The sequence below is a fragment of the Nicotiana tabacum genome, chromosome 15, assembly GCF_000715075.1.
Source record: "Nicotiana tabacum cultivar K326 chromosome 15, ASM71507v2, whole genome shotgun sequence".
NCBI classification, from domain to species: Eukaryota; Viridiplantae; Streptophyta; class Magnoliopsida; order Solanales; family Solanaceae; genus Nicotiana; species Nicotiana tabacum.
This window is the reverse complement of record NC_134094.1, coordinates 11945611-12017699: the sequence shown is the minus strand read 5'-3', so window position 1 is coordinate 12017699 and position 72089 is coordinate 11945611. Positions and strand designations below refer to the sequence as shown.

Here is a 72089-nt window from a genome sequence, read left to right as displayed (position 1 = left end):
ATCTTTGACAAATTGGAGCTTGGGGAGAGGCGATTTTCGTTATATTTTCAAGGAAAACTTGAGGTAAGTCCCTTGTGATCATTTCTACTCCATAATATTGAATTATCATCGAGTAATCCGACTAGATTTCATGATTTTGAGGTGTAAATCAGAGATTGAAACTTAGAAATTTGGAAATAAGATTTGTAGATTTGAGGGTCGAGTTGAGGTCGGATTTTGGTAAAATTGGTATGGGTAGACTCGTGGTTGGATGGGATTTTGGATTTTATAACTTTTATCGGGTTCTGAGACATGGGCTCCACAGGCGATTTTTGAGCCAATTTCGGGTTTTGGTCTAATTTTGAAGCTTTTCTTGTGGAATTCATTCCATTAGCGTATATTGATGGTAATATATTGATTGTGAATAGATTTGGAGCATTTGGAGGCCGAGTCCAGAGGCAAGAGCATTGCGGGGTAGAGATTTGACCGGTTTGAGGTAAGTAACGATTGTAAATCTAGTCCTGAGGGTATGAAACCCCGGATTTTGTATCATTCTACTATTTTTAGTGACGCACATGCTAAGTGACGGGCGTGTGGGCGTGCACTGTTGGGGATTTGTGACTTGGTCCGCCCCGTAGCAACTGTAAAGTTGCATACTTTGTTGAAACCATTGATACTTATATGATTTAGAAAGATTTTATGTAAATTGGGCTGAATGCCATGTTTGGGCCTTGCGCCAATGCTGTTTGGACCCTTAGGGGCTGTTTCTTACCATCCTCTCATTGTTTTCGATTGAAAATCTATACTCAGTCATGTTTATACTTGTTTACCGCATAACTCAGTTTTATGACTCTATTTTGATGTATATAAATGTTTTGGGCCGAATGCCCTGTTTTACTTAAATGCCCGAGTGGCTTGATTTGTGAGGATGAGTGTGGATTGGGGCTGCCGCCTGCAGCATACTTGTGACTTAGTGAGGCAGAGGGCCTGATTGGTGAGGATGAGTGTGGATCGGGGCTGCCCGTCTGCAGCATACTTTATTATTATCGCGCGTGAGTTGTCCGTGCAGATTATAGCGCTTGGGCTGAAGGAGCCCCTCCGGAGTCTGTACACACCCCCAGTGAGCGTAGGTACCTACTGAGTGCGAGTGCCGAGTGCTGAGTGACTGGGAGGCATGAGTGACTGTGAGGTATGCCCGAGTGGCAAGAGTGATTGTGAGGTATGCCCGAGTGGCAAGAGTGACTGTGAGGTTTGCCCGAGGGGCTGTATATGAGTGATGTTTTGCCCGAGGGGCTATTTATGATTTCATCATTTTGCTCACCTTTGCATTGAGCCTTTGTTTGAAAAACTGTTGGAAAAATGTCTTTAAATGATTTTTACTGGAACTGGGTTTAAACGAGATGTATGATTCAAATCCTGATTTTTAAAAGCATGTGGTATTTTACTGAGATTTCCTGATATGAATGTTATATGCTTTACTTCTCGTCACTACTGCTCAGTCTTTATTTATTGTTCTTACTTACTGAGTTGGCGTACTCACGTTACTCCCTGCACCTTGTGTGCAGATCCAGGTGTGGCTGGACACGGTAGCGATTATTGAGTGTTCTGGTTGCAGATTTTCTTGGAGATAACAAGGTAGCTGTTTGGCGATCGCAGCCCCTGCTCTTCTCCCTCTTATCTTCCTGTAGTAGTATTTAGCTATTTTCCAGGCTGAGTTAGCCTTGATATTGTTAGACAGATTATAGTAGATGTTCATGACTAGTGACACCCCGATGTCGGGCTTTTCTTTTCCGCACTCCTATTTTTTTTGTTATTTGAACTCTTTAAATGGAGGTTTTATGTTAAATAACCTTGAAAATTTCTTTGAAATGAAAATATCGTTTTTGTTTTGGAAATGAGTCGGCTTGCCTAGTTCCACGATAGGCGCCATCACGACAGGGGTTAGTTTTGGGTCGTGACATTAACCTTCGCGAATGCGACCATCTCCTCGCGAACGCGTAGTGTTAGGCACACCTGGGGAAGGGTCGATCAATCCTTCAGCGCGAACGCGAGCTATGCCTCGCGAACGCGAAGGCCAGGGGGGAAACCTTCGAGAACGCGAAGGAGGACTCGCGAACGCGAAAGCCACGGGCTACTACTCATCGCGAACGCGACAAGCCCTTCGCGAACGCGAAGAAGGCCTGACCCCTGTGACTTAAAACAGAACCAAAAACGGAATTTTCCTCATTTTTCACAAACCCTCAATTATAACTCGGCTTAGGGGCGATTTCAAAGGAGTTTTTCATGATTTCGAATTGGGTAAGTATTCTTTATCATATAGTGATTGTATTTCACAAATCCATGTCTATATTAATCATTTATTTCGGATTTAGATGGAAGAAATTGGAATTTTTGTAAAACTTTCCAAAAACGAAAATATAAGATTTGAAGGTCCATTTGATATCGGAAATGGACAAATTTGGTATGGTTGAACTCGTATTGGAATGAATATTTGGATTTTGTGAGTTTTTTCGGGATTTGAGACATGGGTCCCACTGCCAAATTTTTTAATGAATTTCAGATTTTTATCCGGAAAATTTGTAAATTCATATGGAATTAATTCCTATGATTAGTATTGAATATATTGAATTGTTTGTGAATAGATTTGAAGCTTTCAGAGGCAAATTTAAAAGGAAAAGCTGTGGTTAAATAATTGATTGGAATTTGCAAAGCGAGGTAAGTGTCGGGGTTAACCTTGACTTGAGGGAATAGAACCCTTAAATTGTTTGTTATGTGAATTGAATTTAAACGATGTATAGGCGAGGTGAAGAGTGTCTATACATCATCAAATTAATTGTTTGCCTGCTTACTTGAAAAATCATAAATTATTTTTAATCATAAATTAATTATTATAATAATTGTTTCTCTCTTATTCTTTGCAAATATAAATTCTTGAATTCCTGCATTAATTATTACATGCTATTTGAATTATGTGCCTTAATTGTTATTTGACATTTAGGATAATAAATATTAAACTACCTATTTGCTCCCTGATTTCTATAATAATTTGCTATTTGTCATTGTTTGCTTCATAATTAAACCATAATTATTGTATGCTTGTTGTCTTGTAATTTTATATTAATTGTTACATTTATTGGGAAAATTTCTTCTATAAGAATTTGTAAATGAAAATGTTGGAGGAGCGGGTTGCATGCCGCAACATGGTTGATTATAATGAATATATTGGAGGATCGGGTTGCATGCCGCAACAGACTTATTAAAAGTCTATATTGGAGGATCGGGTTGCACGCCGCAACAGACTTATTAAAAGTCAATATTGGAGGATCGGGTTGCACGCCGCAATAGACGTGTTAAAAAGTTAATATTGGAGGATCGGGTTGCACGCCGCAACAGACTTGATTAAAATGAATGTGTTGGAGGAGCGGGTTGCACGCCGTAACAGCACTGAATGTGGATATATTGTGAGAGCTGGTTGTACGCTGTAAAAAAAATAATAGAAATGATAATTGGTTATGACTGTTGAGTTGCCTTCAATTATTATAAATGAATTACCTGATTTATTTCTATTATTGTGGTTGTTACTAATATTGTGTACAGGTTAATGTAAGTGAACCGCCTTAGCCTCGTCACTACTTCGTCGATGTTAGGCTCAGGACTTACCAGTACATGGGGTCAGTTGTACTGATACTATACTCTGCACTTCTTGTGCAGATTTTGGAGTTGGTCCCAGCGGTGTACCATAGACTTGCTCGGATTTCAGCTATCAGAGGAGACTTGAGGTATAACTGCATGGCGTCCGCAATTCTGAAGTCCCCGCAATTCTCGTGCACTTGTGACACCAATTCTGGAATGGTATTTAGACACCATTATTATTATGGATTATTTCAAAATTGCTTCCGCATTTGCTTCCTTGTTATTCATAAATTTAAAAATTGTTTTAAAAATGGATAATGTTATTCTAACGTTGGCTTTCCTAGAAAGTGAACTGTTAGGCGCCATCACGGTCTGGAGGTGGGAATTTCGGGTCGTGACAGTTGGTATCATAGCACTAGGTTACATAGGTCCCACGAGTCACGAGCAAGCTTAGTAGAGTCTGAAGGATTGGTACGGAGATGTCTGTACTTATCTCTCAAAGGCTATGAAGTTTAGGAACAATATCACTTCTTTCTTATTTGTGTCGTGCGGTTTTATTATATCATTGATGATTGAACCATTCTACTCTTATTCTCTCGCAGATGGTGAGAACACGTAATACCTCTACCGATGGACAGGGACCAGAACCCCTGGTGGCAACTATGGCCAGGGGTAGAGGTTGAGGCCGAGGCAGAGGCCGAGGTAGAGCTCAGTCCAGAGCTCAAGCAGCCGCACCTGTTGAAGAACCTCAGATAGACCTTCAGGAGGAGGTCCCAATTCAGAATGTACCAGTTGGACCAGTTCAGGTCCTGGAAGGATTCATAGCCACTCTAGTGCTTCAGGACGCTCTAGTCCAATTGGTGAGTCTTATGGAGGGTGTGGCCCAGAATGGTATATTTGCAGTGGCACCAACCATCTCACAGGCTGGGGGAGGAGCACAAACTCCCACTACTTCCGCTCCGGAGCAGATGGCTCCCCAAAATCAGGCTCCAGCAGCCCCGCCAGTTGGGGTAGTTCAGCCAGTTGTTGCGGCACAGATCGGTGATAGGCCCGCCATGTCTTTTGAGGCCTTATTGAGACTGGATAAGTTTACAAAGCTCTTTCCAGTTCATTTCAGTGGTACACCTTCTGAGGACCCACAAGATTATCTTGAACGCTGCCATGAGGTGCTGCGGAACATGGGTATAGTTGAGACCAATGGAGTTGATTTTGCTGTATTCCAGATGACGGGTTCCGCCAAGAGGTGGTGGAGATATTACACCTTGACCCCACCAGTTGGATCGCCTGTACTTACATGGGAGCAGTTCTCTCACCTATTTCTGGAGAAGTTCCTCCCTATCACACTGAGAGAGGAATTTTGCAAGCAATTCGAGCGTCTACAGTAAGGCAGTATGACTGTTACTCAGTATGAGTCCCGTTTTGTGAATTTGGCCCATCATGCTCTCCTTTTACTACCTACGAAGGGAGAGAGAGTGAGGAGGTTCATTGAGGGACTCACTCACCCTGTCAGACTTCAGATGGCCAAGGAGACTGGAAGTGAGATTTCTCTTCAGGCGGCTGCTAATGTAGCAAGGAGGATCGAGATGCTTCTTGCACAGGAAAGAGGGCAGAGGTCCAATAAGAGGCCTCGTCAGTTTGGTGGTTACAGTGGTGCCTCGTCTGGAGGCCAGGGTAATTTTGGTTGGGGTCATCCTCCTAGACCATTTCATTCAGCACTTCATGTATCTCCTGGTGCTTCAGGGAGTCACGATCCTATTATGCCTTACTCTGGGCAGCCAGTATTCAGTGCACATTCATCTCCTATCAGTGCACCACCACTCCAGAGTTACTACAGTAGTTATCCGGCCCATCTGGGTCAGCTTCAGCTTCAGCAACCACAATATCAGGATGGGTGTTATGAGTGTGGGAACATTGGTCACATCAGGAGGTATTGCCCTAGATTGGTGAGTAACAAATCTCGGCAAGATTCTCGTGCCATTATACCGGCACCGGTTTCTTCACCGCCTGCTCAGCCAGTTAGAGGTAGGGGTCAAGCAGTTAGAAGTGGAGGTCAGGCCATTAGAGGTGGAGGTCAGGCCATTAGAGGTGGAGGTCAGACCGTTAGAGGTGGAGGCCAGCCAGTTAGAGGCCATCCTAGAGATGTAGTTCAGAGTGGTGGGGCCCAGCCCCGGTTTTATGCTTTTCCAGCTAGGCCTGAGGCCGAGTCATCTGATGCTGTGATCACAAGTATTATTCCAGTTTGCCATAGAGATGCTTCAGTTCTATTTGATCCAGGATCTACTTATTCCTATGTGTCCTCCTATTTTGCTTCATATTTGGTTGTGCCTTGTGATTCTCTGAGTGCTTCTGTGTGTATATCTACATCAGTGGGAGACTCTATGGTAGTAGATCATGTCCACCATTCGTGTGTGGTTACTATTTGTAATCTTGAAACTAGTGTGGATCTTCTACTTCTCAATATGGTAGATTTTGATGTCATCTCAGGTATGGATTGGCTGTCTCCTTATCATGTTATATTGGACTGTCATGCCAAGACAGTGACCCTAGCTATGTCGGGGTTACCTCGATTAGAGTGGAAAGGAACTCCTGGCCATCCTGCCAGCACGGTTATTTCTTATATGAAAGCTCGGCGTATGGTAGAGAAAGGATGTCTAGCCTATTTGGCTTATATTCGTGAACCCAGTGCGGATGTCCCTTCTATGGACTTAGTACCAGTTGTTCGTGAATTTTCAAAAGTATTTTCTTCAGATCTATCAGGGATGCCACCCGACAGAGATATTGACTTCTGTATTGATTTGGCTCCGGGCACTCAGCCCATTTCTATTCCACCATATCGTATGGCCCTGCCAGAGTTGAAAGAATTGAAAGAGTAGTTACAAGACTTGCTTGATCAGGGATTCATTAGACCCAGTGTCTTGCCCTGGGGTGCACCAGTATTATTTGTAAAGGAGAAAGATGGCTCGATGCGGATGTGTATAGACTATCGGTAGTTGAACAAGGCCACTATCAAAAACAAATATTCGCTGCCAAGAATTGATGACTTATTTGATCAGCTTCAGGGTGCCAAGGTATTTTTGAAAATTGATTTGAGATCTGGTTATCATCAGTTGAAGATTAGGGCATCTAATGTCCCTAAGACAGCTTTTCGGACTCGGTATGGGCATTACGAGTTCCTAGTGATGTTATTTGGATTGACAAATGCTCCAGTAGCATTTATGAATTTGATGAATCGGGTGTTCAAGCCTTATTTGGATTCTTTTGTGGTTGTATTCATTGATGATATCTTGATTTACTCCAGCAGTCGAGAGGAGCATGAGCAGCATCTTCGAAGTGTGCTTCACACCTTGAAGAATAATTAGTTATATACCAAATTTTTAAAATGTGAGTTTTGGTTAGACTCAATTGCCTTTTTGGGACATGTTGTATCAGCAGAAGGCATAAAGGTGGATCCTAAGAAGATTGAGGCTGTTCAGAATTGGCCTAGACCTACTTCGGTTACAGAGATCCGGAGTTTCCTGGGTTTGGCAGGTTATTATCATCGGTTCGTGGAAGGGTTTTCATCTATAGCAAGCACATTGACTAGACTAACCCAGAAGGGTGTTCCATTCAGATGGTCAGACGAGTGTGAGTTGAGCTTTTAGAAGCTCAAGATCATTTTGACTACGGCGCCAGTATTGGTATTACCAACAGGTTCAGGATCGTATACGGTATATTGTGACGCATCTCACATTGGGCTTGGTGCAGTATTAATGCAAGATGGAAAGGTAATTGCATATGCGTCGCGGCAGTTGAAAGTTCACGAGAATAATTATCCTGTTCATGACTTAGAATTGGAAGCCATTGTTCATGCACTGAAGATTTGGAGGCATTACCTCTATGGTGTCTCGTGTGAGGTATCTACTGATCATCGTAGCCTCCAGTATCTGTTCAAACAAAAGGATCTTAATTTGAGGAAGATAAGATGGTTGGAGTTGTTGAAAGACTATGATATCACCATTTTGTATCACCTCGGAAAGGCCAATGTGGTGGCCGATGCTTTGAGTAGAAAGGCTGTGAGTATGGGCAGTCTTGCGTATATTCCGGTTGGTGAGAGGCCATTAGCTGCAGATGTTCAAACTTTGGCTAATCAGTTCGTGAGGTTAGATGTTTCAGAACCCAGTCGGGTTCTAGCTTGTACAGTCGCTCGGTCTTCTTTATATGAGCGCATCAGAGAGAGGCAGTATGATGATCCTCATTTACTTGTCCTTAAGGACACGGTGCGGCACGATGATGCCAAACATGTTGCTATGGGGGAAGATGGGGTTCTGCGAATGCAGGGCCGTATTTGTGTGCCTAATGTGGATGGGCTTCGTGAATTAATTCTTGAAGAGGCACATAGTTCCAGGTATTCTATTCATCCAGGTACCGCTAAAATGTATCAAGATTTGCGGCAACATTATTGGTGGAGGAGAATGAAAAAGGATATAGTTGCACATGTAGCTCGGTGTCTGAATTGTCAGCAGGTTAAGTACAAGCATCAAAGACATGGTGGTTTGCTTCAGAAGTTAGAAATTCCTGAGTGAAAGTGGGAGCGTATCACTATGGATTTTGTTGTTGGGCTCCCACAGACACAGAGAAAATTTGACGCAGTTTGGGTCATTGTGGACAGGTTGACAAAGTCAGCCCATTTCATTCCAGTGGCAGTTACCTATTCTTCAGAGAGGTTAGCTGAAATTTACATTCGTGAGATTGTCCGCCTTCATGGTGTACCCGTGTCTATTATTTCAGATCGAGGTACGTAGTTTACCTCACATTTTTGGAGGGCTGTACAGCGTGAGTTAGGCATGCGGGTGGAGTTGAGTACAACATTTCATCCACAGACAGACGGACAGTCAAAGCGCACTATTTAGATATTGGAAGATATGCTTCGCGCTTGTGTTATAGACTTTGGAGGTTCTTGGGATCATTTCTTACCACTTGCAGAGTTTGCTTATAATAATAGCTACCAATCGAGCATTCAGATGGCTCAATATGAGGCATTATATGGAAGGCAATGCCGATCGCCAGTTGGTTGGTTTGAACCGGGAGAAGCTCGGTTGTTGGGTACCGATTTGGTACAGGATGCCTTGGATAAGGTCAAGATTATTCAGGATCGACTTCGAACAACTCAGTCTAGGCAAAAGAGTTATGCCGACCGTAAAGTTTGTGATATTGCATTCATGGTTGGAAAACGAATATTGCTCCGGGTTTCACCTATGAAAGGTGTAATGAGGGTCGGAAAGAAGGGCAAATAGAGCCCTAGGTATATCGGACCCTTTGAAATTCTTGAAAGGGTGGGTGAAGTAGCCTACAGGCTTGCATTACCACCTAGTTTATCAGCGGTTCATCCGTTGTTCCATGTGTCTATGCTCCGGAAATACCATGGTGATCCGTCCCATGTGTTAGATTTCAGCTCAGTCCAATTGGACAAAGATTTGACTTACGAGGAAGAGCCGGTGGTTATTCTAGCCCGGCAGGTCCGACAGTTGAGGTCTAAGAGTTGTCCTTCAGTTCGGGTGCAATGGAGAGGTCAGCCGGTAGAGGCATCTACCTGGGAGTCCGAGCCGTACTTGCGGAGTAAATATCCACACCTTTTCTGTTAGCTCTGGTACTTTTTCTAACTCCGTTCGAGGACGAACGTTTGTTTTAGAGGTGGAGAATGTGATGACCCAAAATGTCATCTTTAAATTTAATAAGTAATTATGTGTTCTAAGACCTCGAAAAGCACCATTTATCATTCCTCGACTTGCGTGCGCAGTCCGTACATTTTTCCGGAAAGTGTTTATGTGAAAAATGGATTAAAATGGGAAATAGAGCTTTAAAACTCAATTAAGTTGACTTTGGTCAACATTTTGAGCAAACAGATCCGGATCAGTATTTTGAAAATTCCGGTAGGTCCGTATCGTGATTTGGGACTTGGGCGTATGCCCGGAATCGAATTCCGAAGTCCCTAGCCCGAGTTATGGAATTTTGATGAAAAATTAAAAGCTTGAAAGCTTAATGATTTCTAAGAAATTACTGATGTTGGATTTATTGACCTCGGGTCCGTATTTTGGTTCCGGAGCCCAGTATAGGTCCACTATAATATTTATGACTTGTCTGCCGAATTTGGTGAGAATCAGAGTTGATTTGACATGATTCGGACGTCCGGTTGTAAAAATATAAGTTTTAAAGTTTTCTTGAAAACTTCCTTTGATTTGGTGTCCGATTCGTAGTTCTAGGTGTTATTTTGGCAATTTGATCGCACGAGCAAGTTTGTATGATGTTTTAGAACTCGTGTGCATGTTTGGTTTGGAGCCTAAGGGCTCGGGTGAGTTTCGGATAGGTTACAGGATGTTTTGGACTTTGAAAATCTGGTATTTTGCTGCAGCAGGTGTTCTAGCATGTTCTTCTTCGCGTTCGCGAAGGTACTCTCGCGAACGTGAAGAGTAAACTGGGCAGCTGGATTTTTCTTCTTCGCGAACACGAAGGCTTAGTCACGAACGTGAAGCGATGGGGGCATTAACCTTCGCGAACGCGACCATCTCCTCGCGAACGCATAGTGTTAGGCACACCTGGGGGAGGGTCGATCATTCCTTCAGCGCGAACGCGAGCTATGCCTCGCGAACGCGAAGGCTACGGGGGAAACCTTCGCGAACGCGAAAGCCACGGGCTGCTACGCATCGCGAACGTGACAGGCCCTTCGCGAACGTGAAGAAGGCCTGACCCCTGTGACTTAAAACAGAACCAAAAACGGGATTTTCCCCATTTTTCACAAACCCTCAATTATAACTCGGCTTAGGGGCGATTTCAAAGGGGTTTTTCACGATTTTGAACTGGGTAAGTATTCTTTATCATATAGTGATTGTATTTCACAAATCTATGTCTATATTCATCATTTATTTCGGATTTAGATGGAAGAAAGTGAAATTTTTGTAAAACTTTCCAAAAACGAAAATATAAGATTTGAAGGTCCATTTGGTATCGGAATTGGACAAATTTGGTATGGTTGAACTCGTATCGGAACAGGTGTTCGGATTTTGTGAGTGTTTTCGGGATTTGAGACGTGAGTCCCACTGCCGAATATTTTAATGAATTTTGGATTTTTATCCGAAAAATTTGTAAATTCATATGGAATTAATTCCTATGATTAGTATTGAATATATTGAATTGTTTGTGAATAGATTTGAAGCTTTTGGAGGCAAATTTAAAAGGAAAAGTTGTGGTTGAATAATTGATTGGAATTTACAAAGCGAGGTAAGTGTCGGGGTTAACCTTGACTTGAGGGAATAGAACCCTTAAATTATTTGTTATGTAAATTGCATGTAAACGATGTATAGGCGAGGTGACGAGTGTCTATACGTTGTCAAATTAATTGTTTGCCTGCTTACTTGAAAATTCATAAATTAATTATTATAATTATTGTTTCTCTCTTATTCTTTGCAAATATAAATTCTTGAATTCCTGCATTAATTGTTACATACTATTTGAATTATGTGCCTTAATTGTTATTTGACATTTAGCATAATAAATATTAAACTGCCTATTTGCTCCCTGATTTCCATAATAATTTGCTATTTGTCATTGTTTGCTTTATAATTAAACCATAATTATTGTATGCTGGTTGTCTTGTAATTTTATATTAATTGTTACATTTATTAAAAAAAATTCTTCTATAAGAATTGATAAATGAAAATGTTGGAGGAGTGGGTTGCACGCCGCAACATGATTGATTATAATGAATATATTGAAGGATCGGGTTGCACGCCGCAACAGACTTATTAAAAGTCTATATTGGAGGATCGGATTGCACGCCGCAACAGACTTATTAAAAGTCAATATTGGAGGATCAGGTTGCATGCCGCAACAAACTTATTAAAAGTCAATATTGGAGGATCGGGTTGCACGGCGCAACAGACTTATTAAAAGTCAATATTTGAGAATCGGGTTGCACGCCGCAATAGACTTGTTAAAAAGTTAATATTGGAGGATCGGGTTGCACGCCGCAACAGACTTGATTAAAATGAATATGTTGGAGGAGCGGGTTGCACGCCGCAACAGAACTGAATGTGGATATATTGTGAGAGCGGGTTGCACGCTGTAACAGAAATAATGGAAATGATAATTGGTTATGACTGCTGAGTTGCCTTCAATTATTATAAATGAATTACCTGATTTATTTCTATTATTGTGATTGTTACTAATATTGCGTACAGGTTAATGTAAGTGAACCGCCTTAGCCTCATCACTACTTCGTCGAGGTTAGGCTTAGCACTTACCAGTACATGGGGTCGGTTGTACTGATACTACACTCTGCACTTCTTGTACAGATTTTGGAGTTGGTCCCAGCGGCGTACCATAGCCTTGCTCAGATTTCAGCTATCAGAGGAGACTTGAGGTATAATTACATGGTGTCCGCAGTTCTGAAGTCCCCATCTATTGTACTTTAGCTGTGTGTTTATTTCCAGACAGCTTTATTCTATTCAGACCTTTATTTGTATTTATTCTAGAAGCTCGTGCACTTGTGACACCAATTCTGGGATGGTATTTAGACACCGTTATTATTATGGATTATTTCAAAATTGCTTCCGCATTTGCTTCCTTGTTATTCATAAATTTAAAAATTATTTTAAAAATGGATAATGTTATTCTAACGTTGGCTTGCCTAGCAAGTGAAATGTTAGGCGTTGTCACGGTTCGGAGGTGGGAATTTCGGGTCGTGACACAATCACTTTCAGGTATCTTATAAATTTGGCAGTCCATGAAAAACTTTATATGCGTCTAATGGATGTTGTCACAGCCTATTTGTATGGCACATTAGACAGCGAAATTTATATGAAAATCCCTGAAGGGATCAAAGTTCCTGAAACTAATACAAGTTTTTCAGAAACTTGTTAAATAAAGCTTCAAAAATCCTTATATGGATTGAAACAATCAGGGCGAATATGGTATAATCGCCTGAGTGAGTATTTGCTGAAAGTAGGGTATAAGAATGATCCAATTTGTCCTTGTGTATTTATAAGAAGGTGTGGATCTGAATTTGTTATAATCGTTGTGTATGTTGATGATCTAAATATCATTGGAACTCCTGGGGAACCTCCAAAAGCAGTAGACTGTTTGAAGAAAGAGTTTGAAATGAAAGATCTTGGAAAGACAAAATTTTGTCTTGGTCTACAAATTGAGCATATGAAAGATGTAATTTTTGTCCATCAATCAACTTATACCAAAAAGATCCTAAAGCGTTTTTATATGGATAAAGCACATCCATTGAGTACCCCGATGGTTGTGAGATCACTTGATATAAATAAAGATCCATTTCGACCTCATGAAAATGATGGAGAGCTTCTTGGTGATGAAACTCAATTTCTTAGTGCAATTGGGGCAGTAATGTATCTTGTAAATAATACTCGCCCAGATATAACTTTTGCAGTAAGTTTATTAGCAAGATTTAGTTCCTTTCCAACAATAAAACACTCGAATGGGGTTAAGCATGTTTTTAGATACCTCCGAGGGACTATTGATATGGGATTATTTTATTCTTATGAATCTGATTCACAGTTGATTGGTTATGCAGATGCAGGCTATTTGTCTGACCCACATAAAGTCCGATCTCAAACAGGCTATCTATTTACTTATGGGGGTACAGCTATTCCATGGTGTTCAACAAAACAAACTTTAGCTGCTACATCTTCCAATCATGCAGTGATAATAACTATTCATGAAGCTAGTCGAGAATGTGTATGGTTGAGATCAATGACTCAACATATTCAACAATTGTGTGGTCTTTATTTAAAAACGAAGATTCCAACGATATTGTATGAAGACAGTGTTGCTTGCATAGCTCAACTTAAAGGAGGATATATCAAAAGAGACAGAACAAAGCACATTTCACCAAAGTTCTTTTTCACACACGATCTTCAGCAAAATGGTGAGATAGATGTTCAACAAATCCGTTCAAGTGACAATCTAGCAGATTTATTCACTAAGGCATTGCCAACATCAACATTTGAGAAGCTGAGACATAAGATTGGAATGCGTCGTCTCCGAGATAGCAAATAAAGCTTTCATCAGGGGGAGTATAATACGCGTTGTACTCTTTTTTTCTTAACCAAGATTTTGTCCCAATTGGGTTTTCCTGGTAAGGTTTTTAATGAGGCAACACTCAATGCGTATTACAAGATATGTGTACTCTTTTTCCTTCACTAGGCTTTTTCCCACTGGGTTTTCCTAATAAGGTTTTAACGAGGCACATTATCTGTTATGAATACATTGAATTTGTGAATGTCCAACAACTCATCCATGAACCATTTTAGATATACACGAATATGTTTATTACATTCATTTAATATCCTGTAACTCTCAAGTAAATTGTACACTATATATACGGTATTTCTAATTCTACAAAAGACATCAATAAGATAGACTTGAATACAACTTGATAGAAGAAAAATTTTATCTATATTTCTTGGCTTATATTACTATAATTTTATAATATTAATCGATAACTATATGATTCGTTTTCTTTAGTTTCACTTTTGTTATTGAGTTTATTGCACTGAGACACAAGTTGGAACTTTGTTAAAGCAATATGTATGATCTAATGTGTTTAAAAAGCCAGATCACAATTTGACGTGACTAATATTTTTTTTTTCTCCATTAGTGTTCCAAATAGATGAGGGTGATATAAATTGTCCTTTAATCACGTTTGTTGCTTTTCAAAAATTGCAGAGTATTTCTTGCAAACAAGTATAGTTCTTTCAGCTTTTGTCGATATCCTGGAGGAAGAAAGAATTGGAAAGACAATTGTAAATCTTTGATGATTTAGTGGAGATTCGTCTTCTAATGCTATTTATTAGAAACATATGAATGAAAGAAGAAATGGACTTTACTTATGTCGAGTGTCCTCTACACGTTTCACTGTTTTGATGGGAAGATACATCTTTTTCCATTGGATATATATTCTATCAGAGCTATTCTTTGATATCGAATAGGCTCCATGTGCCACCAACAGCTTTTGTGGTTACAAGATTCTTAGCAAACTCTAGCCTTCAATAGAGCATACTATAATCAGGTTATTCTTATCCAATTTAACCCCTGATAATTGAGGTACTTGAAAACTCTAATGATGATAATTCAGGTAAGTTCGCCGATTTATTTGATCAACTAATGTAGAAGCATACTTTCAGTCCTTATGGATTTGTAGGAGTATTTTTTGGTCTCTCTTTAATTTCCTTTTTGTTGTTAGGTACGTTGGACGACTTTTTGTAAAAGGAAGGACATGATCTTACTGTTACTATTTCTTATTGGACTTATTAATATCTCTGTTACATTTTCTTGATGATGATTTCAATACTTGAATACTTCATTTGGATAACCATTTTTGTAAAAATAATAAACATCTCAACTTGTAGGCTTAAAATCGAAAATCTAAAATATCCAAATGACTAGTCCAAAACCAAACTTAAAAAACCCGATCAAATCCGACATTATTTGGATAATGTTATTTTGTGGCTTGAATTATTTCCTTGTATTTTTAGGAAACTCATAATCCTTATAGGTTTAAGAAAACTCATTATCCTAAGAGATTTGGGAAAGAAAAACCTATAGTGCTTGTCAAATTGGGAAACCTAACATAACTCTGCATACATTAAAACATAATGTAGTCACTGTTTAAAGAGCCTCTCTTTCTAGTTAACTGATTGATTCTATATATCATGATCTAAGAAAGAAGAATACAACATATATATAAATCTGCAAGATATGTTGAAATAAAAATGTACTCACTGTTAGCAAAAATTTCATGCAAAAAGCTTCCTTTTTGTACAGATTGTTCAATATTACAGAAAATATAAACACAAAATTGTTTTTGTTTAATACAAGGGGCTGCACCTGATCTCTCTTTTTTTCACAGGTTGCCTACGTACCCCAACTAATCTCCTATGGGGATCAAGCCCGAACGTAGTTCTTTACATTTGTATAATCATTCTAATCAAAATTGATAATTAGCATCCTTCTAGTAGCTTTCTTCTCTTGTTGGATCTGCAATTCAACAGCTTCATTGGTTTCAGCTTTGTACTACTGCAAAAATCATCAATTAATGGATCATTTTTTCCTGCAATTTCTATAAACAAAAGCGGGTTGAGTTCCTTTATCCTTGTTTGCTCACGAACAACAACATTATCATCAGATGAAAGAAATGGATGCTTTAATAGCATATCAGCAGTACATCGCGATCAAGTGACTTACTTATGCTTCATTACAGCTTCATTACATCTCTCCTTTTGCTTATCTATTGTACAGTATCTCAACATAGTTCCAACTAGAAACAAATACATAATGTCCCATTTTCTCATTCATAAGAAATCATCTAACCATGAAAAATGAAAACATGAAAGATGGGAAAAGTAGTTGAAGTAAAGTTTTGGGAAGAACCAAGGGATAAATTGATGATATTTTGATGCCTAGTTGTGAATACTTGTCGACGAATTTTAGGCCTTTGCAGCTACTGGTGCTGCAGCTTTGCTAGCAACGATTTGCTCGTAAAGGTCTCTGATCTTTAATCCGACGATTGTCTGGAAAAAACCTGTTCCATTGTTGCTGCCAGGGAAATCAGCATGTTTCAACATTTGTTGAGTAACTTCACCATAGAATTTGGTGGAGAGACTGCTCAAATGGCTTTCGACATAGATGAGTTCATCTAGTCTGTCAAATTGGCCATCCATTTCCAAGACAGATACCTATTTAACAGCGAAAAACAGACAGTGAGAACATGTACTGAGTAATGAAACAGACAATTTTCAGGTTTACAGAAAGGTAACATTCTAGTTGTCTTTGAAGAACCATATTATATGATTGAGGGGTGACAAAAAACAAGCCTTGAGTCGTTGTCTAATTTCACATATGATCGCTGGTAAAAGTCACAATTTTTTTATTATATTAAAGTAACTGAATTTTACTCACTAACCCGAACTTTCACCTAATTGAGGGTTCGATTCATGTAAAGTCATCTTGATGAGGTTTTACCGTTATAGTGGGTAAATTTATTGTTATAGTAGGTAACATTAAGTTACTTTAATGTGAAAATAATAGTTGTGATTTTATTGTTACAACGAGTAAAGTTTAGCGACCTTAATAATATAGTAAAAACGTTTAGTTACTTTAATGTGACAAGAAAATTTTACGACTTTATTGTTATAGTGAATAAATTCAGTGACTATACATGAAACTAACCCCTTTTGATGATCTAGACATATTAAGTGAATCATTAATCTTTCAAGCAAAACTCAAACCTTGTTGCATTTTTTTTTTGTCTTCTTGATATTATACATTATAATCAAGCATTGGGAGGTATATGGCTTGAATCCTTTAAAAATGCCACCCACCCATGTCGAGTCGAATTCTCCAATAATGCATCATATTTGGAAGACTCAACACACAGCCGACAATAATTTTTGAGGATCCGAGCAACACAAAAGGGAGCTAGATAGAGCAACATACCTCATTGCCAAAGTAGGTATCAGGACCATAGGAAAACTTGATGCCAGGGTAAGAACAAGTCAATTTCCTACCACATGGAATCCATGAAATAGTAGAGCCTTCATCAAATAAATAAACTGGATTAAAATACTTCACTCCTTCTTTCATTATCAGTCTAACTCTCAAAACTTTGCCTTCATTATCATCAGGAATTAACTGAGTTGGGAGTACTTCAATAACTGCATCTGCATATTGCTTTTGTGGATCTGCATAACAAATATAACAAAAAATTAATTACCCTTTAATTTACTACGTATTACTCCCTCCGATCCACTTTAATTGACTTTTTACCTTTTTCTTGTAGTCTACAATATTCGAATTTTTCATATATCAAAAAAGAATTAACTTCTTTTTTCTTAAGTTGTCCTTAAAATAATTGTATCTATTATATTTCCAATGAACAAACTAAAGTTAATATGGTTAACGTTATTGTTAATTAATATTAAAAGGTGAATTCTTTAATATGTGTGAAAACAGCTAAAATATCAATTAAAGTGGATCGGAGAGAGCATGTATTAATCTTCATTCACCAAATAGGTAAATTTAAAATTCAATTTTAAGGGAAATTATGATATACCAATGTAAGCATCAAAATCTGGCTTTCTTGCTTCAATACTAGCCTTAATGCTTTCAAGACTGTGTCCTCTTTCAGCCATATCCCTCTGCATTAATTTACAAGAAACAATTAGATCAAAGGGAGATTACCTCTTTTATTTATTTTTTGAAGCATGTATTCTTGTTGACCCTAAACCTAAACCTTCCCTCAACAAGCTAACAAATCAAACAAATCATTTCAGTACTTAGAGGCGGAGTCAGGATTTGAAGGTTATGATTTCTAATCTTGTTGCCGAATCTTAGCTCATTTTAGTTACTGGGTTCACAATTAAATATTTTTATAAATTTAATAATTTTTTAATACAAATACAGAGTTTAAGCAAAAGCTATTGGATTCATCTGACCCGTAACTACTACACTACCTCCACCCTGTATATGGTTACAGTGGCGGACGCACGTAATGACAAGCGGGTTCAACTAAACCCGCTTCATCAAAAAATAATATTGTGTATATGTATAAATTAGGATTAAAGTTGCGTAAATTTTGTATAAATATTTTATTTGAAACTACTTGATAATTACTATTTTACGACTAAAGTTATGTACTTCTAAGATTGAACCTGCTTGCACAAAATCCTGGGTCCGCCACTGTATGGTTACTGATTTTTAGCCCCTATCACAACAAAGTTACAAAAATATTTATTGTCGGATTAAAGTAACTTGAACTTTACTCACTAAATTATTAAATTATAGAATTATTTTTTGACATGTTAAAGTAATTGAATTATGTGAATTTCTCAAAAATTACGAAACGATTGAAAGGTCAAATTTCCAGCAGCAGATAATTTTTTTTTTGGTGGGGTGGGGTGTTTGGGGGGGTAATTTAAATACCTATATGAGCCCAAAATTTTGTCACAACAGAAATTGGAGGAAGTGCACGGTTAGCCACTAATTAGAGATATTTTTATTTTTTAGCCACCGTTTAAAATGTATTTATTCTTTAGCCAGTGCTTAATAATTATTTACTCACCCGGACGAAATTATCCTTGTGCTAGACAAGAGTGATGTGTAAATATTAAGGACATGGTGTCCTTAACTTTATGAATGGTGTGTAAATACTAAGGACAAAGTGTCTTATATCTGCACTTTCCGTTAAACTTTAGGACATCATGTCCTTAATTTCATATGTCCAGTGTAAATATTAAGGACATGGCGTCCTTAACTTCATGTGTGCAGTTAAATGTTAAGGACGCCATGTCTTTTATATTTACACAACACTCATGAAGAAAGGATAAAAATGTCTTTTCGTATTAAATTTTAATAGAGTAGTGGCTATTTTTGCTCAGCAATAAAAATACTGATAAAAACTAAATACCATATTAAAAATGGCTATCCCACGCCATTTCTACACAGAAATTGAAGATTCCAAACATGAAGTTACCTGAATCTTCCAAGCAAACTTAACCTCATTGCTGATGTCCAAATAAATACTGAAGTCCAACAGCTCTCTCACTCGCGCGTCAAACCTAATATAAACACCCAAAAAAACAAAGAAAAAGGAATGGATTTATTAATTTTAGCTATAACTTTAACTAGACAAGAAGGAAAATTATGGTTGGCTGATTCTCCAATGCTTAATTGAGGTATTCCAAACCAAACAGCTCTTCACTTTCCAATCAAAGATACTATACGATATTTATCTACTACAATTTTTTTTTTTATTACAAGTTATTTTGGTTCATTAATGAAATGGTTACACTTTCATGCAAAAGCAATGTAATACCACCAAACATTCAAAAATCTATATATTATTATAATGCAGGGCCATAAAAGTCTGACGTGGCACTTTGATCGAGCAGCATTCTCATTTATCTTTTGTTTCAAATAATTGACCATGCTTTTCATTTTAACCTGCGGGAAAAAAGTACCTAACCGTCATATTTATAATTTTACAAAGATGAAAAGTCACGTCTTTATTTTTGTTAATTGCCCTCCGTCTCTTCTTCTTCCTTTTCCCAGCCAACATTGGTTTTGCTATTTTTTTGTTACCTCACGATACAAATTCATGGTTATCCCTGAGGCAGAGCACAAAAAATAAAAATATATCTAGGCCACTTCTCCGCTCCTGAAGCAGTGTAGCCCGGTGTTCGATTCTTCACTCCCTTTCAATTCTTTGATTTTTTTAAATGTGAACATCTTTGTAAGAGTGACACGATTAGTAGACTGCAATTTATGGAAATTTGAATCCAACATCTTTTTCAAATTGACATGACGAATGCTTACTCCGGCGGCTTGATACAGTCGACATCTCTTCCCCTTATCGCTGCAAAACACCTTAGGCCTGAATGTGGTACCTATATCTACTAAATGCTCTCTTTGAAGTGATTAAATTTAGTGAATTCATCTTACGTCGTTCTCTTCTGAATTAGCAAAAGCTACGGTTTGTTCTTTTACTCTGTACAAAACTTATGTATTTATTTGTTTGTCTTTACACAATTATTGGATGTACCAGTCATCTCTACCCTTCATCAATTGAGCAGTTTTGGGTGGGCAAGAATCACCCCCGAGTGATTTCTAACAGAATTTGGGGGCAGTTGAAACTCCAAATTATTGATTTTGCAATGAATAGGTTTGAAGGATTCATTATTTCTGACATATATGACCTATCTATAAAGTAGCTCTTTTGTCCTATTTTTTCCTTTCTATTTAAAATGTCAGTAGCAACTGATAGCTATTCCTCAACAATATAGTAATATTTTCAAACCAAAGTATAACATACGGTTTATTGCAATGTGTTCATGGTATGGTTTGCTTCAGTTCTGATTATATTTGTGGAATATTCATTAAATAATTTAGTTGTGTTGTTATATGCTCCTAGGATTCTACTTTCTTGGTATATATTGAGTGTGATAGACGCTGCCTGCCTATAAATTTTATGCTTGAAATTCTTCTGCGTAACAGATATTAAAAGCAATTGTTGTTGAATTCATAACATTTGGTTCTTTAGAAAACAAAACTTTTATTGTTACCACTATGATCTGTATGTAGTACATGGTTACTGCTACTAAGCATTTTTCACTATAGGGGAGTAGAATTCAAACATGTTAAGCTTCTTATCTTATTAGGTTTCTCCCTCAAGTGTTTCATTCCTCAAAGTATCCTTATCTATGTTTCTTGAAGCTTGATCTTTTAGTGCACTTCATATTAAATCTTGTAATTATTGAATTCTTCTTTTGCTTTTCATGTTCAATCTTTTTTAACTCTGTTATCAAGCTCAACAAGCATAATTCAAAACTTTTCTCTTTTTGTTCCTTTCTTTGTTTTGCTTGGTATTATTTTTAGCAACTACCTTGTGGGCTATGACATATCTAATACTATATCTGACAATACACAAGAAATATAGCAGATATGTTAATACGGAAGCCAATGTTGAAGTGTGTTAAGAGGGACCAAGACAGATACCTCTATTGCTTGCCGCAATTAATAAAATTTTGATAGATTATTCTGATTAATTTCTCTCAGGTACAGGCAATTTGAATGACATTGCCTCATCTCTAGAATATTAAAGACACTTACTCCACTTCTTTCTGTAAGAAGTGGACTAATTTGCCATATTTTCGTCCTCTTTTTATTGGCATAATTAGAAATCCAGTTCTCTTGAAACTAACCGACGTTGCATAACGCATTGGCCAAGAATACCTCTCTTTTCTTTTGGCTTCTTTCGATTCAATTTGTTAACTACATATATTTTCCTATTCCCCATGCCATTTGTCTTTGTTTTGTTAACTGCTTCTTCTTTTCATTAATATTGCGTATTTTCCCTACTCTTTTAACTGTTAAATAGTTATTACTTTCATTTTTGTTAATTATCGTATGTAGTTTTCTCCAATTAATTAATCTGCTTATCCTTTTCAGTATCTAATATTCTCTAATAAAAATGAGTAATCGATGTGTACTAAACTACTAATCCCTATGTCCACGAGAAGATTCATTACTATGTTTTTATACCCTATATATAGACTATAGAGCTTAAGTAACCTGAGCAAGCATGTTGTAAAATCATGAAGCCGCATTACTAATAAGTAATAACAAAGGGTCAAAGCCAGTGCCATCCAAATGTTTCATCAATATCTTAAACGAAAAACGGTTATTCTTTTAGATTATTGCATGATTTCTTAACTATGGCTACTCCTTAACTAGGTAACAGGACTAGCATAATACAGTCAACTTCAGGATATGCTCTCACAGAGTTGTTCGATTTTCACTATCTAATTTTAATTACCATAATTTGTAAACTGAAAAAGATGTTATTTATTTATCTGCAGGTTTTATAGAAAATAATGAATCAAAGCCAAAAAAAGCAAAAGCAAGCCTCATAAAAAAAGAATAGTGCTAAATACGCTACAGAGGCAAAGGAACATGATAAGAAGTGATGCAACATGCAGCCGGAGGGGATGGAAAGCAAAAATAAAAATAAAGATAATTAGAAGCCTACAGAGCCACCATAGGATTATATTCATGAGAGCAAGAAGGGGCCACACTACAGATCCTATAGTCCTGCTCAGGGGCGTATGTACCATAACGGTATGTGTTCAGCCGAATCAATAGCTTTTGTCCAATCTTTATATTTGTCTTCAAAATTCAATGCAGTAACTTCAAAGGGGTATAATCCAAAACCTATAAATTTTAAATTTTGGATTTGTCTCCTGTCTTGCTGAAAAAGGTATGATTAATTTTTTTAAATTTTATTTTGATGTATTTCGATCGAGTTACACTGCTTTTTTACTCATTCTTTTGATTGGACATGTCAAAACAGAGAAAATTAGTGAATGAATGAAGCTTCCCCAAGATCTTCTACCACTTTGCAATAAAGCAAGAGAATACTTCTTTATGTGCTCTATTAATTTTAAGAGAAAGTATACTGAATTCTGATATGGTAAGCTTATTGTGTTTTATAAGTTATTAGAAAAATTGTGATGCTTGATGAGATATTAACAATGTGCAATCCTTCCACAGCCAAGATGAGCTAAATTACTTAGATGGTTTATTTTAGAATTTGCAAAAACTAACTTTGCAAACTTAATTAGTGTTCGAGTTTTTGGAAAGGTGTTTGTTTGATCTGTTTTTGCAAACTTTTTTTAAAAAAATATCTCCAACCTTAGTTTTTGAAATCTTTCAAAATAATTAGCATGAGATGAAGTTTATATTCCCAATGATGGGGAGTTAAACATTAGCGAGATGGCTGAATTCTATTGTGTACATTCAGGTAGCTCCTCTCAGCGAAGTTAGTTATTTTGAAGCAATAAATGGACTTCAACATGGAATGGAATGTCTTCTCTCCGTGGATCTAAGTCGGTCAAACTTATGGTATCACTCATATTGCTTTGGCTTCTTGGATATAATTGTTTGAGAATTGTTTGACACTTCATATGATTCAATACATTCGATCGTTGCGTTATACGAACAAACGTGTAGCTTTATAGTTTGGATTTTTAGAATTATGAAGCCGGCTTAGAGAAAGTTCATCTAAATCAGTTGAGGGAAGTAAAAGCCAAAAAACTCTTTGTACAAACCCTATTGCTATATCAACTTGAAATAGCCGTTTTCTTGTGGCATAATGACTTATTACCTCCTTTGCAATAGCATTATAATATACGCTTCATCATCCTGCTTCTTTTCTGTTGTAGCATGTCATATTCGTATTTTTCTTCTTCATAACTATTCTGTTTAATATGGTTTGCTTTCATATCTGTTCTTTTTTCTACATTTTTCTTAATTTACCTAATGCTAGAATGATTGGTGATTTAGAGTATAGCTATCGCATTTTTAATTGTTATCTTAGTCATGCTTATACATTTTTTCATTGGTGATTGGGACTATCAATAAGACCTATTTAAGTGCTATCAATTTGACTCATGCTTTATGCCCTTGTGCTATATCTTCATCTCCAGCCTTTGTCACCTTTTTTTACTTATCTTAACCGTTACAAATGGACCACAATTCTATTAATATGAGCCTTTGTTAAATGAATGTAATACACGATCGATTGATAGAACTGACTACAAAATACTAAGCAGCAAAGAGCTTCTTGCAATTAACCAGAGTAAAAGTTTTATATTACATGAACAAGTTCCATTCTAAGCTGATAATACTGCTTGCTGGTGGGATGCCTTCTTGATTGATCGATTATTGTTTTATGCACGAGACTTAGATGGATGATTCCTTCTTTTGATTTGTATTCTGTCAACTTTAAATTTCTTTACTTTTCACTTCATCAGCATGTTTTTTGAATAAATAAAAAATTTTAACAAACAAATATTCTATTATCTAACGCAATAAATATATCAAAATACTTAAATGCCAGTATTAATAACATGTACATAAAAGATTCATGTTAGGCTTCACATGCCTACATATTTATCTTTTGTAAATATGCTAACAAGAAATGCAATTCTACTTCTAATAGAATTATTTATATCTGTGATATGATCAAATATATAAAATATACAATAAAATTTAATCTATTATATTTTAAATAAATTTACAACTACATGAATAGATATAAATTTACTAATTTCATTTACAATCGCGCGAAGCGCGAGTTATATCACTAGTATAGGTATAAAAAAGAGTTTAACAAAGAGTTTAACGTCTATAATTGACTGGTAAAGAGTATTTTATGGTATCAATTCACTTAAAAAGATACCTAGTCGGATACTTGTTTGTTACAATCGCAAAACCATATTGATATTGTAAGAAAAATTTATCTTACGGAAATGTACCCAAAAAAGATACTACTACTATTTATCAACAACTAGCCATTTTAGTTATATTACCAAAAAATAGCCAAAAAAATTATTAATGATATACAACATTCAAAAAACGTAGGCAAAAAAGATTTTTTTCCAATGGGTACTGTTGTGATTCGTTGAAAAAATATAGATAAGATAATATGCAAAATTTAAGGAAGTTTGAAGATGAATTAGACTTGTTTGTGGTCAGAATACATTACCAATAATATATAATATTAAAAACAATTAGGCAATTTTTTAAAATGGGTGTGGTTGGGATTCGTTGAAAATTTATAGATGATGCAATATTCAAAATTTGAACAAGATTGGAGGTGAATTGGACTGGTTTGGTATCAAAATTCGTAATTAAAATCGAGTTAAAAAAATTCTTTTGCGACACATGTATCAAACATTTATCACGCATGTATCTAACAATGTGTGTGTGTGTATATATATATATATATATATATGTGTGTGTGTGTGTGTGTGTGTGTGTGTGTGTGTGTGTGTGTGTGTGTGTGGATATACATGTGATACACATATGATACATAGGTGATACACAAATGATATACAATGTGATACACATATCATCTTTTTTATGTCCATCTTCTACTTTGAATTTTCAATTCAAACCACCTCAAAACTAGATATACCAAATCATCTCATCCCAAAATTAAGATTCAAACTCCTTAAGATTTATACAATCTATTCCAATAACACTCACTCAAAAGAAAGCAAAAAATTTGAGTCATTTTTTGCTACAAATAGCTAATTGGCTAATATTGGTAGCATTTGACTTATATTGATAATATTTTACGAATTGACTAATTTTTATACTAATTTGCTTATGGGCAGACATAAATGGTAATTTTTCTAAATTAAATTATCAAGAAAATATTTAAGGGCCCAAATGATTGTGGGGGCCCATTATGAGAATGACACAATATTGTTAACTCCATCCTTAAACCATACAACGAGATTGCAAAATATCATTATATCCTTTGACTGATGGAGCATTTATTATATATCTAAATGTGGCGGCTATAGCCACTGGCTTCATCTTTCTTCTAACCTTAATACAACATGGTTAAATCTAACTAACTGGAATATTCACTTTTACTGATCCTTTCTCTTGGTCTAATACAAAGAAGCTTTACGTGTCAATATCATACGAGGATTTAATTTATATACTCGGATAGTTTAGATAACTTTTATAATATCAATGTATCAATAACATGTTGGAGCAGCTAACTCGCTATATTTTTAAGTTGTTAGTCTGTAGTTATCTTTTAAATGATCTTTCACTACTGTAAGAAAATTCTTTTACATTGATGAATTTAATTTATATACACTAAACGTATAAAGAATTTTCATAATGTTAGTGTAGTTTAACTTGTTGTAACAAATAATCTGTCTTATTTTTCAAGTTACTAATATCATTATTTATGTAAAGTTACGTGTAATTATCTTTTTAACTGAGTTTGCACTATCATCAACATATATGAGTTAAATCTATCATGAATTTACCTTATATACCCCCTTATATATACTAACAACACAAAGTACTTTAATCTCATTTCAACATTGCATTATCATTTCCCTTTTTGGGGAAGAGGGAAATGATAATAGAACCTATCATGTAAGGTTGCGTACAATTGAATTTAGTGGTCTGGCTCTTCCTTGGATCCTGCGCATAGCTGAAACTTAGTGCATCAGACTATTTTTTTTTTCTAATGTGTGAATTGTGTGCATGAGTGTGTGCATGTATGATAGAAAATTCCACCTTGAATTATCAACCAAAATCTCAAGAATTTAATAAGTACTTAATTACATGGGGTGTAATCCTTCAATGACAAGAATCTTTGGTGGTTTAATGAGCTCTGGAGGATCAAGAAGACCACTAACATGATTATAAATAGGTTTTTCCACAGCAATTCCACTCTTTAAAGCCTTAACTTGTTCATACATAAGATCAAAATCATTAGCTTTAGGATCAAGAGCAGTGACACCTCTCTCCTTTCTTCCAGTTCTATCAAGTGAGTGATAATCATCTAAACAAATCACAGTTGTCATATCAGAAATTAATGTGTTTGAATCTGGATTTCCACCTTTTGGTGGTTCAGCTGCTCCTCCAAAAACACTTGTTAATCTTCTCATAAATGTACTTTTACCACAGCCAGAATCAGCTGCTAAACCAATGACTACAGTCTTGGTTTCATCAGCTGATGAGCATGTTATAAAAGTGTTGAATTTTCTTGTAGAGTACTTTTTGGTACTTGTTGTGTAGAAAATAACTTGTTTTTGGTGAAATCCTAAGTTGGTTTTTGTTGATGTAGAGATTGAACAAGTTGAATTCAAGGATTGAATTTTGTATACTGTGCTAACTGCCATTTTTCTTTTCTGTTTTTTCTATGTTCTTCTCTTGGTTTCTTGAGAGTTTCCCAAGAGAGATAGAATGGAGTGGACTGTCTGAGTTCAAGTTAAGGTGATATGTAATGAATGAATGGACTTTGATTTTTATGTCTTTGTATTAAGAAAAAGTGTGAGGTACACAAAATGAAAGAAGAAAAGTTCATGGTTATGGTTAGAGAAAGAGATGGAAGTTTTGTTTTGGATAGGAAAGTGTTTTGATTTGATGAGGAAAAGGCTGATGTGTCACTTTTTGTTGCTGTCTATGATCACTATTTACACCCGGTGCACAAAGCATCCTTCATTTACGTAGGGTCCGGTAAAGCGCCACATCTCAAGGGAGTGTGATGTAGGCAGTCTACCCTAATATAAGTATCAGTGGCTAATTCCACGGTTCGAACACGTGACCTAAATGTCAATCAGAGACAACTTTACTATTGCTTCAAGGCTTCCCTTCAATATATAAGTGTAAAACAAGTATATTTCATGCACAAATTTATTATTTCACTATTGTTAAGTGATGTGTATTCTCAATTTATGTTTTAACTATTACGGTTAACTTCTTGTTTGATGTAAATATTGGATGAAGATAAGCTTTTATTGCATGTGACTAGTGACTACCCTTGGTTTTGGACAAGTTTGGAGGTAATTCTCAGGGTGGGAAGTAGAATTTTTCAACATTTTAAAGTATATTATGGTAAATGAAACTTAATCCTCGACAAAAGTTCTTGATTTGTTTTCTTTCTTTTTTTTTCTGTAAAAATGAAGAAATTAATGGTCAGGAGCATGTTATAAAAAAATGTTGCTTCTTTTGCTAGAGTACTTTTTGGTATTAGTGGTGTAGAAAACAATTTGTTTTTGGTGAAATCCTAAGAAGGTTTTTGTTGATGTGGAGATTGAACAAGTTTAATTCAAGGACTGAATGTGTGTGGTACACAACATTTTAAGGCTTAGATTAGTGGTGAAAGCATACCCCATGATAATATGAATTAAGTCTACAACATGAGTTTGAACTCTATTACATACAATTCAGATATTTAAATTGAGAAGGATAAAGAGACGAGCTAATTATCTACCGAATTTTAAATCATACGCCAACTGAGGGTAGGAGATTTCTCTATTACATAAAGAAAAGTGTGAGGCATACAAACTGAAAGATTTCTTGATACTTTATTTTCTTTTTTCCTGTTATAAATTGAAAATTTTAATGGTGACGAGATTGATAGTTTTGTGATAAATAAAGGAATGGAGAAGCTTTGGTTGTGAATTCCTACTATTTGGATATCTGCTATGACAGGTGGCAGCAGGATGATGGCTTGAGGTATGGGAGATATGGACATTGATAAGTAATCTCTGGCACTATATTGGACTATTTGTTTTTTAATTTACTAAAAGAAAATTACAAAACAAATATCACACGGAGATCAGTGTACCTAACTGCATGGCTGTTGTCAGCTCGTGTCATGAGATATTTGGTAGATTATCAGATTGTGTGCACTTTAACTGGATCATTGGATATCTGCTATCATCTATAAGTAAAAATACATCAAATAACTTTTATCTCTATGAGAATTTAAACTCGAGTCGCTATTTGTACTTTTTTCTATCTGTAAATTTAATAAGTCTAATGAAATTCATTTTTAAGGACCAAGAAACTTGTGTTCTTAAAACTATTTATGAAACAAGGAAAGGACTATTAGAATCATAATTGGAAGCAGAAAAAAAAGGTACCCTTGATTCAAGTATTTACCAACTTATATGATGCTTGTCCCTCAAAATTTGGGCAGATTAATAAAAAGCGATTGATTACTCGAATTGGTTCTCGCATCCATGTGCCCAAAGGATGGACGAGTTCAGTTTGAGAAAAAAAAAATTGATACAAGCTCAACATAATGCTAATTGCCAAGCAGAATTCAACCCCAAAGACTACAATACATGCTCAATAAGGCAGAGTAAGTTGATAGAATGCAATGGCAATTACATACATGGGCAATATTATGATATAACAAGAGTTCAAAAGAAATGAAAGTACTTATATCTCTCTCAATTGGAGTAACAATTTGTATGATCCTACAAAACATACAACTCTATCCCGCATACCACAACTCAGCCAAACAATATTTCCAGAGGTAAAGACACAAGCTTAGGTTCCTCGAGGGAAAAAAAACGAAAAAAATGCAGCTGAATTGAGGTCTTGAATCCAAAATCATGCTCACTTGTGCCCGCGAAAGTACAGGTAGACTTTCTGCAGTGACAGTACAGAAACATTGTGAGAAGCAAATGAAATTAACAAAGAAATAGTCAACAGCCAACAACATTTTTCCCCCTTCTAATCAATTGTCAAAGGACATAACTGCACATAATTGCATTGGGATTGGTAACAATTCATACGAGTATGAGCTATTGAACTAAGTTGGAAGCAGATCATTGACAATGTATGCTGGACTTGCACCTATATGAAGAACTTCGATTTGTATTCATGTTGTTTCGAAAAACAATGATGCACAAGTTGCCTGCTGCTGCAGAGAACTACAAATATTGAGTTTTTTTATAAGGACCTACAACTACAAATATTGAGTTTTTAAAGCAAACATCAGAATATGTAATTAAACATTACCAATTCTTGACACTAAGTTTCTTTTTACCCCCAGTTATTGTTGTATAGCAAATTAACTGGAACTAGCATCGTATCACTTTTCATTGTTATCAAGCATCTATAATGTCTAATTATCTAATACATTCAACAAGAGTTCAACAAAAGCCCCACCCTGCCATTTGCTATCTTGAGTTTCTGGATACATTAAACTCCTATACAAGTCGGGGCTTCCACTCCGTCCTAAGACTGATCAAAGAAGAGTGAGGAACCTCTCATTCGTTTTTGGAATTCGACAACAGAAAGGGATTTTACACCAACGACCGACGCCAACCACACACACACCAAAAAGAAGAGATGACCTCTTAATCATAGAAAGAACTCCCAAGAAAACCAACCTTCTCCATCCAGAGGAAATCGACTAGAATATGTTTAATGTGAAACTCTTTTTTCTTTATACTTCCAGATTGAAGTAAATTCCAAGAAACTTTTGGAATCAAACCCACAAGCCAAAGAAAGTTAGCAAGTGAAAAAGAAAAAAAGGTAAAAAGAAAGAAGGCCACTCGGAACAAACACAAAAAGAAGATTGTGGTCAAAGTTTACGAAGTTGATGTGCAGACAGTTGATTTGCAAAATAAGAATGCCAATTCTGTAAATGCTAACCTGCAATACCCACAAGCTTAGCAAAACTTCCAAGCAAAAAAGGCCAAATCCAATCAGATAAAAGATCTGCAAGAAAAGGAGAAGTGAGAACAACATCTTATAAAGAGAAGATCAGAAGCTTGATAAAAAGATATTATCACATAATCATATTTTTCTGTAGTTTCGAGTTTCAGTTATCTATAGAGAGTTCTACCCCTTTTAAATCAGTAAATACAACTACTGCGCGGTACATTACAAGTTAAAATCACTTTAAGGTTCAAGAAATGAAAGGCAGTAAAGTTGAAATCTATTTCAACCTGCTAAACTGATGATCAATGAGAAACCATAGGAAGAATTGCTCCATTTCCCAGTCATTTCCAAATACACAGGAACCAATTACCTTAATTTTGAGAATAAGCATAAAAAGATTGTCAAGCTGGCAAAACGATGAGGTGCTTTGAAGGCTGGTATGTGTTAAAGGAGTGGCAAGACCAAGGGCAAAATGTACATATACAAAGAGGAATAAGAACAAATGACAGGAATTGGTGAGGATCAGAAACAGCAGACTTAGAGGAGCCACTTGGTAATCAAACAGTGACTTGCCTTAAGTGGAATAATATACTTTTACCCTATTTGTTAGCATTTTAAACTGGACTAAATTAATGCTAATTTCTACCTATGTATGTAACTAGAGGCGACTGGCGAGGGATCATATAAGCCTTACAAGGTTTTATCATTTCATAAACATCCCTATATCAAGAAGTAGCAGCATGAGACTGATTCTCATGAAAAATATAATCAAAGAAGCACATAGAAATGTCAATAAATTGGTTCAATCTTTTAATCTCCCCCCCACCCCACCCCCCCACCCAAAAAAAAAACAGAGAAGTAGATAACTTACCCCAACCAAGAGATGGTCAGAGAAGACATCAATTGCTGCAAGTATGCCCCTGGAATGAGTTAAAGAGGGAGCAGATATAAATGTCAATGATAATCCAAGAACGTTAAAACTGCTAGCACACCACATTGATTAGGATGCACCAATACTTCACATTTTCCATTTTCACGAACAGAGAAGAGCATCTCTACAATATGAATTTTAGACGAGAAAACAAGATAAACAAGAGAACCAAGAGTTACGTGTGTATGTATACAAGCAAGTGAATTCTACTAATTCCATATCAAGAACACATCTAAAGGAAGGGCAACCAGCAATCTAAGGGACCAGTGTTATAACATCCATCAAATGCAGGATCCATTAGTCATAAAAGTAAGCATGCTCTTCCTTTCAGAGCAGGCAGAGGTTTTTGGGTTTCATATTTCATTATTTATAAGTTTTACAGCACACACACTTCACCATGATAAGAACTCTAAACTTCAACTTTAGATGCCAGTATAATTTTCAACACTTATGTAAAATTTTAAAAATATTGTTGTGGGAAAGGTATATTCATAAAGGTACTAGCTAAGAATTATAACCTCATATACGAAACAGCTTACTAAAAGAAACACATTGACTAAGACTGTTGCATTTCATAGTACATAGTTCATCTCACTAAGAATCATAAAAGCAAAACTTACGTTAAGGATCTTCCATGAAAGAAAATGGGAGGAGCAATAGCAGCAAGTATGCAAAATCCGATGTGGAGCTACACATAAAAATAAATTTTACAGAAACTTAATCCTGGGATATAATTAGAAAACATATTATCACTTTGTCAGCATAACATACCATGTAGAACATGAAAAACCAACCAAATTTTAGTGCACTCTCCGTCCTGCAAATCCGAACATACGTGAGCACAAAATGAATCATCAAAATAGAGCATTGAAAATAGAATAGAACAATAAGAGAAGGAATCCTTTTATACTGTAAGAGGGGACGAATTGACAATAAAAGATTGTATACCTCATCGCATTATAAAGGGGTCTATACCACAAAACATACGAAAGGGGACATCCAAGTAAAGCATATATTACAGCAAGCAAAAAGATTTTGACACCTAGAGAAAGCAAAAACTAAATAAGGTCAGAAGCAACATAATGAACTAAAACAACTAAAAGACAATGTCATAGAAAATGAAACTTACCACCATCTCTTATCCAACAAACAGTGACAGCAATTACATTGAACACAAGGCAAAGCACGATACCTGTAGAAAAGTTCATTACAAAGTACGGAGATGATGAAAGATGAAGACTTGTCCATATAGCACTTGAAAGAAAATGTTACAAGTAGGACAAAGGACAAAAGATAAAGTCTTATGGCCACGAGAAAAGACTTTTCTCCTATCTTTTCCACCAAAGATATAAAAACCTCTTCATAAAACAAAAAATCACGGTTGCCCAATTTGATAAGACCCTTGGCAATAATCACCCCGCACTATCAATTAAAGGAAAAAAGAGCCGAAATTGGTGTAAGATCTTCATGTTAAAAGTCCAATGTTGTGCCAAATAAAAGGACATCGAAAAATGCGAACATTTGCAACACTAATTAAACCCTAAAAAACAAGAATAAGTAACTTCCTAACATACAAACAAACAGTCCTCTACAAGATAAAGTGAACAAAAGTGAAGAGGTGCAAAGAAGAACACCTAGCCAACTTGCAAAAGCCAAATACTGCATCCTTCGAGCATGAACTGGTATTTCATTTGCTATATCGTGATGAATAATTGGAAAAAAGGGCGGCCAGTTCTTATCATTGATCGGAACACCAGCTAAATTGAAGCATAGCAAAAAAATAATAATATCAGCATGTAAGAGAGAAAATGTGCAAGATAATTTCAGCACTCTCCCACAAGTCATATTTACCGCTAGCAACAGCATCTTCTCTTCGTTTTATCTCCTGCAAAACCAGCAGTTCATGAGCGCATGCATAAGCCACAAGATAATATGCAAAGCAAAATAGACTAGAGAATACTAGATAGGTTGAGGGAATTTGCCATGCTTTGAAAAACATGCAGAAAATAAGTAACTCAAACAGGATTTTCAAGAGCATTTCCATACTTAGGAATAGTACATCATTGGGAAACAAAAGGAAATAAAATTCACAAGATTTACATTGCACACAACAATTTTGGCTCAGAATTCAGAATCCAACCGTTTCTCTTCTTTCCAGATCTACTGCCCAAGCTGCTAGTTCCTTTTGCTTTTTCTTGGGATCCTGGTTCACAATTCATGAGAACTGAATCAGAAAATCCAATGCTTCTATGGTGAAATGCAAAGGTATAGCTATAAAATCATTACTTTCATTGAATCCAACGGAATATCAACAGTGGCATCATTTTTTTGGCCAAAACCAAGAGTGCTAGCAATCATTTGAGGAAAGCGTGATTTAGTTGCAGAAGCAGATCCACCATTCTGCAAGAAGAAACAAATGAGAAATGGGAGGAATTTCCTATTTCATTACCATACTGAAAGTCACCAGTCTGTGCATAAGTATAAGTGTGTAACATATGCACAAATTAAACATGCAAGCGATGCATTCCTAGGCTCAATTAGCTATAAACCAATGTTACAGTTTTATGCACCATAAAGCAATTGGCAGTTCTATGGTAGTCCTACGAAAGATACATTCAATTGCTGTCCTCATATGGAAGCAGGGAGAGAGTAATCCAAAGGAGATTAAAGTCAACCAGACAAGGTAGGGTAATGGCTTTTTTATTAAGTGCATGATAGATGAGATACAAGAAAGTTAGTATCAGATGTTAGGATCAGAGCTAAGGATTAAAGTAAGAAAAAAGGCTAAGCTATTTTTAGATAAAAGTATCCAATGTTAGAAATGTATGAACTAGCACGCCTGAGATAGGAGAGGGCTAAGGACAGGTTAAGTGTATTACGGATAATTCACAACACATGCTGAGAGGAGATAATGAGATCAACGAGACATGGAATGTATGAACTAACACGCCTGAGATAGGAGAGGGCTAAGGACAGGTTAAGTGTATTACGGATAATTCACAGCACATGCTGAGAGGAGATAATGAGATCAACGAGAATGGAGATATTATCTTGATCAAATGTTCAACTCCAATAACGAGGGTAACGTTATATACCTATGTACTTGTGCACAATAGAAATTTAAATACACCAATAGAATTAGACTTGTAAAGTTAAAAATGCCATGAAAAATATGAGGACTAGAAAACTTGTGGTCCCGATGGTATCTCCATGGAAGTTTGGAGGTGCCTTGGAGAGGTTGGAGCAGATAAGCTATTTAATGTTATACTAAAGAGTAGAAGGATGCCAAACGAGTGGGGAAGAAGTATCCTGATTCCAAAATATAAGAAGAAAGGAGATACTCAAAGTCGTGCGAACTATAGTGGCATCAAGCTTATGATTCAAAAAGCTTCTTGCTTTAAAGAACCCCTCATTTACCTTAGAAAAAAATACTTTAGTATTAAAATGAAATGGAGTCCAAGAGCGGAATGGATATGGAGAATGTATAGTCGATCCCAACTAGTTTAGATGGAAGCTGATTGCTATGGAAGCTGATTGCTTGACTAAACTAAGAATTAATTACAAAAAATAAATGACTTTATAAATGAGATTTTTCTATTTTAATGCTTTCTTGAAATATAGATATCCACTTCAATCATTATTAAAATTAATTAAATATAAAGCTAGAATCACTTTGCAATGTATTTAATGTATTCACATAATATTTCACCTCATCCAAACTTAAAATTTGCTGCAATGCAATATAATCTTTACAAAAATGAGAAATATACAGACAAGGATATCCTAATTTGCCATTCCCATGAACGTAGGTAGGACTCAAGGAACAAAAAAAAGAGGATCTTTACGGAAATAGTCGGCCGGATAAACTATTTATTTTTCTAGCCGGTATACACAAATTATACTCTGTTTATACATGATTATACACATATTATACGTATAGTATACGTTTGCTGGCTATTTTTAATTTAACCGATTAAATAGGCAGCTATTTACGCTAATTCTTCACACGCAAAAAATTACTCAAAACAAGAATGCTGCTTTATAACTAAAATTATATTTTTAAACTTGAATTGCACAGATCTAGATCAGGACAAAGGCCTAAACTTAATACCCCACATTGAACACGTACCAAATAAACACCAAAAATTACGCAAAAATAAAAATAGAGAGACTGAAAGATAGTTAGATCCGATCCAATGAGGAAAATGAGGGATTACCGAAAATGGATTAATTTGTGGTTCCTCTTCATCGAAGGGATTTGGATCATTTCCTCTACTCATTGTCTCTTTTACTCTCTACCTTTCAATGCCCATAAAATTTGCAGATAATATTTCCGAAATTGAAGCAAGAATTGTAAAATCCGTATCTGATTCTGTAAATATATATAGTAGTTGTAAAAGAGAGTAAAAGGTGTGGAAAGATAGTGACAGAAGTGTTCAGTAGAGCAGCAATCCCACACGTGTGTTTTCTGATACTTCACCTTTCTCTCCGACTCTTTGTGGGCCAAGGGAGATACTCAATGTGGCATTCTTTGATTGGTCAAGAAATTTTTAAAAGAAAATAAATTTACAATTGTAGTCTAAGTGGGCGTTTGGACATAAGAACGGTAAAAGTGGGAAAAAAATTAAGTAAAAATGGTATTTGAATATTAGAGTTGTGTGTGGATATAAATATAATTTTGGGCTATTTATGAATTTTTATAAGTGATCTGAAGTGAAAAATTTTGAAAAATAATTTTTTGGAGTTTTTCAAATTTTCAAGAAATTCTGAAATTCATCTTCAAGTGAAACAACAACAACAACAACCCAGTATAATCTCACTAGTGGGCTCTGGAGAGGGTAGTTTGTACGCAGACCTTACCTCTACCCTAGGGTAGAAAGGTTATTTCCGATAGACCATCGGCTCCCTCCCTGAACTCTCCACCTTTGCTCTTGGGGTGACTCGAACTCGCAACTTCTTGGTTGGAAGTGGAGGGTGCTTACCACTAGAGCAACTCACTCTTGTCTCATCTTCAAATGAAAATTGAACTGATTTCGAAATAGAGTGAAAAAAATTCAAAATAATATGAATCATTTATGAAAAAATGACACTGTATAGCCGCTGTAAAAATAATAGGCGAAAAAATATATACATTTTGTATATTTTTTGTATATATATACATTATGTATGTTATATACGAAAATCATACAAGTTTTATATACTTTTTCGGCTACCAGATGTAAATAGTTTATGGCGTAGGGATGTTCAAAATCGAACTGAAACCGTTAACTGAACTGAACCGATGGCTTATTGGCTTATTGGTATCAAATTATTAGGGTAATGGATGGTGAACGGATTGAAATTTTATAATTAACGGCTTAACGGTTTGGGGACGGATTACTCAATTTTCTAATCGGGTAAACAGTTAACCCGTTAAGAATTTTCATATTTATACTTTTACCCCTATGTATATAAAGTACTATTGAAATCCTAAATGGCTAAATCTCTAATTTTTATTTTCTAATTCTCAATTATCTGCAGCCACCAGAGGAAGAGAAGTCGTCAGTCTCGTCTCTCTCTTGAACTGAGAAGTCGATAAATCGAAATTTGAATGATTAATACGTGTATTTTGTATGAGTAGTCTTGATGTTATTAAAAATTTGGTTAATACGTGTATGGCAGTATAAGTAGTCTTGAAGACTCTTCAATTCAAAAATACCGTTTGGTTAGATCTTAGATGGTATTAAAATTTTGGTATTTGATTCGAAACTATTTGGTATTGATTAAATGATTGTTCAAAAAATTTCTATTTGGTTTAACCGACAAGCCGCACGATAATCGTCCGATAATTGTTAATCTGATATCAATCCGCCAGTTGTCTTATTGGATGGCTGCGGATTACGACATTTATAATCTGATAACCGTTAAGTCGAACCGTTAAGTGTAATTATCCGCTAGATCCGCCCGATAAGCACCAATATCTGGCCAGAGGCAGATCCACGTGGAGGGGCATGGGGCACGTGAATCCATGCTCCCCTCCCTAGACTGTGTGTCACATTAGTATTTTTCGGATAAACTACTTAATTTTCCATGTGGGAACCCATTGTTAAAAGAGCATTCGGCGTAGTGGCAGATTTGTGCACCATTGGCCCCTAGGGTCTAGTGTTCGAATCCCAGTTCCTTCAAATATCATGCCTTATCTTTCTGTTCTATTTCTTTGTTTTTTCTATGTATTCTTCTATTTTTGGGTTCACCCTTTGATATATCCTTAAATTTCATTTTTACTAGATTCTTCTCTGTGTTTTCTTCATTCTCTTTTTTGGTTCCATCATTGAGTTTCAAAAATAAGTTTAAATTAATTTGAATCTTTTCAATTTCAAATTCCCTCTTTTTTCATTTACCACTCTCTTTTTGATTAGTTATTTAATTTTAATATATCGAGCTTAGTATTTGTAACTATAAATAACGATGTTATCATTGATAGTTCTCCAAGGTAAGAAAACTATTTATTGATATTTGTCTATGGAATGATAAATTTTTGTAATAACAATATTGATTTTTCTTTACTTGTCAAGTTATTGTCAGTTCATGGTAAAATTTTAGAGGACCAAATCAAACGGTGGTCGGGTAGTGGTGCACCCATCATCCTGAAATCCTGGATCCGCATCTGTATCTGGCTCGGGTTAAAAGCGATAATAACCCATTTTCTATGATCAAACGGGCCCTTAATTGGAATAGAAAAAAATACTAATTAGAATAAGAAAAATCCTTACTAGTCGTGACTTACCTTTGTTAGTAAGAGTTTGAATTCACCTAGTAATTTCATTTCCCATTTCTCCTTCCCGCTCTCATATGCATGTAATATTTATAATTAAAAAAAATAGAATAACAAAGAAGAAAAAAAAAAGCAATAACAACTAGAGGCGGATCTAGCTCGTAATCTATGGGTTTACGAGAACCTAATAATTGTGAACTAGTTGTTATTATTACTAGTTTTTGGACACGCGCGTTGCACGTGTACCTCAACAATGAGTAAACAATTTTAAAAAATCATAAAAATATTATTATTTAGTAATATATTTGAGTTATAAACTAAATAAATTAAAAAAGAGTAAGTTGTATGAATGACGGTCTTATTAGTTAGCGTAATAAAGAAAGAAATTCTGCCACATATGCATCCTCAATGCGTTACTGCAATTTCAGTGTATAAGTTATGCATTTTTTTTTTTTTTTGGAAAAAGAATGCAAATAGAATATTATTACTATATTCTTGTCAATTGTGCATTATATTTTAAGGAAATGAATAATCCTTCTACCTTTTGTGTTAGATGAGAACACTGAAGAACAAATACCATTATGTTGCTAGTACGACGTCAGAACTTAACCTAGAAAATAACTATTGATTTTGATGAAAATTCAAGCCTGTAGAATTCATGATGGATGACAAAAGTGCATATTGAAGTAGGATTCAAAATATTGAAATTCAATGATATTTGTAAGACACTTTACAACAATATAAAAAAATATTACTTATCCTAAGTAAAAAGATTTAAGTATGGTAGGAAGTAGAGAGTTAGATTCACTTTCTTGTGATTTTTGACTTTACCTCCTATTAATGCCATCCGTTTATGGCTATAACAATAGACAAATAAAGTAATAGAGAGATCAATATTTCCTACTGAAAACAGTAGCAATCATTTCCAAGACTAAATATGCATAGAAAATAATATTGAGTTTCATCGATATGAATACGAAAATATATTCAAGAAGAGGAGCAGATATAAAATAAGCAAGACACTTACAAAAGTACATTAACAAATAAGAAATAAATTTACCTGTGAAGATTAATTTTTTTTTGTGTTCATAAGACGAATATCAACTCAGGCCAATAGGCGGTAGCAAATGACGAACATATATAATGAGTCAAAAGAATAATATTAGTACGAAAAGAAATATTTCATAATTAACCTCATATTTTCTATAATTCAATATGACCATCTACAAAAAATAATCTTATCAAGAAAATATTTTCACATAAATATTGTCTTCCATACCAAACAGGAAAAAGGAAACCAAAAGAATATTTGGGAGGGAAAAACAAAAAAAAAAAACAGAGGAAAAATGAAAAACAAACAAAAGAAAAAGACTGAATCATTCTATGCCCCTATCAATTTTCAATGCTTACTTTTGATATTTGAAAAACATGGTTTACATTTCTATGGTTGCATTTCAGACAATAGACAATAAATGGAAATGTTTTGTACAATAACTGTACGTCTGTACCTATAAACCAAGAAGAACACCTAAAAATTAGCTAGAATCTCAAAATTTACGTTGGAGAAAATATAAAGGTCTAAAGGAGAATGGGATAATGTGGCAATGTAATTATAAAAGGCCAAATTGAAAGAACGGATATACGTAACGTACATGTAAGAATTTCATACGTTTTTTCTTTGGAAAATGAAAAGGTTCTTAATGCATGTATCATAATAATTGCTCTTAATATTTTTAGATAAGTTTTAAAATGTAAAATGGTGTAGCGTATATTTTTGTACATTTATATTGAAGAAGGCAAATAAAATGTTATTTTTAGGTAGAGGGTAAATTAGTCACTTAACTTTTGAGGAATATTCTAATAAAATAATATCACATAAAAGTTTTCATACTTATAATATAGTACGATATATTAATATAAGATTGTTGAACTAGCTGCGCAACTTAAGGTCTTAAAGTTCATATCCAGAGATTGTTATCATGATGGGGTAAGTGCGAACAACACCAAGCCAATTATAACATTATCATCATTGTTAACTGTGAACTACACCGCGAATAAGTTCATCGCATTTGGCTGTGACACATATGCTATTGTTCAGGGTTATTATAACATCAGTGACTCCTGCATAACAGGAAGCATGTCTGTTTACCCGAAAAATGAATAGAGTTAAATTTTTACATAATTTTAATGATACGTGATATAACTTGGTGCAAATTAAAAAAATAAGTAGAAATATATCTAATATTGACTGTAAAAAGAAATAAATATAAACCTAAATTGAGTAAAGAATAATTGATAAATGAACAAGATGAATCAATATCAAAGCCCTCAAAAAGGATAATATTTACTATATGTGTGTAAATCTCAATAGTCTCTGAATGTGAGTGATAGGCCATATGTATATCCCCGTTATGTTTTGATGATCTAACAAACTTACTGTCAAGAGCCAGATAAGGAACCTGTTACACATTCTCAAGACCGTAAGATCGAAAGGTTCATGCTTGGGATATGGCTCAACTCTTTAGAGTCAAAGGAACAACAGAGGGAACAGATAGCTACCGTTTTCCGAAGAAACTGTACAAGTCAACTGCCCCAGCTGTAAAGTTGTTGCCTGCACACGCTACAGTACAGAAACATTGTAGCAGTCAACTTTATGGGGAGTGTCTTTTACCTACCTTGCTTACATCATCCTAGTGATGTCACAAATACATTATTAATATCAAGGAAGGTAAAACAAATGACTTGAACACTTAGAAAATTCACTCAAGCATACTCACTGTGATTGATCATCAAGAAAACGATTCTCAAGTGCATCAAGAACAAAGAACAACACTACTACGGACCAGTTCCCCATATCAAGTTATTGTATGTCCTTAGTTGAGTTGTAACTTTGTAATAGTTCTTCAATTGTAATTCCTACTTAGCTTGTTTAGAAGTATTGCGCAGGAAACCCTTTGTAAATCATAAACCCCTGTGTTTGTGTCTTGGCTAGAATTAGTCGAGTTGTAAAGTCTTTGTAATAGAGTTATTACAAAATGGCTTGTAATAGAGTGTTACAAGTTAGTGAGGGATTAAGAGGTTAATCCTTAGGTTACATAGGTTGTAATCTAAAAGTTACTCAGTAGTGAAGTTGAAATCCTACAAGGGTAGGTCGTGGTTTTTAATCCCGTTGAGCTGGAAATTTTCCACATAAAAACTCTCTGTGTTATTTACTTTCTGTTGTGTTTGCATAATCTGTGGAAACTGATAGAGAACCTGGTTCTCTATAGTATTTGGTGGACCCTCGAATTCTATTAATTGGTATCAGAGCGGGTTTTTTCTATCAAGCTAACACCTAGAAAGGTTCCTCATGGTTGCTCTACCAAACTTTGAAGAAGGTCAGTCTACCTACAGGCCACCAAGGTTCAACGACCAGTATTATGGATGGTGGAAGACAAGGATGCACGATTTTATCATGGCTGAAGATTCCAAGCTCTGGGACGTCATCTGTGATGGACCCTTCGTTCCCACAAAAACCAGTGGTGACCCTATTGTAACTATTCCCAAAACAAGAAAAGAATTTAATGATGCCGACCGGAAAGCCATAGAGAAGAATTTTCGTGCAAAGAAAATCCTTGTCTGTGGTATTGGTCCTGATGAATACAATAGGATATCGGCATGTCAGTCAGCCAAAGAAATCTGGGAAGCTCTCCAGACAGCTCACGAAAGAACAACACAGGTCAAGCAATCCAAGATCGGCATGCTTATAACTGAATACGAGTTCTTTAGGATGAAAGATGATGAATCCATCCAAGATATGCATACTCGCTTCACCTCTATCATTAATGAGCTCCACTCTCTTGGTGAAATTATTCCAAGAAACAAGCTTGTCAGGAAAATCCTTAGTGTGCTGCCCAGTTCTTGGGAAAGCAAAGTGAACGTTATTACAGAGGCGAAGGACTTGCAGAAGCTGACCATCGATGAACTCGTTGGCAATCTGAGAACATATGAAATGAAGAAAAAGAAGGACAATGAAAGAAGAGAGCCCAAAAGAGAGAAGAACCTGATCCTCAAAACGGACACCAATGATTCAAGTGGTGAGGATGGTGATATGGCTTACTTGACAAAAACATTTCAGAAGATGGTTCGCAGAGATGGAGGCATTCCAAAAAGGGGAGCTCTAGCAAGCCAAAAAACTATGACCTCTGTCATAAGTGTGGAAAGCCAGGACACTTCATCAAGGATTGTCCCCTCCTAAAGCAGGATCAATTCAAGCACAACACAAACAAAGCAACCAAGAGGATCCCGGTTCCTAATAAATGCTTCAAGAGAAAGAATGCCACTGACAATGTTGTGGAACAAGCTTTTGCTACATGGGGAGATTCCTCCAGTGAATCTGAAGAAGAAAATGATCATGGTGATAGTTCAATAATGGCAGTAGAAAGTGAAGCAAATGAGTATGACTCAATCTTTGCCTTGATGGCTCAGTCTGATGATGATGAAGATGACGACGATGATGAGGTAAATTTTTTGGATGTTCAGAGAAATCTGAAATCTTATTCTCCTAAAAAACTCATGTCTTTGGAAAATGTGTTAATTGATACTTATCACAGTCTTATAAATGATAAAGATGCTTTAACTTTGGAATAAAGAGAAGCAGAACAGACCAGAGATGACATAGTAGTCTTTGTAGTTGATTTAAAGGAAGCAAATGAGAACTTGAAGAAAGAGAATGATGCCTTAGATAAAAAAAATTGCAAATACAGAACATGAAAGAGATTATCTAATGGTCGTTGTGGTAGACCTAAAAGAGCCATTGAGTGTGTAAGAAAATAAAAAGAAGTCTTAACTGAGAGGGTTGCTAACATTGAGCATGAGAGAGATGACCTATTAGTGGTGCTAGTGGACTTGAAGGAAATAATTCGGGAACTTAAAATGGAGAGTAGGCCTGAAAATTCTCAAAAGGGAAAGGAAATTGCAAGTGAGGTACACATTAAGCTTGAAAGTGAGTTAAATTCAGTGAAGTCCAGTCTGTGTGTTAAGCTTGAGAAAAACAAACTACTTCATGAGGAACTAGGAAGAGTGAAGAGTGACCTTGAAAAATCACTCAAGTGGACCTGGTCTCTGATGCTATCACTGCCATGTACACCAACAATGGGGGAAACAGGCAGGGGATTGGGTTCCAAAGGGAAAAGATTCCTTATAACCTTCATAGCAAGTATGTTACTGTACCCGATAATTGGATTTGCACCCACTGTGGAAACACTGGGCACTTTAAAGAAAACTGTAAGACCAGATTTCAGTCACAACAGAAAAATATAGTTTTCGCTGAAAAAGTAACTACTGGTAGAGAACCTGGTCCTTCATATAAAAAATGCATGATGCCTGCTTGGACCAGAAAATCCCTCATTCACCCCTTTCCTCATTACAAGGGACCCAAACTCGTTTAGGTTCCTAAGTCTAACTCCTGATTTTCTTGTGTAGGGAACAATGAAAGGAAGCAGCCTACAATGGTACATGGATAGCGGCTGCTCAAAGCATATGACTGGAAGTACAAATGATTTCCTTTCACTTAAGGCCCTACAAGGAGGGAGTGTATCCTTTTGGAAATGACAAGAAGGGATACATTCTGGGAGTTGGAAGGATTGGGAAGTCTATCTCATACTCAATCGAAAATGTGTACTACGTGAACGGGTTGAAGTACAGCTTGCTAAGTATTTCCCAGATCTGTGACAAGGGATACAAGGTGGAATTTGTGTCAAAAATATGTACAGTCACAAACCTAGTGACTGGTGAGGTGGTGCTAGTAGCAAAAAGATACAAAAATATATATGTTGCTGATTTTGAGTCTCTGCAGAATGGTGATCTCAACTGTCTAAGTGATGTTGATAATGATGCTGAATTATAGCATAGGAGGCTGGGTCATGCAAGTTTCATGTTGCTGAACAAATTGGTTAGGAAAGACCTGGTTCGCGGTCTACCCAAGTCAAGTTTCAAGTATCACAAAGTGTGTGATGCATGTGTAAAAGGCAAACAAGTCAGATCCTCATTCAAGCCCAAAAGGGAAGTCAGTACCTCAAGGCCACTTGATCTTCTTCACATGGATCTATGTGGACCCATGGGGGTGGCAAGCAGGGGAAAAAAGAAATATATCTTCGTTATAGTTGATGATTACTCCAGATTCACCTAGACTCTGTTTCTCAGAACCAAGGATGAAACCTTTGAAGTGTTTGTTGCCTTCGTAAAAAAAGATTCAAGTGAAGATGGGTAATAATGTAGCTTGTATCAGGTCTGATCATGGAACAATGTTCGATAATGCCAAATTTGATGAGTTACGTACTAAAAATGGTATCACTCACAATTTTGCAGCTCCAAGAACACCTTAACAAAATGGTGTTATGGAGAGGAAGAATAGAACTCTTGAAGACATGGCAAGGACAATGTTGATTGACAGTGGGATTGCAAAGAATTTCTGGGCAGAAGATGTCAATACTGCTTGTTACTTGGAAGAAAGCCCAAGCTGACACATCTAAGGACTTTTGGGTATAAATGTTTTGTCCTCAATAATGGAAAGGAAACTCTTAGAAAATTTGATACCAAAAGTGATGAAGGAATCTTTCTGGGATACTCATCTCAAAGCAAAGCTTACAAAGTATACAACAAAAGGACTCAATGTGTTGAAGAGAGTATACATGTGATCTTTGATGAATCTCACCTATTATGTGAGAAGGACAGACGTGTTGACCAAGATGGAGAACCTTTATTTGTTCCAGGTGAAGTTATTGACATGGAAAATGGAAAGGCAGACATAACGAGTCATGTCAAGGAATCCGGTGATGATGATGCAACTACATCTCCATCAATTGGAGAGGAACCTGGTCCCACGATCACAATAACTGAAGCTGAAAATAGAGTTATTGATGCAGTCCAAGGTACTCGACTTGCTGAAGTAAGAAGCGGCCAAGAACCTCAGTCAGATATACCTGGCTCTTCTACCAATGAGATTCAGGTACCAAATTGGAAGCACAAAAGCTCACATCCTCTTGACAACATAATCACTCCTCTCGACTCAGGAATTCAGACCAGGTCAAAAGCTAGAAACTCACTCGCCTTCTCAGCCTTTCTTTCTCAAACAGAGCCCAAAAACATCAAAGAAGCTTTGAAAGATGCAGACTGGATCAATGCCATACAAGAAGAGCTGCATCAATTTGAAAGAAACAAAGTGGCACCTGGTTCCTCGACCTGCAGATCAAACCGTTATATGAACCAGATGGGTATTCAGGAACAAACTTGATGAGTTTGGAAACACAACAAGTAATAAGGTAAGTCTTGTAGTTAAAGGCTACAATCACGAAGAAGGGATTAACTATGATAAAACTTTTGCTCTAGTTGCTCGAATGGAAGCTATCAGAATCCTTATAGCCTTTGCATCACATATGGAATTCACACTGTTCCAAATGGAATGCAAAAGTGCATTTCTGAATGGCTTCCTAAAAGAAGAAGTTTATGTCAAGCAACCTCCTAGATTTGAGAGTCACGAGCATCCTGAGCATGTGTTCAAACTGGACAAGGCACTGTATGGGCTAAAGCAGGCTCCCCGGGCTTGGTATGAAAGGTTGTCAAAGTTCCTTCTAGAAAATGGCTTTACATGAGGAAAAATTGACAACACTCTTTTTCTGAAGAAACGAGGGAGGAACCTACTCATTGTTCAAGTATATATTGATGATATCATTTTTCGGAGCCACAATTGACTCTTTTTCTGAAGAGTTTGCAAAACTCATGGGGAGTGAGTTCGAGATGAGTATGATGGGAGAATTAAACTTCTTACTGGGATTTCAAGTGAGGCAATCTCAAAAAGGGACATTGATAAGTCAGCAGAAGTACATTAAGGAGTTGTTGAAAAGGTTTGACATGGAAGCATCAAAATTTATTGACACTCATATTGCCACAGCTACTCGTCTAGACATGGATGAACCTGGTTCTCCTGTTAATCAGACCATGTATAGAGGGATTATAGGGTCACTCTTGTATCTCACTGCAAGCAGACCGGACATTGTGTTTGGTGTGGGTCTTTGCGCAAGATTTCAATCTAATCTAAAGGAATCTCATTTGAAGGCTGCCAAGAGAATATTGAGATATCTCAAAGGAATGCATGACCTGGTTCTCTACTGTCCCGCAGGTGGAAGCTTTAATCTTTTTGGGTATGGTAATGCTGATTATGCAGGATATCTGGTAGATAGGAAACGCACGTCTGGAATGGCACATTTCCTGGGTTCCTATCTAATCTCATGGGGTACAAGGAAGCAAAACTATGTGACACTCTCAACTGCAGAAGCGAAATATGTAGCAGCTGCTTCTTGCTATGCTCAATTGATGTGGATCAAACAGCAGTTGGAAGACTTTGGAGTGTTCTCTAACTGTGTGCCCCTCCTATGTGACAATACAAGTGCACTCAATATGGCCAAAAATCCAGTCCAACATAAGAGAACCAAGCACATTGATGTGCGTCACCACTTCCTCAGAGACAATGTTAAAAATGGGCTCATTTGCATGAAATTCTATAGCACAGAAGATCAGATTGTAGACATATTTACCAAGGCTTTGAGCAGAGAACATTTTGAAAGAAATCTCTTGGTACTGGGGTTGATAAAACCCAACTGGAAAAGTCTAAATCATCTCTATACCGTTACAGGTAGACACGCATGATGATTACAGAGCAAATAGGCAGTGGATGCAGTACACGCTGGTAAAAGGGGCAAAGCTTAAAGATGCAAGATTAGTTAGGGAACTTGGTTCTCCTGACACAGGTTAGTAGCTTCTTTGTTCTCTCATGCATAATTTTGAACAGTTAAAACAAGTGCCACGCCATTAGTGCGTCAGTTTCTTTTCCCTGCTTCTTTTGAACCCAAACGTCTCACCCGTTAATAATCGACTCGACTCCCAAAACTATCGCCCTTTCTTAACTGGTCCCCCATCCATCTTAAATACATTCATCATTGTCACAACTCTTCACGTCAAACTTCAAACTCTCCCTTTTTCTTCCTCTCTTCAAACTACCCATTCCTTTTTATTCAATTCATCACTTCTCACCATGGCTGAAAATTATGAAAACTCGGGTGTTCCAAGTAACACCCCAACTGAGTCCTCACCAGTTAAAATACCAATGTTGGACTCCTCACTCCTCACTACTACTAGCTAAATCCCTAGGACAGAATCACCCCTACTCTTAGTTTCTTCTCCTACCCAATCGAGTTTTGGTTCTCATAGGAGTCACAAAATCTCGACTCCTAAAAATGTTTGTGGATACGAGCTCTCCTCTTGCCTCACCGGAAAATCAGGGTGAAAAGGGTACAGTTGACGAAGAAGAAAATCAAGAAATCTCCAGTCTTCCTTTGGATGAAGGCTCAAATACAGACCAAACTATTGGTTCTGAGAATGCTTCAGTTACTAATCTTGAGCCCACAAGTACAACTCCTTTTTCTTCTGCATTTTCCATGGAGTTACAAGAGAAAGAAGCAATAGAAAACATGTTATCTATAGCTAATGAAGGGGTTATTATCAAAGGAAGTGCAGATGGGTCTGAGGCTCAGGGGGAAGAGTCTAAGATTGTGGTAGAGGGTAGAGAGTTTGTGCATGTTGAACAATCGGCATAGGATAATACTACTGGGGGTACCAAATGAGGGACCTGATCCCTCCTCAGAGGATCCAACTCAGGGGTCCTCTCAATAGGCCCAGTTCAGTATTGATCCTGCTTCCTCCCCTCATTTCGATGCTGAGCCTTTGTCTGTGGTTGTGCCTGAGATGCGATCTGATTCTGAAGAAGTAGTTGGCAAATGTGAAAAGAATTCTGATGATATGGCAATTGCTAGCTTGACTAGGCGTATACCAATGGTTGCTCAAGAGTCTACTCCTAAGAGACCTACTATAAGGTTGCAAAGGAAGGAGGCTCTTGAGTGTGTGCTTAAGAACATCCAAGCTAAGTCAAGGAGAAGAAAATTAGTGAAAGATGGGAAAGCTGTGAATAAGAAGATAGTTTCAGTTGTGAATATGGATGATGAAGTAGAAGAGGAACCTGGTTCCTTGACTAGAAAGCGCTCACAGAAGCATGGTCTCCCCAAGCCTAAAAGGAAATCTTCTGTGTCTGCTAAAAGTCTGAACAAGTCTGATGATGTTGTCACTAGTGAAAATGTGGTGAATGAATCTGGTGATAAGTTAGTAGAAGAGTCTGCTGCTAGGGTGATGGAAGAATTGGGTGAAAAGTCTACGAAGTCTGATGAAAAAGGAAAGAATGTTCGCAAGTCTGCTAAGAGAATAGTTGATACTGATGAGGAACCTAGTTCCTCAAAGAAGGCCAAAGTTGGTGATCCAAGGAGTGATGGGAAAGAGAAGTTGAGGAATCAAAAGGTGCTATAGGGCCATAACACATTTGCCCCTAACATTTTGAAAGAGGCTGGTATGAGACAGTTGGTTGAAATTTGTGAGTTTTAACAGTGGACACATTTGTTCACAAGTGATGCTCCAAAGGTGTATGGGGAGGAAGTTCAAAGTTTTTATGCCGACCTCTTCAAAGTTGAGGATGACATTTGCGTGCTTGTGAATGAAGTTGATATGGTAATGGACTCTGATTTGTTGGGATCTATTCTGGGTGTGCCTGCTAAAGGGTTGTCTAGTATTCAGGGATCTTGTTCTCAAAATTTCAGAAACGCCATCCTGAAGGACTTAGCAGTTTAGTAAGGGGAACGAGTACAGAAGAATGCCCTCCTTCCAGTGTACTAACTGCTATTGAGATGGTGAACAAGGTCTTGCTCCCTCGTGCTGAGAGAAGATCTATCACTTCTCGTGCAGAATTGTTCCTCATGGAAGCACTGGACAACCTCACTACCATCAACCTGCCTGGGATCATGATAGAGCACAGGCAGAAAGTGGCAGATTTTAAAAATGGTAATCATGGGCTACCTTATGTGTTCCTTCTCACTAAGGTCTTTGAGTACTTCAAGGTTCCTCTGGGACAAGCTAAAGTGGCCACTAAGAAGCAAACCTTCTCCAAGTCCACTCTGGAAGAATGTGAGTGCATTGATAGGGCTGGAGGAGTTGGAAGCACTTCTACCATTTCTCAGTTGATCAACGCTCAGAACAGTGCTACTACTAAGATAATGCAGTTGAAATTAAGGAATGTTATTCTTAAGAGTCAGCTTCAGGAGGCACCTGATTCCAGTATCTCTCAAAGTGAAGAAGTTGCCCGGAGAATGCTGAGCTTGAAACAGGAGGAGGACCTGAAAGAGAAACTGCTCTATGAGCAAATGTCGGCGAATGCTTGAATGGATATCGTCCTCCAAACCCTTGCCTCTGCCTCTAAGCCCTCTTCTTCCAGTGCTCCCTAAACAGTGTCCCCTCAATGTCAAGTCTTAAGTATTGGTTTCCTATGATTAGTTTTTTTTTTATTTTTATGTTTGTGGTATTTGTCTTTGTTGTTCTAAATTGTGGATGGTTGTTAGTAACATTGACTCTGCTCCCTGTTTTCAAATCCAAATTGTTTAATGGAAGCTTTTCCCTTTTTGTTGTATATGCCTTGTATTTATGCTCTGTTTTTAGTCATGTTGTGTGCACACAAGTGGCATAAGTTAACTCAAGCTAGACTTCTTTCTGCTATAAGCCTGTTACTGATCTTTTTATGATGCCAAAAGGTGGAAAAATAATTCAGGGGGAACAGGATGGGAAACAGATTCAGGGGGAATTCAGGAAATGCTGGTTCTTAGGGGGAGCTTGAATTATAAGTTTGTCATCATCAAAAAGGTAAAAATTGATAGGCTATATGTATATTTCTGTTATATTTTGATGATCTAACAAACTTACTGTCAAGAACCAGATAAGTAATCTGTTACACATTCTCAAGACCGTAAGATCAAAAGTTTCCATCTGGGATATGGCTCAACTCTTTAGAGTCAAAGGAATAACAGAGGGAACAAATAGCTACCGTTTCCCGAGAAAACTGCACAAGTCAACTGTCCCAGTTGTAAAGCTGCTGCCTGCACACGCTACAGTACAGAAACAGTGCAACAATCAACTTTATGGGGAGTGTCTTTTACCTACCTTGCTTACATCATCCTAGTGATGTCACAAATGCATTATTAATATCAAGGATGGTAAAACAAATGACTTGAACACTTAGAGAATTCACTCAAGCACACTCACTGTGATTGATCATCAAGAAAATGATTCTCAAGTGCATCAAGAACAAAGAACAACACTACTACGGACCAGTTCCCTACATCAAGTTATTGTATGTCCTTAGTTGAGTTGTAACTTTGTAATAGTTCTTCAACTATAATTCTTACTTAGCTTGTTTAGAAGCATTGCGTAGGAAACCCTTTGTAAATCATAAACCCTTGTGTTTGTGTCTTGGCTAGAGTTAGTCGAGTTATAAAGTCTTTGTAATAGAGTTATTACAAAGTGGCTTGTAATAGAGTGTTACAAGTTAGTGAGGGATTAAGAGGTTAATTCTTTGGTTACATAGGTTGTAATCTGAAAGTTGCTCAATAGTGAAGTTGAAATCCTACGAGGGTAGGTCGTAATTTTTAATCCCGTTGAGATGGGAATTTTCCACGTAAAAACTCTCCGTGTTATTTACTTTCTGTTGTGTTTGCATAATCTGTGGAAACTGATACAGAAACTAGTTCTTTATAGTATTTGGTGGACCCTTGAATCCTATCAGTGAGAGTGTATGGATATATCTCAATCTGTGAATAAGTATCCCTGAATGAATGATAACCACTCTTCATATAGCGGAGGAATCCTACTTTGGATATAATTAAAAATACATAGTGGGGATCCTATGGTAGATTAGTTAATTAGTTTTTCCTTGATTTCCGCCTAGATTCTCTCCCCTAGTACGGCTACAACGGCTCTTTGTCCCTTGGCTCGATCTTGGTAAGTCTCCGTATTGGTCGGTCTCTGGGTCTCGAGCTCGATATTGACTCGAACTCGATATTGATCGGTCTCTAGGTCTCGAGCTCGATACTGACTCAAGCTCGATGTTGATCGATCTCTGAGTCTCGAGCTCGATATTGATCGGTCTCTGGTTCTCGAGCTCGATATTGACTTAATCACGTTATTGATCGATCTATAGGTCTCGAGCTCGATAACCAAACTTCACATCACAACTCGACATTATAATGATGAACTTCAGTCCATTATTCTCCAATCTTGATTAATCACACGAAAGGAAAACTCGATTTTGCCATATACAGATAGTCCCCTCGTTTCTCGGGAAAAGGTGGCGAGAAACGATATGATTTTTCAACCTTCGACTAGATGAATACTGACGTCTGCGATAAGCCCGATAGTGACGTACGTGACAAATGTCCCGTCGGTTCAGTTACCAAGGCATTAAATACACGTCAGTCAATGGTCGGCCATTGTCAATTCTGAACCGTCACTGTGAAATCTATAAATAGTCTCCTTCTTCATCCTTTCAAACTTTTACTTTCAAATCTCTTTAAATTCCAATCTTCATAGTTCTTCGTCTTCCCCAAAGCTTACTATTTCCAAGTTTAAAAATTTCTTTGCTTATTCTTCACCAAACACCAAATTATTTCAATTTCCCATCTTCTTTGTTCTTGAAAATTTAGATGGCTAAGATATCTAAAATCGTTCCTCAGAAAGAGGTTGCTTCATCATCTCGGCCGGCCGGTGAGAAATCGATGGTGGATCCACGCCTTGAAGAACTCATTCCCGGGGGATGCGTTATTGATTCTAACTTTAAGGTCGAGAAACCCTCATCGGTTTCTGATATATGTGAGCCGATATCGAGATATATATGCTCGATACCCCAAAGACTTCTTGATTTGGTGAGGAAAGTTTGTGGTTGGGCAAACAAAGAGGTTGTAATACCGGTACCGTAGGAAGTGATCACTACCTACGTGGAAGGGTAATTGAGTGTTTACACTAATCCTTTCATGCCGGGTCCCCTCAATCCGGTCATCATCGACTTCTGCAAGAAGTACCAAGTGACCCTCGGCCAAATACACCCTTCTTTCTAGAGGATTGTAATACTGCTCCATTTCTTTGTGAGCAAGATCGACGGGCTTCCCTTCACCCTCGACCACCTCGTAAGATTATATAGCCCTCGTCTTTACTGAGGTGGGCTGATAAAGCTTCAACGTCGGTCCATCAAGGCATTTACAATGAGTATAGATGAAGATAAAGATCGGGGTTGGATGGGCCGGTTTGTTAGGGTGAATACCTCGGACCTGATCCCGGATGAGAGTATGTCATTTCCCGAGAAATGGAATATAAAACGTAAGTATGATCCCCTGTTTAATTTTTGTTTGTTGTTTTACTTCTTCAACCTTTATCACTATTCTTTTCGATGCAGTCGTTGCTTGGATGTTGGGTGCGGTTCCCCACCTCGAGAGCTGGGTCAGGAGCCTGGTTTCAACATCAAAATTCACCGAGTGTGCATGGCACGATTTGTCAAAGGGTCGGTGTTAGGCTCGTACTCATGGTAAACCTTCTTCTTGGCTCACCGATTACCTTATCGTTCAATCATTTTCTCGGACATAAGTTTTACTTACTTTTCTTTCTTTCTAGGTCTAGGAAAAGATGCGGTTATGAGACCCTCATCAGGTGATGAAGAAGCTTTACCACTTATCTCAAAATCGGAGAAGGTGATTAAGAGGAAAAGGGCCTCGGACTCCGAGGGTCAAAAACCCATGAAGAGAGCGGCTCGATAACCCAAGGTGAACGTAATCCCTTTGACTATGGAGTCAGTCCTGAGTCTAAGGGATGACGAAGAAGAAGAAGAAAGTGATTCCGGGCTAGTGACCCGTGCACGGGCTAGCACCGATATTCAAAATACATCGGTATCGGTGGGAGTTAATATTGCTACGTTCAGGCTCGATGAGGTTGAGGAGGAAGCTTTGACCTAAGTTCTCGAGCCAAGGGGGACCGAGGATGTTTTACCTCGGGGCAAAGAGATCATCGAGGAAGTTGTGGAAGCTGGTGTGCGAACCGAGCTCGAGGCTTCCCGAGACGGAGGCGGTGCCCAAAAAGACATACTCGGGGAAATAGAGATCGGGGATTCCCCCTCTTTTCCTACATTTTCCCAGTCGATGATACCTTGCGCTCAGGATGTGGAGACTTGTCACGGGGAGGGAGCTCATGGAGAGGAGGATCCTTTCCGTGGTTATTTCATCGGGGTAGAAGATGCCACCGGTCTGAGTGAGTTAGAGGTTTCGAAGAAGAGCTCGAGCGAGGTGGGAGCGTCACGAAGCCCAATAGGCCCTGAATCGGGTAAGTTCATACTTTATTTGCCAATTTCCATACTTGTGTTTTTCTTTCCTTGTATAATCCCTTTATTTTGTTTTTGTAGGCTTTTGTACCTTATCACGAGGCTTTTCTCTAATCCCGAGAGGAGCTGAGCCAGTACGAAGCCGAAGTTCGAAGGCCTATTGAGGGGAGAGATGCCTTCAAGTTTCTTAGTGAGCAGAGAGAAGGAGAAGTAAAAAAGACTTCGGGCTGAGCTTGAAGCATCTCAGAAAGAACATGCTGAGTTGGCCGAGCAGGTAAAAATAATCTTTGAATTTAATGATATTGATTCGGGAGTGATGGCTAATAGTTCGATCCCGTAGGTCGAGCAAAAGCTCGACGTGATCAGGGAGCTTCGTGTTGAAGTGGATGTAGTGAAGTCGGAGACCGAGGAATGGAAGAAGAACATGGATCGCCTCGCCTTTGAAAGGGAAACTGCCCAGACTAAACTGGCTTCAGCTGAGGTCCAACTCCGAAGCTTGAAAGAGAAAGCCTTGGTACAAGCTAAGAAAATTGAGGAGTTCCAGTCTCGATTGAGATGAGCAAATTCCGATCAAGAGAAACTGGCCACAGAACTCGTAGTGGCCAGATCATAGGTTGAGAAAACCATGGCCAATGTCGATGCAATGGTTGTCGTTTATCTGTATGATGCCGAAGCTGCTCAGGTTCGAGCAAAGGAGGTTGCTGAAGCTGCTCAGGCTCAAGCAAACTGGGTTGCCGAGCATGCCAAATGCCAGTCTCGAAGGGAGACTCTTGAAGAGATCCATGCTCGTGGCTTCGATCTTACAGCCGAGATCGAGAAAGCTAAGGAGCTCGAAGCCAAAGCCAGAGTGTTGGCCTTTCCTGATGATGATGATACCGGGAATGCGAGCGAATCTGAAAATGAATAGAGCCTCGAGGGCGAAGACGCTCCGGAGAGGGCTAAGTCTTTTAGTATTTTTTGTGTTTCTTATAAGACCGTTTTGGTCTTTTGGAAAGAAATTTGATCGGGCCATGTTGCCCTTGTAAATGATTTTTGACATGTATAAAAAACTTTCTTCCTTTCTTCCTTATAGATTTGTGAAGTTTGTATTCTAAGGCCGGGGTTCAGATAATTTGATCAAAACCGAACTAGTGTAGCCCTTAGGCCTTTTGATCGAGTGAGTGCTTGCTCGAACTCGAAGTAAAAAATAGCCCTTAGGCTTTATGGTCGAGTGAGTGTTTGCTCGAACTCGAAGTAAAGTACAACCCTTAGGCTTGATGGTCGAGTGAGGATGATTTCTCGAACTCGAATTAAGGTAGCCCTTAGGCTTTGTTAGTCAAGTGAGGATTATTTCTCGAACTCAAATTAAGGTAGCCCTTAGGCTTTGTTAGTCGAGTGAGGATGATTTCTCAAACTTGAATTAAGGTAGCCCTTAGGCTTTGTAGACGAGTGAGGATGATTTCTCGAACTCGAATTAAGGTAGCCCTTAGGCTTTATAGTCGAGTGAGGGTGATTACTTGTACTCGAATTAAGGTAGACCTTAGGCTTAGTAGTCGAGTGAGTGTTTGCTCGAACTCGAAGAAATAACAACCCTTAGGCTTTATGGTCGAGTGAGTGTTTGCTCGAACTCGAAGAAAAAATAGCCCTTAGGCTTTAAGGTCGAGTGAGAATTATTTCTTGAACTCGAAGTAAAAGTAGACCTTAGGATTTAAGGCCGATACGAGATCATCTTAACTCGAAGAAACAACAACCCTTAGGCTTTATGGTCGAGTGAGTGTTTGCTCGAACTCGAAGAAAAAACAGCCCTTAGGCTTTAAGGTCGAGTGAGAATGATTTTTCGAACTCGAAGTAAAAGTAGCCCTTAGGTTTTAAGGTCGAGACGAGAGCATCTTCTCGAACTCGTATTAATGTAGCCTTTAGGCAATTGAGTGAGAATGATTTCTTGAACCCGAATTAGGATAGCTCTTAGGCTTTATATAATTCGATCTCGTTGATTTTTCGAATGGCAGTCCCCAATTTATGGGGTAATCATTCGAACTCCGGTCATGGTCGGCTCTTAAGCATATTTACATAATAGATCAAAAATATGAAGTGGAAAAACCTTTCTAAGGTATGAGATTTTGGTAAAGAAGAAATTTCTCTTTATATGTCATCATACATATGTACATATTTTGTGCCGAGACTCGAGCAAACTATGTGGGCATGGTTCATTTGACCATTTGGCCCTTACAAATTTTTCCTGTCGAGACCCTATTTCCATGAAGTAATTTCCTTGCATCGAACTTGATATAGTCGAGGGCAATGCCCCCTAGTATTCGAGATTGATTGTAAAGAGGCCTCGGATACTGTTGAATTGCTCTAAGTTAGCACGCTCGATGGTTGCCTCATTAAAAACCTCGCCGAAAAACCCATTTGGGACAAAATCGGTCTAAGGGAAAAAGAGTGCAACGCGTGCTTTCAGACCTAAAGGTTTTGAGTTGAAGAATCCATTCTTGTTTCTCGTCAAACACCTGCAAGGGTTAGTTTCGAAATACAAATGAACATGAGGGTCGTACCTTAGCAGTAGTATCGATTTAGGTGCGATACCTTCAAATTGCTCGGTAGTCGTTTGCCGTTTATCATACCGAGCCTGTAGGATCCTTTTCCGACGATTCGAGAACCTGATACGGTCCTTCCCAGTTCGGACCTAGTTTACCTTCATTCGAATTTCGGGTGTTGGGGTGACTTTCCTTAGCACCAAGTCCTCGATTTTAGAATGTCAAAGATTGGTCCTTCGATTGTAGTATCTCTCGATTCGCTATTTTTGGGCGGCCAATCGGACGAGAGCATCTTATCGTCTTTCGTCCAACAGTTCTAGGCTCGTATTCATTGACTCGTTATTCGACTCCTCTGTTACATATCAAAACATGATGCTAGGTTCTCCGATCTCGACCGGAATAAGAGCTTCGGTGCCATAAACCAACGAGAATTGTGTTGCTCCGGTACTGGATTTCGATGTTGTGTGGTACGCCCATAGGACCTCGGGTAGTATTTCTCTCCATTTTCCTTTGTCGGTCAATCTCTTCTTAAGATTTTAGATGATGGTTTTGTTGGTCGATTCGTTTTGTCCGTTCCCGCTGGGATGGTAAGGTGTTGATAAGATCCTTTTGATCTTGTGATCCTCGAGAAATTTAGTTACTTTGCTGACGATGAATTATTTTCCATTATCACATACAATCTCGGATGGCATCCCGAATCGACATATGATGTGGTCCCAAATGAAGTCTATCACTTCCATTTCTCTGATTTTCTCGAAAGCCCGTGCTTCAACCCATTTAGATAAATAATCAGTCATAAACAAAATAAACTGAGCCTTACCTGGGGCCGATGGGAGGGGGCCAACGATGTCCATTCCCCATTTCATGAAAAGCTATGGAGATAGGACCTAGTGGAGTAGCTCCCCGAGTTGATGAATCATGGGTGCATGCCTTTGGCATTTGTCGTATTTTTGAACGAATTCCCTTGCATTCTTGCTCATATCGGTCCAATAATACCCTGCTCTGATTACTTTGTGCACCAACGAATCGACAACAGAATGATTTCCGCAAGTGCCTTCGTGAATTTCCCGTAGGATGTAATTGATATCTCTCGGTCCCAAACATATTGCCAATGGTCCATCGAACGTCCTTCTAAACAGCGTTACGTGTTTGGACAAGATGAATCGTGCTGCCTTTGTGCGCATCGCTCTTGATTCCTTTGGATCTGATGGAAGCTTCCCGTTCTTGAAGTACTCTATGTATTTGTTTCTCCAATCCCAGGTTAATCTTGTGGAGTTTATCTTGGCGTGACCTTCTTCGATTACCGATCTCATGAGTTGTACCACAGTCCTCGAGTTGAGTTCGTCATCTTCGACCGATAAGCCTAAGTTTGCAAGAGCGTCGGCCTCGTTGTTATGTTCTCGGGGTACATATTGCAAAGTCCATTCCTTAAATCGACGTAGAGTCACCTATAGTTTATCCAAGTACCTCTGCATTCGGTCTTCTCGGACTTCGAAAGTACCGTTAACTTGGTTTACCACGAGGAGGGAAATACACTTAGCCTCTACGACTTCCGCTCCCAAGCTTCTAGCTAGTTCGAGACCTGCAATCATGGCCTCGTACTCGGCATCATTATTAGTCAATTTTGTAGTTCTAATAGATTGTCTAACTACATTACATGTGTGTGATTTTAGTACAATGCTTAGTCCGGACCCCTTCGCGTTCGAGGCACCGTCCATAAAGAGGGTCCAGACTCCCGAAGAGGTACCCAGTTTTATCAGTAGTTCTTTTTCAATCTCGGGTATGAAGGCCGGTGTAAAGTTAGCCATAAAGTCCGCCAAGATTTGAGATTTGATAGCAGTTCGGGATGGATACTCAATATCGTACCCACCGATTTCTGTGGCCCATTTGGACAATCGACCCGAAAGCTCGAGTTTGTGCAAAATATTTCGAAGAGGATAAGTTGTTACAACATGTATCGAATGACATTGGAAATATAGTTTCAATTTTCTAGAGGCGCTTATTAAAGCAAGTGCTAATTTTTCTAAGTGTGGATATCTAGTTTCGGCCTCTCCTGAGGTTCGACTGACATAATAAATAGGGAATTGCGTACCTCGTTCTTCTAGAACCAGAACTCCACTTACCGCTATCTCCGAGACAACTAAGTACATGTAAAGTTGTTCGTCTATTTTCAGGGTATGAAGCAACAGCAGGTTCGATAAATACCGCTTTAGTTCTTCCAAATTCTGCTGGCATTCCGGAGTCCATGCAAAGTTGCTTTTCTTCTTAAGTAGTGAGAAAAATCGGTGGCTCCTATATGAGGATCTCGAAATGAATCGCGCTAGGGTGGCTATTTGCCCCGTTAGCCTCTGCATGACCTTTACATTATCTACTACCGTGATGTCCTTGATAGCTTTGATTTTGTCGGGGTTGATCTCGATTCCTCGATTGGACACCATGAAACCAAGAAACTTGCCCGAGTCAACCCCGAATGCACATTTTTCGGGGTTGAGCTTCATATTGTACTCCCTCAGTATGTCGAAAGTTTCCTGCAAATGCTTTAAATGATCCTCTGCTCGCAGGGACTTAACTAACATGTCATCAATATAAACTTCCATTGATTTTCCTATTTATTTTTAGAACATTCGATTTACTAGGCGTTGATAAGTTGCACCAGCATTTTTTAGACCGAATGGCATTACGTTATAATAGTAGGTACCGTACTTAGTAATAAACGAGGTCTTTTCCTGATCCTCCGGGCTCATCTATATCTGGTTGCACCCGGAGTAGGCATCGAGAAAACTGAGAGTCCCGTGGCCGGTCATGGCATCGATCATACGATCGATATTAGGCAAATGAAAAGAATCCTTAGGGCATGCTTTGTTCAGGTCTTTATAATCTATACACATTCTAAGTTTGCTTCCCATTTTAGGGACTACCACCACATTTGCTAGCCATTCGGGGTATTTTACTTCTCGAATGGATCCTATTTTAATAAGTTTGGTTACCTCGTCCTTGATGAAGGCATGTTTGACCTCGGACTGGGGCCTTCTTTTTTGCTTTATCGGATGGAATTTCGAATCCAAGCTTAGCATATGAGTGGTTATTTTCGATAGGATCCCTGTCATGTCAAAATGGGACCAAGCGAAATAGTTCATGTTAGCTATAATAAATTGAATAAGTTCTTTCTTGAGCTCAGGATCTAACCCCTTGCCCAGGTATACCTTTCGCTTAGGCTGATGTTCGATTAGCGTGATTTGCTCCAGTTCTTAAACCGTTGATTTGGTAGCATCATAATCATTGGGGACCACGAAGGATCAAGGGACCCCATAGTCATTATCTTCGCCAGTCTTCTGATTCTCTAATTAGGTCGAGGCTGGCGTTTGTGATTGCTATTTGGTATCCCGTTCCTCCTTCGAATCTGATTCTTTTGTCAATAATAGTGAAGATATCGGAATCACTTCATCGACGACAAACATTTCTTTTGTGGTCGGTTGCTCCCGGTAGACCATTTTGATTCCCTCCGATGTTGGGAATTAGAGAACCTGGTGAAGGGTCGAGGGCACTGCTCTCATGTTGTGGATCCATGGCCTCCCGAACAAGGCATTATATCTCATATCACCCTCGATCACGTGGAACTTCATTTTTTGGATAGTCCCGGCCACGTTTACTGGTAAGATTATCTCGCCCTTAGTAGTTTCACACGCCATATTGAATTCGTTTAGTACTAGGGTTGCGGGTACGACCTGGTCCTGTAGATCGAGTTGCGCTATGACCCTTGATTGAATGATGTTGGTCAAACTATCTGGATCAATTAACACACGCTTAACTTGAGTTTTATTCAAAAGTACAGATATTACCAGCGCATCGTTATGGGGATACATGATTCCTTCTGTGTATTCGTCACTAAAGGACAAGGTTCCTTTAGGTATGTAATCTTGAGTTCGAGACCGCTTCTCTCTTGTAATCGACGTCTTAGTGTGTTTAAGCACCGACCCCTAGGGGATATCGATCCCTCCGATGATCATGTGGATAATATATTGTGGCTCTTCTTGTTCGTTTTGTCTATTGAAATCTCTATTTTTGAAATGGTTTTTGGCACACTCACTTAAAAATTCTCGAAGATGCCCTTCATTGAATAATCGGGCTACCTCCCCTCTCAACTGCCTGCAATCTTCAGTTCTGTGGCTATTGGTGCCATGATACTTGCACATTTGATTGGGATTTCTTTGGGCTGGATCAAACTGCAGAGGTCGAGGCCACTTAGTATCTTTGATGCATCCGATAGCCGACACGATAGCGGATGCATCGATGTTGAAGTTATATTATGATAAACGTGGTGCTTCCTTAGGTCTGGTAAGCCTGTCGAACCCATTCTTGTTCATCAGCTCCCGAGACCCTTGGCCTTGATCACTTCTCCTTTCGCCTCGTACGGAGTTGCGTGCAGGTTCACTAACCCTATGATCTCCGTTATATGGCCGATATTCCTTTTAATAATGGACCCAGAACCCAACTAGTTGTCTTAGACTCTAATCTTCGATTGATATCGATTGTGTACATCGGCCCAGGTAACAGCCGGGTATTCGATCAAATTCTGATTCAACTGTCGTGAGGCCATCGAGCTTCGTTCGTTCAGTCCTTAAGTGAAAGGTTGAACAGCCCAATCATCCATGACCGGTGGTAGATCTATTCGTTTCGTTTGGAAACGAGATACGAACTCTCTTAGCATCTCGTTATCTTTTTGCCTTACCTTGAAAAGGTCCAACTTCCTAGTCTCGACCTTTATGGCTCCGGCGTGTGCTTTTACGAAAGAATCTGCAAGCATAGCAAAAGAATCGATAGAGTTAGGCGATAAATTATGATACTATATCATTGCCCCCTTTGACAGGGTTTCCTCGAACTTCTTCAATAGTACGGATTCGATCTCGTCGTCTTCTAGATCGTTCCCTTTAATGGCATATGTGTAAGAGTTAGCATGTTTGTTGGGGCCGGTCGTCCCATTATATTTAGGAATTTCGGGCATGCGAAACTTCTTGGGGATCGATTTAGGAGCCGCGCTCGGGGGGAAAGACTTTTGTATGAATTTTTTGGAATCCAACCCTTCAATACCGGTGGTGCCCCCGGGATCTGATCAACCCTGGAGTTATAAGTTTCTACTTTTTGTCATTTGCTTCAATCCTCTTTTCTCCTGACTCAATTCGGTTTGTCAATTCCTCGAACATCTTAATAATTTTGGGATTAGCCCCCGATTCTTGTTCATTTGATCTAACTACAGCTGACCCTGTTTCGTGGATGACTTCTCGGGGTGGACCGGGCTCGACCCTGCTCGGTGCCTGGGTTTGGCTCTGCAACTGAGCTATTGCTACCTGTTGAGCTTGCAATATTTCGAAAAATCATACGCATGCCGATCCCGTCTTCTCCAACATTTTGGGTATTTTGAACTGCAGATCGAGTTCCACCATGAATACTGTTTTCGGGTCAGAACGTTGATTCGCCTCGATGGCCACATGTAAATTAATGTCAATGGGATCTACGGCCCGAGTTCCAACGGGATCGACGAGTGGCCTTTCATCCCCGGTCGTCAGGTCGATAGGTAGGGCCATTAATTGTGAGTTCGTCGTTTTTAACCTGAAATCAAAGACACTTCCAAGAGCAAGTGTAAAATGGTATGTTTTGTAGAGATTCGTACCAAATAACCACTGTTATTCTTAGCCCCACGGTGAGCGCCAAACTGTTTACCCAAAAAACGGATAGAGTTGAATTTATACGTAGTTCTAAGGATACGTGGTATAACTTGGTGCAAATTAGAAAAATAAGTAGAAATATATCTAATATTGACTGTAAAAAGGAATGAATACAAACCCAAATTGAGTAAAGCATAATTGATAAATGAACAAGATGAATCAATATCAAAGCCCCAAAAAGGGATAATATTTATTATATGTGTGTAAATCTCAATAGTCTCTGAATGTGAGAGTGTATGAATATATCTCAATCTATAAATAAGTCTCCCCGAATGAATGATAACTACTCTTCATATAGTGGAGGAATCCTACTTTGGATATAATTAAAAATACATAGTGGGGATCCCATGGTAGATTAGTTAATTAGTTTTTCCTTGATTCCCGCCAGGATTCTCTCCCCTAGTGCGGCTACAACAACTCTTTGTCTCTTGGCTCGATTTTGGTTGGTCTCGGTATTGGTCGGTCTCTGGGTCTTGAACTCGATATTGATCGGTCTCTAAGTCTCGAGTTCGATACTAACTCGAGCTCGATATTGATCGGTCTTTGGGTCTCGAGCTCGATATTGATCGGTCTCTGGATCTCGAGCTCGATCTCGTTATTGATCGGTCTCTGGTCTCGAGCTCAACAATCTAACTTCACATCACAACTCGATATTATAATGACGAACCTCGGTCCATCATGCTCTAATCTTGATTAATCACACGAAGGGCAAACTCGATTTTGACTGTATACAATGTCCACGTGCGATAGTATTGAGGATGTTGCTAATGATGGTGAGTGTTTCTGGTGTTGGTTGTTGCCAGACATCCATCCCTATTCCCTAAGGGAGCATGGAACGTCAGCATAACACTAAGCAGCTATTATAATTATACTATAATATGTGAAAGGCAGGCCTAGTGATAGTTGCAGCTTTGCTTTTGTAGTTGAAGAAGCTGCTTTTAACTTTTATAAGAATTACCTTGGCAGTTTGCATAGAAAAAAGAAGCTTCCTCTTGTGCTAGATTGGGTAATTGGTAGACAAGCATGCGAAATGGCTAAGAGAAACTCGACAACATATGCATGTAAGAGTAACAACAGTCAGTGTAAGGGTGGCATGTGGGTCGGGCCCGATCCTAAGTGGGTTTCGTAGTCCTGGTCTTAAGTGAGCCGGTCCTAAGTGGTTCCGGGCTTCGCGGGCTTCTTGTTTTAATCGGTCCGAGACCGGAACCACGAACTAACGGTCTCGGGCCTAAGTGGGCCGGTCCCGGGCCTAAGTGGGCCCAACAAATACTTTTTATTTTTTTAAAAATTTTATAGAAGTTAGAGAAAAAAAATAGTAATAAAAATATCTAAAGCAATTCCTTGTAAATTATATTATAGAATTGTGACCTAAATTTTTTAATTCAAATTTAAAGACAAAAAATATTGTAAGGTGATATTCAAAGCAATGCATTATAATATATATATATACACTATATTATATGTACATCTTATATATAGTACAGTATAGTATAGTATAGTATATATATAAGCTATATTCGAATATAGCTTATATATATACTATACTATACTATACTATACTATATATACATCTTTATATATATATATATATATATATATATATATATATATATATATATAAAGTCTTGGGTTAAAACAAAGTTGGGGGGTTAAATGGCTATTTTATAAATAGCCAACGACTATTTTGGCAGGTAAAACTGCCATATTTTAAATGCTATAACGGCTATAATATGGCAGATTTTTTTTTAAAAAAAAATTAGCCGTTGGGCCCGGATAGGCCTGTTTAGGACCGCTTGAACAGGCCCACTTCCCAAACGGTCCCGGTCTCGCGGGCCTCGCCTATGGGACCAGCCCACTACCCAGCCCACCTCCCCACGGTCCCGGTCCTATCCGGTTAGGAACGTTTAGGCCCACCGCCCATTTGGGCTTGCGGTCCTGGGTCCGGCCCGCTCCTAACCGGCCCACATGCCACCCTTAAGTGAGTGTTATGATAATTCAAATGGACGGGGGCGGCCCGACCAGTTTTATGGCCTAAAACCAAATTTTATGAGGGGCCTTAACTTTTTTTTTTTTAAAAAAATATTTATTTATTTGAAGTCTATTTTTCTTGCGTTTCTTAAATACAAAGTTATTAATAATTTTCTTATAATCAATAACTCCTAATAAGTCTTTCTTAATTGACAATATACCTAATCCATTTAATCTTTATCGAGACATTGTTTGTCTTAGGTGAGATTTTATCAATTTTAATTTTGAAATTTTTTTTCCGTTGAAACAACGGAAACAAGAGTTGTTACCATTATTCCATAAGTAATATACGCATTGGAAAATGAATCAAATTTTTTTATTTGACCGAGTGTGTCATTTAAACTGTTATCTTCTAATAATACTATTTTTCTTAATATTTTTAATTTCGAAAATAAATCTAAACCATCAATATCGAATTGATTATTATGCTTTAAGGAACATTCAAGATTAAGGTAATACTTTTTCAAATTTTCATCATCTAGTGATCTTAATTTTAACCGCTAAATAGAAAACCAAATATATTTTCATATGCTTCGAATTGTTCAAATCTATTTTGAAGTGAAAAAAATAGCCTTGTCTATTATGTATAAAGTAATCAATTCCAAAGGACTCTTCTAAAGATTTTGAGATTTTATTATCAAGATTCTCATCAAGTTGTTACTTTCTATATATCATACGTTTCTTACAAAATTCGGGTTCAATATTCATTTCAAGTACAATTTTCTTGGCAGAAATTATAGCAATTGCAAATCCTTCTTCTCTATACTTGTTAAAGAAAGAAATCAAACCTTTTCACTTCAGAGAACATTTAAACTTATACATAGTCTATTAGGTGTAACTAGTGTTTTAAAAGGTATGGGCGTAAGGCGGGGCGTTTTACATATGCCTCGAGGCACGGGGCGTAAGCCCGGTATTTAATTTTTAATATTTTATAAAATAATATAATTATAGTAAATATTTATAAACATGTAAAATTGCATAAAAATTGAAGAAAACTATAAATATGTGATATATATATATATATATATATATATATATATATATATATGTACTCCATCCCCACAAAAAACTAGTCAAAACAATTTATTATACGCTACTTAGAAGCACAAGTAACTTGAGTCGAAAAAATAAAGTTTTCTACATGGAGGAACAAAAATGATGACTAACCTGCAATTTGAATTTTGAACTTGCTGCTATGAAGGAGAATGGAGTTCTCTTTGTATTTGTAAAAAAAATTAAATATTTGTTGCTTTTGGGAGATATTGGCATATTAGCGCACAAGATAAAAAAAATTAGGAAAGACCATGATTTAGGAAAGGTCTTGACTTTTAAATCTAATAAATTTCAGTTCCTTTTTAAAACTTTTGAGTAATTACCAGACTTTTGAAAATTTAGGTATTATATGAAAGACTTATTCAACAAATTTTGTTTTAATTTGAAAAAGTCTCTGGGGCTTACGCCTCAAACGCCTGGGTGTACGCCTCGAACGCCCGTAAGTACGCCCCGAATTGCTGGGCGTACGCCTCTTGAGACTTTCGCCCCACACCATCGCCTCAGGGCGTTTTTGGTGCGCCTTCCCCCAGGGCTCGCCCCAAAAATACTTTTTAAAATACTGAGTGTAACAAAAAATGGGGGCCCCATAAATGTGGGGCCTAAAACAGTTGCTTTACTTGCTTTATGGAAGGGCCGCCCCTATGTCGAAGGAATTCATAAATTTCAAATTCTATATTCACTAAATTAACAACTATGCTTTAGTTCCAAAAAAATATTTTGAGTCATTGGTTTATTTATTATAAATGTCTTCAGACGTCTTCGGAGGTGCATTCTTTTTCATGGATTTAACTCGCGAAAGATCTTTTTTGACGTTAAAGTTCACACGGAGGACCATTGTTTGCTATATAATACTAATACAATCTCTCTTTGACACTTTGTGTGCAAAGTGAGATACTCAACGTGGCATTCTTTCACTGGTCAAGAAATTTTTAAAAGAAAATAAAATTTAAAATTTGAGATCTAAATTTTGATAGAAAAAAATACTAAACAGATAGTCCGAAAAATAACACCCTTGTCTTGTCTTGAGGGTAGAGAAATTATTTTCAATAGACTCTCGGCTTAAAGAAAGATGAAAAAGAAAAATACTAACAACAAACAGTAACACCATCAAGATAACAAAATAACCGAAGAAAAAGACCAACAAATAATAATAGAAATTTGAAAAAAAATATACAAGACTAACACTAAGCGAAAAGTTATGCTCGAACTATTTTGCATAAATTTTTTCTAAACGTGAACATAAGCGAAATAATGGTATGTACATGTCCTATTTCTGCAGATCTTCCAAGTAAAGAGAAGGAATGGGCCTTATTTCTTGGTCACTCCAAAATGGCAGGAAATTACACCAAATGATGTAGAAAATAAATGGTCTTCATTTTTGTCCCCGTCTGTAAACCTTCAAAAGTGTTTCTCACGGAAAAAATAAAGGGCAATACTTATTAAACTTGAAGTTCTGTTCATGGGACAAACAAAGTCAAAAAATCAAAATCACCCACTTCTAAGGCCATTCTTGTAAATCACCCCTAAAATTGCAGGTGAAATTAAAAAAAAAAAAATCAGATTTACAAGTAGTAATTGAAAAATAGCCACAGTTTAAAAAGTAATTGAAATTTAGTCACTTTTTATATAAAGATAAATCTGAATAAATACATTGTTCGAAATCCGAAAAATATTCAAGCATAATATGCTGGAGTTCAAATTTTTATGTGAACTTCCAGCATAACATGCTGGAATTTTATAATGTGCTGGAGTTCCAACAAAATATGCTGGAATTCCAACATAATATGCTGGAAGTTCATACACAGGTGCTCAAATCTCCAGTATATTATGCTGGAACTTTCCGTGTGCTGGAGTTCCAGCATAATATGCTAGAAGTTCATACACGTGTGCTCCAATCTCCAGTATATTATGCTAGAACGTTTCGTATGCCGGAGTTTCAGCATAATATGTTGGAAATTCTTACACAGGTGCTCCAATCTCCAGTATATTATGCTGGAACTTTTCGTGTTGCAGCAAAATAGTGATTATTCTTCAATGACTTTGCAAACGCTGACTCTTTTTCAATTACCGGTTAGAAAACTAGCTAGCCCGTGCTATTTTAACTAAAATTGCTTGGGCAAGTACACATATAGTCATTCTCGGGATATTATTTAGAGATTAACAAGTATTTATTTTGTCCTAAAATTTTTAACTAAAAAACTTAATTTAATGATATTTTTTTACCCGAAAATTTGAACGGAAAAAACTGAAATTCTAAGATGCACCGGTTAATATACGAAATCGGTGACTGTCCCTTTGCTTGCGGGAAAAAGAACCCCTATGCTCTCCAAATTCAAACAACAGCAAGCTCCCTCAAGTGCAGGTTGTACTCCAATGGAAACACAGAGCAAAATCATGGCGAGAGGAGATAGAGACCGACTGAGTGATTTGCCCGACGCAATTGTAATTCACATCCTCTCTATGTTGCCGGAGAGTGACAATAAATTAATTGTGAGAAGCAGCGTATTATCTAAACGATGGAGGTTTCTTTGGAAGGCCGTCCCAATATCACTCGATTTCGACTTCCCCATTTGTGAAAGCGAAAATGACTATCTCTTTTCCCTGGTTTCCATCCATAGAGAGCTTTATTATTGGAGGAATTGCGAGAAAATCCGATCATTTAGGGTCCGGCGCCTTAGGTACGAGGATCGATTTGCTAAAGATATTGATTTATGGGTACATTTTGCAATTAAACTTGCTAATGTTGAAATTTTTGCACTTGGAATTCTCGATACAAATCACCAAAGATATTGAGTTTCCTCAATTTTCATATACAAATACTAAATTGAGGAATTTGGCTTTATGGTACTGTCAACTCAACCCTACTGGTAGTGTAAACTGGAGTAGTCTCGTTTCTCTTTCATTTGGATACCTGAAATTGACTGATGATGTAATGGAAAAGGTATTAGCCGGTTGCCCTAACTTAGAGTGCTTGGATCTAAATGGTGTCAAGGGCATTCATCGTTTGGAAATCAGCTCTGTGAAGCTGAGAGAATTGATCATACAAGATTATGGAAATGATAATCATGATCTTTGGCTCGAAATATTAGCCCCGTATATTCAAAAATTGGATCTTTTGGGGTACTGCAGTGAGATACGCATCCGGCAGAGAAATGTGGATTCACTTGTCACTGCAGTCCTTCTCTTAAATTTTGCTTTTGACAATGTAGAAGGCAACTTGGAGAAGGAGTGTAGATATTTGAAGGAACTTCTTCAGAGTGTTGCCCATGTCGAGAATCTTGAATTGGGTCCATGGTGCATTGAGGTTTATTCATACTCTTCACTATCTTTTTTGTTTTTGGATTTTTTACTTGCTAGTGAATCATCACTTTAGTAACATTAACAGTTCCACTACTTAGGATAATCTGATAATTAAGTTGGTACGTACTAAAGAATTACATTCTCATGGCCAATATGGTTGGACAGTGGCAGCAGATTGAAACAAGACCTTTTCAACAAAATTTGGCTGCTGAACACTGAGAATAAAGAGTTTTGCAATGGACAGAACATGTAAAATTTGGATTGATTTACATTGATTGTACTCTTTAAATCATGTGAATGGGGTTTTCCAAGTGTTTAGAAGTCCATCTTTGAATTTTCAAACCAATCATGAACACTAAGATGTGGCAAAACGCAGTCGTCTAGCCCAAGTTGTTTTATGAATTATTCAACAATTTGCATTTCATTTATTAAGTGTGTCATATTTCCTTGTTTTGACATACTGTGGTTTATGTATATTTTGTTTATAAGTTCCTGTCCGTACTGGAGTTGAAAGGGTGGCAGCCTCCACCATCAAGCTGGAAATTCTTAGAACTTCCAGCCTTACAACAGTTGGACTTCCCTGGACTTTCAGCTTTCTCCCGTGTTCATTGGATCTTGAGACATTGGTCATTGATTGGTGGTGCAATGATGAAGAAAGAGTAAGTTTCCATTAGACCTTTATTTTTGTTACTTCATGTTATCCATATCAAACAACTATTGATGGAAGAAGAAAACGATACTTATTCCAACATATTTCTAATTTTAAGTATTTTAGGAATATAATCATAGTTTTTTAATTTAGACCACCTTAGTGGTATATTTTATAGATAATGATAAAAGGTTACAAAGAGGGGGATTGACTGCCTTACCTCTTCAAAAAAGGTAAGACTTGAACCGGTTCAATCCTCAAGTAAAGAGAAGATTGAGGAGGTTTAATCTTTGACAATAGTGTAGGAGATAAGCCTCTAAGGAGTAAGCAAAAAGAATTTCTGATTAGGAAGACTCCTATTTGCAATGTGAAACATAACTAGCCTACGTACTTAATGAGCTTTACAAGAATAGCTTCTAGCTTGTGGAGACTTGCTACCATGTACACTGTTTTCATAAGACTAATAGCTGCTTGGCCAAGTTTTTAAAATCAACTTATTTTGAGAAGTATTTTTTTCAAAAGTACTTTTGGTGGGAGACAGTTTGTGTTTGGCTAAATAATTTGAAAATCACTTTTCAACAACAATTAGTGTTTGGCCAAACTTTTAAAAAGTGCTTCTAAGTGTATTTTTCTCAAAAGTGCTTTTGGGGAGAAGCTATTTTTTCCGCTTTTTAAAAAATGCTTCTTCTTCTATTCAAAAGCTTTTTTTTTTAACTTCTAAAAGCTTGGCCAAACACGTCAACTTTGAAAAAAAAATACTCTTTTGGGAAAAATAAGTGCTTTTGGCCTTTGAGAAGCTTGGCCGAACATGCTATAAAAAAGAGAACAAGTGAAAGGAGTATTCTCAAGTAACATGTGAGCTCACAGAAGGTTCTAACTGGGAGGTTCAACTTGTTGATTATTGGAGGTAAGCTTTGGGCCTTTTTTCCGATTTTGAAGGAAAGGAGTTGCCACTTGTCAACCCTTAAGTGCCCCCTAGCTTCTCTTGGTAGAGTTAAAGCTGAAAAATTTTCTTCTCTGTGTCCAATAGGTGGTTGTTGTCTTAGACTGCTAGTGGTTCATGTTGTGTTCACACTGTTCTATTGTTTTTCTTTGTGCCGGACCTTATCTACTGATTGTTGTTAGTGCTTTGCATCTATTCTCTGGTTTTTACGTTACTGTCATTATTTCTATTGTTTTCTGTCGATAGTACTGGTATATTGTCTCTCTTTTCATCTTCTTGAGTCGTGGGTCTTCCGGAAACAACCTCTCTACTCCATCGGGGGTATGGGTAAGGTCTGCGTATACTCTACCCTCCATAGACCCCACTTGTGAGATTTTACTGGGTTGTTGTTGTCCAATAAGTGGCTATATCCAGCTAAAGAATCAGCCACACCATTGCTTCTCTGTGATAGTGTGTCACCCCGACTTTTTCACTTTGAATAAACTCTTTAATCTCTTCTATAATAGGTTCATAGCGCCAAGAAGGTTTTGCAACTCCCTTTTTGACATTCACGATAAGTGAGAGTCAGCTTCCACCCATATGTTTCTACCTAAGTTGCTCGGACACCGGTGCGGATGTTCGATACGGGTGCAGATCTAGAGGTCGAATCCTTCGAGATGTAAATTCTAAGATTCGAGAATACGGATCCTAGTACGGATACGGGTGCCGGGATCCGGCTAAAAATAATTTAAAAAAATAAAATATCTCTAATTTATGAGAAATTTTGTGGAATACTTATGTATCGCTTGTAAAGTATGTATTTCTTTTTTATTCTCAAGTTGTAGATAAGTAAATGATTGATTTCCTAGATAAGGTATGCTATTTTCTTCAATTTTACCCTAGTTTTGGTTCTGATTACGGGAATCAAATTGTATTTCGTCTCGAATTTTTCCGTCCGTCGATCTCCCGGAATACCGTTCCGTAGTCCCAAAGTAAATATGCAGGGAGAACTCCCGAGGAACCGCTTCGTAGTCTCAAAAGTAAATACACCGATCAAACGACAAATACAACCGTTAACAGTAAGATTTCTACGACTATACTGATAAAGAACAATGAAAAAGGCAGGAAAATCAACTAGGCATGCTTCACAGAGTCCAAGTAAGCAGTTAAAGAACGTAGATATGCGATATTAAACTAAATAGGTTAGCTACGCATACTGGAATAACTCAATTAAGAATGAAAACAGATTAATACTCATTAAAATGGTATAACTCAAAATAAAAGGAAAACAGGTTGCTGCTCAGTAAAAAAAAAATCGGGTTTTACAACAACTAGCCCGTGTACGTACTCGTCATCTCACGTACACGGCGCTCTCATACCACAATAGTTCCAAATTCTAAGGGGATTTCCCCCACACAAAGTTAGGCAAGCCACTTACCTCGAACCAAGCTCAATCAATCGGTAAGAATGCCTTTTCCACGAATATCCGACTCCAAATGGCTCGAATCTAGCCAAAATAATTCGATACAGTCAACAAAAATTTATAGGAATCAATTTCATAAGAAAATACTATATTTTTCAATAAAAATCCGAAATTAACTCAAAAATCGCCCGCGGGGCCCACGTCTCGGAATCAGGCAAAAGTCACAAAATACGAACACTCATCCACTCACGAGTCTAACCATATAAAAATTACTCAAATCCGATACCAATATCTCGATCAAAACCCCAAAATTCGGCCTAAGAACTTTTCTCAATTTTTCTCAATTTTCACCCTAAATCCGAAATTAAATGATGAATTCAAGCATAGATTAGTGGAATATAACCATAAAGGAGTTACGAATCATTACCCACAAACTTCCTCCGAAAATCTCTCCAAATTTCGCCTTCTACCGAGCTCTCAATCAAATTTTATGATATGAACTTAAACCCTCGTTTTTTAACTTTAAATTCTGCCTAGTGGTTCCTTAATCGTGATCGCGGAAAAGGCCTCGCGATTGTGAAGAACAACTTCGCTCCCTTAGAAATTTACTCTACGCGAACGCGTAACACCTCACGCGAATGTGATGCACTAACTGCTCACACCTACGCGATCGCAATTGTTTTCACGCGACCGCGAAGAGTAACACTCAAACTCCACTGCTGCCTCACTTCTTCTTCGCGAATGCGGCCTAGCCCATGCGTTCGCGATGCACTGCCTAATAACCTTACGCGATCGCGTCTTCATCTTCGCGAACACGAAGAGCAATTTTAGCTGACCTCTCAGATGACCTACGCGATCGCGAGATCTCCCTCGCGAATGCGATGAAGAAAAATGTCTGCAATAACACCAGAAAATCTGCCAACTCCCCAAGTCCAAAATGACCCGTTGAGCATCCGAAACACGCCCGAGGCCCCCGGGACCTCAACCAAACATACCAACCAATCCTAAAACACCATATGAACTTATCGAGCCCTCAAATCACATCAAGCAACGCTAAAAATACAATTCACCCTCCAATCCAAACTTAATGAACTAGAAATTTCCAAAATCGACAACCGATGCCGAAACCAACCAAACCACGTCTGATTGACCCCAAATTTTGCACACAAGTCATATTCAACGTTACGGACCTACTCTAACTTCCGGAATCGGAATCCGACCCCGATATCAAAATTTCCACTACCGGTCTAAAATTCTAAAAATTCGACTTTCGCCATTTCAAGCCTAATTGAGCTACGGACCTCCAAAACACAATCCGGACACGCCCCTAAGTCCAAAATCATCCAACGAAGCTAAC

The 72089-nt window shown here is 37.6% G+C and overlaps 2 protein-coding genes and 2 pseudogenes across 2 annotated transcripts; 2 read left to right on the top strand and 2 right to left on the bottom strand.

The window, feature by feature from the left end:
* Positions 1-16097: 16097 nt before the first annotated feature.
* On the bottom strand, positions 16098-26990 carry LOC107831114 (phosphoribulokinase, chloroplastic). Its single transcript, XM_075230559.1, has 5 exons — positions 26323-26990; positions 19142-19226; positions 17723-17807; positions 17107-17351; positions 16098-16346 (listed from the first exon to the last, which is right to left on the bottom strand). Exons 1-5 carry the CDS (start codon positions 26880-26882, stop codon positions 16098-16100), a joined length of 1224 nt encoding a protein of 407 aa, XP_075086660.1. The 5' UTR covers positions 26883-26990.
* Positions 26991-28812: 1822 nt separating this feature from the next.
* On the bottom strand, positions 28813-35545 carry LOC107831290 (secretory carrier-associated membrane protein 4-like). Its single transcript, XM_016659074.2, has 12 exons — positions 35314-35545; positions 33383-33496; positions 33237-33299; positions 32948-32981; positions 32731-32853; positions 32226-32288; positions 32045-32138; positions 31868-31913; positions 31717-31784; positions 31037-31085; positions 30157-30222; positions 28813-29145 (listed from the first exon to the last, which is right to left on the bottom strand). The coding sequence occupies exons 1-12, from the start codon at positions 35374-35376 to the stop codon at positions 29113-29115; spliced, it is 816 nt and encodes a 271-aa protein (XP_016514560.1). The 5' UTR covers positions 35377-35545; the 3' UTR covers positions 28813-29112.
* A 3777-nt stretch (positions 35546-39322) lies between these two features.
* Positions 39323-62486, top strand: LOC142169529 (wall-associated receptor kinase 2-like; annotated as a pseudogene).
* A 4223-nt stretch (positions 62487-66709) lies between these two features.
* LOC107831199 (F-box/LRR-repeat protein 25-like) lies at positions 66710-70201 on the top strand (annotated as a pseudogene).
* Positions 70202-72089: the final 1888 nt, after the last annotated feature.

What these genes read in the sequence shown, in the direction of transcription:
- LOC107831114 (XM_075230559.1), bottom strand. Translation starts at nt 26,882, where the DNA reads ATGGCAGTTAGCACAGTATACAAAATTCAATCCTTGAATTCAACTTGT. An exon ending in AGTTTGCTTGGAAGATTCAG is followed by an intron (nt 17,808 to 19,141) that starts GTAACTTCATGT and finishes AAATTAATGCAG; the next exon opens with AGGGATATGGCTGAAAGAGG. An exon ending in AGATTTTGATGCTTACATTG is followed by an intron (nt 17,352 to 17,722) that starts GTATATCATAAT and finishes TTTGTTATGCAG; the next exon opens with ATCCACAAAAGCAATATGCA.
- LOC107831290 (XM_016659074.2), bottom strand. Translation starts at nt 35,376, where the DNA reads ATGAGTAGAGGAAATGATCCAAATCCCTTCGATGAAGAGGAACCACAA. An exon ending in CCCCTTTATAATGCGATGAG is followed by an intron (nt 31,914 to 32,044) that starts GTATACAATCTT and finishes TCGGATTTGCAG; the next exon opens with GACGGAGAGTGCACTAAAAT. An exon ending in TTTCATGGAAGATCCTTAAC is followed by an intron (nt 31,086 to 31,716) that starts GTAAGTTTTGCT and finishes AACTCATTCCAG; the next exon opens with GGGCATACTTGCAGCAATTG.